The 71,406-nt window shown below is 46.1% G+C and overlaps 1 protein-coding gene across 1 annotated transcript; it reads right to left on the bottom strand.

Moving 5' to 3' along the window:
- Window positions 1–10,723: 10,723 nt before the first annotated feature.
- On the bottom strand, window positions 10,724–17,014 carry BCL2L14 (BCL2 like 14). Its single transcript, XM_074158344.1, has 5 exons — window positions 16,591–17,014; window positions 13,868–14,032; window positions 12,822–12,889; window positions 11,515–11,787; window positions 10,724–10,765 (listed from the first exon to the last, which is right to left on the bottom strand). The coding sequence occupies exons 1-5, from the start codon at window positions 17,012–17,014 to the stop codon at window positions 10,724–10,726; spliced, it is 972 nt and encodes a 323-aa protein (XP_074014445.1).
- Between the last annotated feature and the right edge of the window lie 54,392 nt (window positions 17,015–71,406).

Raw genomic sequence — 71,406 nt, forward strand, 5'->3', positions numbered from 1 at the left:
TGCACCTCCCCTGGCTCTCCTTACGGGGAGTGCCCTCATGAAACCCAGACCTCCGCCTCCGAGGGCAGTGCTATGGTTTGAGAGAACCCATAACAATCTATTGTCATTAGACAATTATTCCATCACCCCATGACCCCTCCCCACACGGAAAGGGGAATCGGGGAACACAAAGAAACACAAGGGTTGAAATATAAATAGATTTAATAGACTAAGACTAAATAATTAACTATAATACTAAAGAACCAGTATTAATCCCGGTACTGATATAAGATATACAAGAATGATACTCAGCCCATTCTCTCAGCAGAAGCTGTGCACTCCCAGCAGGGACAGCAAATGGCGGACACTGGGAGCGCAATGGCTTCAGGAGGAAGGGAAGGCCTCAGGGCTCCGGCACCGGGGCAAGGAGTTGTCTGGACCTGCCGCCATCAGGGAGAGAGCCTGCTACGCAGCAAACTTTTCTAATTTATATTGGATTTGACATTCATGGTATGAAATAGTCCTGTTGGCCAGCCTGGGTCAAATGCCCAGGCCTTGCTCCTCCTCGTCCCTGCACCTGGCAAGGCTCAAAAACACTAAAACCTTGAATCCCACAGAGCCTGGCTGGCTATAAAGTAACTATTTTCACAAATTCAGACACTAGAGTCTTCTAAAAGTGCAATTTTCCCCAGCATTAGAAGAAAAGTTAGTCCTGTGTCTCTCAACCCAGGACAGGCACGTAATGAGCTTTTGTGCCTCGTCCCTTAACGGAGGTGGCCGTTGTCCTCCCTGTGAGGTCGCCTTTGGCTGCTGTGGAGATGAGCGTGGTGACCTCAGGTGGGAAGCGAGCAGCAGGTGAATCCTGCGGATAAAGTTCCAGATTGTAGGCAAATATGCCCAGCGCTGAAAAGCCAAGGAAGAAAAGATCCGAAAATGACCCCTACTGCAGACAGGAGGAGAGTTTGTAAAGGAATTTTTTATTAAAATGGCTCATGAGGCAATAGATTCCTTAAAAAAAAAAAAACACAAATCAACCATCCATTGGTGTATTTTTCCTAACTTTATGCATTTCAGGCATTCTCTGGTTGCTGGAGATGGAGTGATTCCTCCCTCGATGCCGCTTTCTTCTTTCCATCCTGTGAATGTTTTGAGAAACCCTGTGGCTGCAACATTGCCGTGCTTATGTGGGCTGTTGTGCTGAGGCACAGCTGTTAGGGATGAATTACTTGATGGAAGAAAACCACTTTCAGATGCTTCTAATAAAAAGTTGTTCCACCAGCAGCTCTAATAACGAAGGCTGACTTTTAAAAAAAGAATGTTCTTCTCCCTCCTGTCCTTCCAGTGTGATCCCATACATCCTTTGCACGCTGTCTCTGCATTACATTCACCTCTCCAACCGCCCCCTGCCTCATCCCCCTTGGTTTTGGCCACCCAAAAGGCAGTGCATCCTGAAAGAGGGGCTGACGGTGACTGGGGCTGAGGAACTCCTCAGCAGCCTGGTCAACCACACATGGTGGGTGAGGAACCAAGGTCCACCTGTCGCCCCTCAGGATGGGTGGGCTCTGGCAGTTGCACATGTGAGGACCGGGGTGGGAAGGAGGTGGTCGGGAGGGAATGGGCACAGAGGTTGATGCAGAGGTGATGGGGAAGGGCAGTAAATGTCCACTCCTGGAGAGAGGAGCTGGGGTGGCAGCGAGGTGTGTGGGATGAGGAAAGCATGTGTGATGGGCTGTTTGGTGGTTTGCTGATGGAGCAGGACACCCAGCAGCACTTCTCTGCAGGCACTCCCACATCCCCACGTCCTGGGGTTTCCTGAACAGCTGGGGAAAAGAGCTGACATCAGTTAAACTTGGGTAACTGAGTAGGAAAGATGTATTCTTTCAAATGTTGAAGGAGGAGGGGAAGGAGTACGAATCGTCTCCTCCACTGGCATCCCTCTTTCTCCTTAAAAGAGACAAAAAATGTTCAGAAGTCAAAAGTTAGACGGAAGTATGGGCTTGTCATAAAGCCAGGATCTGAGACAAAGTTATTTGGTGAATGGCACCAGGTAAGGAAGAGTAGCTTTTGGTTTTCCCAGGTCTCTGTGGAAAGCACAGATCTGTCAGCGCAGGGGGCATGGGAATAGGTGGGAAAGGGAGAGCTGTTTTTTTCTGCTGCTTTAGGATACTTGGCTCCTTCTATCACATGCGTGTTTTTCTCTCTTCATCTGATCATCTGATGTTTGAATCATCCTTCAGCTTTAGATGGCTCCAGAAGGAGACAACCAAGAAGACGGACAAGAGACGTAATCCTTATGCCTCCGTTATTCATTTCCTCCAGTTAATTTTATCTTAGTAATAAAACCCATCTCTTTCCATGGCAGTAAATGGCAACGGACAAAGCACCTGTATAGCTAAGAGGGCTGGCTATTCAGTCATCATTTACTGCAGGATTTCTCCAACATTTGTTTGCAGTTTACCTGGCAATTGTCTTGCCGTTGAGCACAATTAGCTGCTGTTGCTGTAAGCAGGTACTTGGTGGATTCGGTCCCCTGACTCCAACATGCCGCTGGGAGCCAACTGTAAGTCATCAAATATTGCTTCAGAGAAGGCTTTGGGTTGAGTTTTTGTTTGGTATTATTTTTGACAAGGTGCTTGTCTTTATTGCACAGCTGTGTGAGACCACTTCATATTTGAAATGATCCCTGGCCAGTACAATTCCTGTATTATTTTGTGACATGGAAGAGTTGGGGGGCGGGAAATAAAAATGTACTGCAAGCAAGGATCACATTAAATATGAAGATCCCTCCCTTCTGCCCACAGGCGCTTTGCTACTTGTAAGTCTAAAAGTCCTTAGAAGGAGTTGAATTTCACATGCAGCATCAAAAGTAAGAATCTACTCCTCTCCCTCTATCTGTTAGTGTTGCATCGCAACTGTGATGGTGGTTTTATATTTAATGATTTCTACACCGGTTCCTTCCAGACAGAATAGGTTCAGTGATCTTACGTATCTTTTACATCTTGGTGAGTTTTTAATATATTTTATATATGTACATGTATTATTATATACCTAGAAGAGCTCAATACATCATCTGTAATTGCAGCTACCTCCATTCGTTCTCATTGCAAGTATTTCAGGAAAACCCACAAATACTGGATTTTTGGGGGGGGTGTATATTTTGATTTTGGTACGTGCACAAAGAAGCTGACAGCCCATCCTTCTCGGGAACAAGTACAGCAAAATTCTCAACGTTGTAATAGCTGTGAGAGTGCCAATCTCCACCCGTCCTTGGGCTGCTAGAAAGAGGGACCCCGAGGCCAGAAGGTAATTAGCCGACTTACTTTTGCACTGAGATGCTTCATAATGTCTGTACCGAAGCCTCATGAATGAGCTGCAAACTCACGTGCATGGCATCCACAGCAAATTTGTTGCCGTGGTGGTTTTCAGCTTGCTTTGCTTGAGCCACTGTCTGTAGGTAAAATTATATGATGCTTTCCAACCCTTTCTTTTGAAAACCATTGGCAGCGGTGGGGCAAGCACGCCATTTAATGCTGGTAATTACAGAGTTTTGTGGGTTTCCCTTCTCTTCTACCCTACATTGAGAGACCCTGCTGTACCACGCAGGTGTACCTGCATATTTTCCTATGCTTTGTCCTATGGTGTATCCAAGCAGGAGAAGAGATGGCAGTCTCAATCCGAAGCAGCCCTCTTGTGTTTCCCACTGCTGGGGTCGCAAAACAGTGCCCAGGATGGGATGCTGAGCATCACCCTTCAAGGGCCCAATGGTAAGCAAAGAGGATAAGCCGTTTGCTCAGCAGCATTTGAGGGAGTGAGGAGAAGACAGTTATCCCAAGCCCCCCCACTTAGAGCAAAATACAGTTTATGAATCTTAAAACCTTTTTCAAAAGCAGAAAGTAGAGAGAAAACTTAGTCTTCAAAGTGCCTGTGAGTCACTCCCCTTCAAAACATTTCCATGGATTTCTTGAAGTTTCTTTCCAGTGTGTATTCCAAACGTTTTTGTGGGGATGATAAATTCTTCCTGTCTCACATTTAATTTTGGTCCATCAAACTGGCTCTCATTTTGGTTTTTCTTCTGGCACTAAAGGCTAATTTGCCTCCTTTAATTGAATGCAGACACTGCATCTAACATGACAAGGCACTACCCACTCAATAATGGGATATTGTCTTTCCTGACTCCTACTTGCCTTAATTAAAAGCAGGGGGCTGACCTCAGCGCTGAACTCTGCCCTTATTCCTTCCTAATACTTTTGCACATCGCTTCACGCTCAGGCTTGGCAAAGCACAGGCAAGTTCCCGGCTGGCCCACATCCCTTGTTTGTTTGGTTGTTGTTGTTTGTTGTATTGTCATTAAGGGCGAGTTGCACTTAGTCGGCAGGAGGTTCCTCCTTGCTTTGGTGGGGCTGGTTCTTCACCTGCGGGGACACGGCGAGGGAGGGGGGAGCAGGGGCATGGGGAGGTACCGCTGGGCACAGCCGCTGAAAATAGGAGCAGATTTGGGCTGGGTGAATGTTTCCATGGGCACACACATTTTGTAGCTGCACCATCTCCTGCGTGACCTCCTCCGGCTTGTGCGCTCTGTCCTCCGGATGGGCAGGAATCCATTTTCAGGGAGGACCCAAGATCTAATGGATGTTCTGAGGTCTATCAGATATGCAGCCTGCTTTCAGGTTTGGGGTCAGCTGTTTAAACTTTTAAGTTGGATTTGTTGGATTTGTTGCTTTGGGTTTTGTTGTTGTTATTTTTTTTAAATGTATGTCCTTTTATATCTAGATCTGGGACTTTGCTGTGGGCACTTAGGGCTTGAGCCTGCGCAGGACCTCTCTTGGTCAGCAGCTGTCAAAAGTTTCTTTGTGATCTGGGAGGGTAGAGCAATAGTTACTCTGGACTGGCCACAGTGAAAGTAGAACAAATTACATCCCATATTTTGGTAATAATCACCCCAGTACCCCAAACTGGGATACAGATGGGTGGCTTTATATGGAAGGATGCAAACCCAGAAGGCAGTGAGTGGCTGAAAGGTTGCTTTCTGCCCAGCAGATAAAAGAAGTGAGACACGCTAGGTAAGGGTGGTGGCAAATGCTCCCTAGGCCTGCAGAAAGAGCTGAGATTTCCTTGTGTGAACACCACACGGAAATCATCTGCCTGCACATCTTGTCTGTGCACTGTGTTTTCATTGAAATTATTTCTACAGAGAAGTTATGGATGAGTGTGATGGATCTGACCCACTAAAAGATTATAATTTCACTACAGGCACCAGTACTGACCCATGGGGAACACCGCTAGTTACAGGCTTCTGCGCCGCTGATCACAACCCTCTGAGTTCTGCCGTTCAGCCAGTTCTCAATCCACCTTGCTGTCCGCTCATCTAACCCACAGTTCCTAAGCTTACCTATGAGGATGCTGTGGGAGACAGTACCAAAAGCTTTGCTGAAGTCAAGGCAGACAACGTCCACTGCTCTCCCCTAATCTACCCAGCCAGTTGTGCCATGGTAGAAGGCTATCAGATTGGTCAAGCATGATTTTCCCTTGGTGAATCCATGCTGACCATTCCTGATAACATTCTTTTTCTCCACATTCTTAGAGATGACATCCAGAATGAGCTGTTCCATCACCTTTTCAGGGACAGAGGTGAGGCTGACCAGCCTGTAGTTTCCTGGATCCTCCTTCTTGCCCTTTTAGAAGACTGGAGTGGCACTGGCTTTCCTCTGGTCCTCAGGCACCCCTCCTGTTCTCCACGACCAGATGATGGAGAGTGTCTCAGCAATAGTATCTGCCAGCTCTCTCAGCACTCATGGGTGCATCCCATTGACTTGTGCATGTCAGGTTTGCCTACATGATCTCTAACCTGATCCTCCTCAATCAAGGGAGGGTCTTCCTTTCTCCAGACTTTTTCTCTTACCTCCAGGGTCCAGGATTCCTGGGGGCCAACCTTAGCAGTAAAAACTGAAGCAAAGAAGGCATTCGGTAACTCCACCTTCTCTGCATCCTCTGTCAGCAGGGCACCCAGCTCAGTCAGCAGTGGGCTCACGTTTTCCCTAGTCTTCCTTTTGCTACTGATGTAGCTCTACTTGAATGATGTACTTGATGCTAATTGTTGTCCTTGACATCCCTTGCCAGATTTAGTTCCAAGTGGGCCTTAGCCTTCCTTGTTGCATCCTTGCATATCCTGACAATGTTCCCATATTCTTCTCAAGTGGCCGGTCCCTTTTTCCACATTCTGTAATCTTCCTTCTTCCATTTGAGTTTTTCTAGAAGCTCCTTGCTCATCCATGCAGGCTTTCCACCTCCTTTGCCTGATCTCTTACTCATAGGGACAAACAGATCTTGAGCTTGGAGGAAGCGGTGCTTGAATATTAACCAGCTCTCTTGGACCCCCCTACCTTATAGAGCCATAGCCCATGGTATTCCTCCAAATAGGTCTTTGAAGAGGCCAAAGTCAGCTCTCCTGAAGTCCAGGGTTGCAATCCTACTCTTTGCCCTGCTTCTTCCATGCAGGATCATTGACTTCACCATCTCACTGTCACTGCAGCCAAGGCTGCCCCCAACTTTCACATCCCCAACCAGTCCTTTTTTAGCACAAGGTCCAGCAGCACACCTATCCTCGTTGGCTCCTCCACCACCTGTGTCAAAAAGTTATTCACAGTGCTCTACAGAAACCTCCTGGACTGTGTGTGCCTGGCTGTCTTGCCTTTCCAGCAAGTATCAGGGTGGTTGAAGTCCTCCATGAGAACCAGGGCCTGATGTGGAGAAAAGTAGTGGAGAAAGTCATGAGACACAGGAGAAACCTTCTCTGTGGGTTGACTAGGATGGATTGCAGTAGCTCCAGTCACAGGACACCTCCTAAGCCCACCTCACAACCTGTTGTGCGAGGTATCTTCCAACAGAGCCGGAGTTTCTGTCTCTCTTCTGGGGTTTACACCACCCCCAGCAAGAGCATCACAGCCGCAGATAACAAACAAGCCAAGGCAGTCAGCTTTAACGTTTTCTGCTTGGTTCTCACCCTTCACTCACGCTGCAACACCCCAGCGGTGAACTTTTCACCCTGAACCCGTTCCAGATTGCGAGCCTCTACAGCAGATGAGTCCTAGGCAGTAAATCCACTTTTCAGACAACAGTGTCTACCGAGCTACTCCCCTCGGCGCTTCGCTGCCGTTCACTTTCTGTCCACCTGCTGCTTTTCTGTCTGCTCAAGAGTGTGTACCGGTAGTAGTTGTGTGCTACTCACCTGTGGGAAGGAGAGAAAGGAGAAGCAGCTTCAAAAGAGGGAGACCGTGCAATGAGGATGCCTCCATATGCCTCATCAGCCTATTTTGGAGAAATACTGGATTTGCCAGCGTTGCCTGAAGACAACAAGCAAAGGTAAATAGTCTTGTCACAGGCGACAGGACTAGAGGAAACAGCCTCAAGTTGGCGCCAGGGGAGGTTCAGGTTAGATATTAGGAAGAATTTTTACACTGAAAGGGTTATCAGACATTGGAATGGGCTGCCCAGGGAAGTGGTTGAGGCACCATCCCTGGAGGTGTTCAAAAGACGGGTTGACATGGTGCTGGGGGACACGGTTTAGTGTGGGGGTGTTTTGTTTTGTTTTGTTTTGTTTTGTTTTGTTTTGTTTTGTTTTGTTTTGTCAGAGTTAGGTTGATGGTTGGACTAGATGATCTTGAAGGTCCCTTCCAACCTAGATGATTCTATGATTCTAACAGATGGTAAACGGTAGGTTTGGGCAAAGGTTCAGGGCCGTTTTCTACTATTTCTGCCTCCTGCTCATTCACTGGAACAAGGGGCACTGCAGCCAGGAGCCAGGGCAGAGCCCCTTTGTGCAACACGTGGGATCTTCTTAGCTGGTGCCTTTAGCTGCTTCAGGGATCGGCAGCTGGGGCAGGTCCCACTCGCTGGCTCTTGGAGGGTGACCTTAGGCTGGGATGGCAGATCCCAGGTGCTAACACAGGCTGCCCCAGTAGACTGACTGGTTTTAACACAGCGCAGAAGGCAGCTGCAGGATGCTTCTAGCGTCCTTTAAAAACAAATCCCGGCACCACCTGCACAGGTTGTTGTTGCAACCTTAACGCACAGTGAAATCAGCTCATTTTAAAATTAAACTTGCTGCTATAACAAACAGCATGATAGTGACCGGGGTAGATAGACAATAAGAAAAATCCCAAGCGACACTTCTTGTTTTAACAGCAAACCTCTCCGTCTTTTACGGTAACCCCCCAAATTGGCGCCAGAAGGTCCTACAGGTAAGCACAGACAAAGATGTCTTGTGAGAGAGTAACATAAAAGGACGGCATGGCCAGTCGCCCCCCCTCACAACATCCCTTCCCCTTCCATACGCACCCAAAACCCACGCATTTGTCTGCTGCTAGCTCAGTCAGCACAGATTAAAAAAAAAGACAGCAAGACGACGACCGCTTGAGCCAGTAGTGGAGCTTTGTTAATTGATGCCAGGCAGCAGCAGCGGCAGCAGCTCAGCCTTGACTGCTCCTAGAATAAACCAGAGCCATCGTTCCAGCAAGGAGGTTACCACAGAGCCCTGCCATAAAAGGAGTAGATTGCTCTTAAAATCTAACTGATGCAGATGACAAATGTAAGAATGACTAAATAAGAAACAGCCCGCTTGGCTGATTTCCTATGCTGGCCCCTACTGCTACTGAAAAAAAATCCATCTTAACAACGCACAGAAAAATAAAAACCAGCTGAATATCTTTTCTTAGACGACTAGTTCTCACATTCCCATTCAAAGACAGTCTATTTTGCTGTTGGCTCTACTCTTGGCGTGAAACTTGCCCTGAGGTACCAAAGTGGGGATGAGGGACAAGTGTGGGTTTAGGGCTACTAAACCTTCAGCTTGAAAACCGCGCTCACACAGAATTTGCACCTCGCTAAATAGCAGGCTCTTATTCAAGCAGAGAAAACTTAAAAAGCGACTTCCATAAGCTAGTGCCCAACTAACGGCAAACTGGTGTACTCCAGCAGACCAAGTCTAGTCTTAGTGTAATTAAAATGGAATCAGATTTAGTTCTTCAGAGCCAACATCTAGCTAACAAGCCTGCTTTAGAAACCAATCAAATCTATAATAAAGCAGCAGCCTCCAATGTGTGGGAGGGTACAACGCCTCACAATTTTTCTCCCATAGGAAAAAGCTGTTGGAGCAAGAGACAGGAGATGAACAACATTTTGAACGTTCAGGTAAGTGCTTGCCTCTCCCCCACAAATTATCCCCCCTTTGGGGATATCTGAAGTCATCAGAAAGAGTGGATGTTCTTAAAAACCAAGGGAACCTTACATTTACAGGCTAGAGATATATCAAGTATTTCCGAACTCCTTTGAAGAAGGGAAACAAAGGTAGCTCACTTCCAACTTCTCTGTCTTTTGTCTCACACATACATGTCCAAACAGAGGCACAGTTTGCTACACATGAGTTTAAAGTTTAAGGTTTATTAGAAAAATGTTTGATCTTTGATAGCGTTGCATATTTTATACATCTGGTTAAAACGCTTTTTATCACTTTCATTCAAAGTCATGATTTGTTGATAAGTTCTTCATGTAATCTTTGTAGTTAACGTACTTGTACACACAAAATGGGTACCTGTAATGGAAGGGCATCTTACTCAGAGGCAGGAGCCTCTTCAGGAAACATTACTTGTCTGTACTGGAAAGTCACAGAGGCGATGCCATGGTTTTACGGCTTCAGCAGATGTCCCGAGTTCCCTCTTTCTCCACTGGGGATTTGCAGGGGACAGAAATCCAAAAGTCATCAGCTAAATGGGCCGCAAACCAAGCCTCAAAACCATGAATAGTTTCACTGGCAGCTGCCTCTACTCTAGGTGATGTGCTGTTATCCCTTCCACTGCCACACATACAGATTCAAGAACTCTAATCAGATCACTTGCTTTCAATGGATGAAGGGTCAGTTCAGTTTATGGAGAAATTCCTGAGATTACACACAGCATCGAGCTGCTTTTGAATAAGGAGGGAAACTGGGACAGTAGGATAAGTTTTAAATTTCTTGGACTGCAAAGCTCTCACAATGTTTGTATCTTCCACATTAAGGGACAAAATAATGTTGTAAAAGTCACCATCTACTGTGCCGTTCTTTGAAGGTGTTCAAAAGAGAAGAGTTCAAATTAAAAGAATCTGTAGGTAGATCAAGTCTGTTTTCTTAGGGGAATGGCAGTGGAGTAAAAAGCCGTAATTAACCTTACTCAGTCCCTTTCAGAAGTATAAAATTGCATCAATACGTTGGAGAATCTACTCAGAGAAGGAGGTGAGGAGAGAGAGGAAACTGAGCAGTATGCAGGTGTATCTTCTAACAAGACTGTGGAACTGATAACAGATGGTATCTCTATGAACTCCACAAATCTGGCAGCACTTGTCTCACTTGGTTAATGGATAATCACAGTCCAGTGGTTCTTGATTGCGTATTTTGACATTTTTATCCAGTTTTCACTTTAACTTTATCCATGGGAGTAGTGGCAGGCATACTTCAGAAAGCTACCTAAAAATCACTATCTGTGGCGCTGGACTTGAAAGTGCCTTCATATCCACTGAAGAACACTTCTACATCAATACTGACTTTAAGAAAGTGCAATTGTACCCATCGGAGTTAGCCATGCAACGCTCCAGCCTTCCATGATAAAAAACAAAAATCCACAGCCACAAATTACTCTGGCATCGGTTTGTGGTAACATCCTGTGTGTTCCTTAAATGAAGGCTCCTCCACCCTGAAGAATGAATTCAGTTGTAATTACTCGACTTCTTCCTCATCCAGTGAAGTCAAAACCTTCTCCTGTAACATAGAAAGAAAATTTACAATTATAAAAGCAATGAGGAACCTCATCCCAATTCCAAATCTGCTGAGGTCAGCCAGTAGGTTTGCCAGGAGGATTTCCCGACCTCCTTAGCTACCTATTCCAATGGACACAGGCTATACAGCTGCTGAGTGTTTCCACTCATTTCGTGAAGTACAAAGGGACTAGGATCTCTGTTCTAAGTGCCTCCCAGCAAATTCAGGTAAATAAGCTATGAAGGGCAGCAGCTCAGCATCACTGCTGACAAAAAAGGACCTGGCACAACCGGCTTTGAAAGAGGGACATGAAGATAAACAGATGCTTTTGTGCACAGGGAAAGTGGAAGCATACCACACTGCAAGGGCAGACTGCTGAACTCGTACGCTGTCCCCAGAACCTGCCAACAGCAGAATTCTAGGGAGAAGGATAGGATTAGGGCTAGCGTGAAGTTTCCTGGTGTTTCTTCCAGCCTTCAGCTATTTGTGGTGGAGAGACCATCTGTGCCTGGAATAGTGTTTTATACTTAATCCTCCATGAATGTCTCCTGTTGATTTTTAGACCTATGTAAATGAAAAGCTTGTAGTATAGAAGATGTCTTGTAGCAAGTAATTCCACAGCTGGGGTATACGCTGGGTTAAAGAATATGCAGTTTGGTTTGGTTTGCATCTGGCCCTTGTTAGTTCTGTGAAAATGTGCCGCTTCAAGTTGCCTTAGCCTATGCACAAGTCAAAGGAGGCAAAACACATACCCAGCCACCCTGGTCCTGAATCCATGGCTTGAAGTGTTCTCTGAGGTACTTTAACCCAAAGCCCAAGACCAGGTTCATAGGATGGTTGTCCACAGCGGTAAGTCTGGTGGCAACTTCCATTGTAAAGGCAACTTTTGTGCATTGTACTTGGTCTCCTGGCTCACTTGTTGAAACTGCTGAGACATCCTCCAGGAACAAATCAGTAATCCTCTTGAAGAAGGTGTAGGACAGCATGTCTTTAAAATGCTGATTGAAAACTCTGTCCTTTTTGATCTGAAATTAAGAATAAGGATTGGTTAAATCAAGCCACTTTTGTTGGAATTGCTTTTCCCATCTTATCGGGAAAGGAGACCGTCTCTAGGTAATACATGCAATACAGTCTAATCACGGTGGTGAATGCAAGAGATGACACACAAACCCAACAGCTCACTGCAAAGCTGCTCCTTCAGGCCCTGGAGGTCGCTTTATGGTTTTTTTTCCTCAAGAAAATCTACAGGCTTTTTGCATTTGAATAAGAGAAGCAAGAGAGAGAGAAAGCAAAACAAGCGTGACACTGGTACTGAGACCTGCAGGTGAGGAGACATGGGAATACAGGAGCAGCGGGAAGTTGACAGTAAAAGCAACGTTAACGTTATGGAAAGTGCTGGCAACAGCTGCCACGCTAAGATCCATTGGCTCAGTCATGGTCTTTGTGATGTTTCTTACTGTATTTGGGTACCTCTCTGCTGCAGGAGCTGAGCACGTCCTCCATGTGGCACTATACCTTTATAGGTAGGGGGCAGCTAAAAAAGGGAGTGAAGGGAACAAGTACCTATATTTTTAATAGAGAAAACATCCACTCCAACTAATGAACTCATGCGGGGGTTCTTCTATAGCTTTAGGGCAGGGCTTTCAAAATGCACTCAGAAGATTTATTTCCCTGCAGCAACTCTCAAAGCTGTAGCATTTCTCTCCCTCCACTGGGAGCAACTTGTATGACAAATTTAATGTGAACACAAGAGTTTCTCAGAGTAAGTCAAGCACTTAACACGCCATGAAACTCAACAGGAATGAGGAAAGTGACTCCTCTTTGAAATGTACATTTTCGTTGTCTTCCTCGCACACCCCAGCAGAGATCCCTGATAGTCCTCTGGTCTTGAGAAAGATTTCAGGATGAATGATGAAGGTTTTGGAAAGCCCTAAATGTGAAAAGAGAAGTTCAGGGTAGAGACAGAGTACACCAGGTTACAAAACATTCACTCCCAAGAGAAGCGTAATCTCTCTCACACATTCTAAAATGTGTTGCTCCTGAAAACAGAAGGAGTTACCTTTTCTTCTAGTTTGTCCCCTGCTTGTCTTAACAGTGAAACTACTGTTTGTATTATCTTTTCTTCATCTGTTAAAGAAAAGAGTAACATAAATATCTCAGCCTTCTAGTAGCATCCAGGTAGCAAACTATGGCAAAAGCGTTTGTGTCACCTAATCATAAAAACAGCTGCTATTTTGTGGCGAATTCACAGTGAGTTGTGCATCCAGGCTTTAATCAGAAGCTCACAGAAGCTAGTCTGCGTGGAGTAAGCAATGCTGTTTCTCCATCTGCCCAATGTTTTGCTCCAGTTAAGAATCTGGGAAAGAGCAGAGGCTTTAACATCCCACTGCCAGCCCTTTGGGCTTTGAGATATTTCTGATAACAAGCCAGAACAAAAGAGCAGCTAGCAGAAGCCCATGAAAATAGACTTAAAATTATGGGAAAAAAATCCCCTCATTATTACCATTTATACCTTCTACAACTCATTAGGACAAACTCTGGGTTTGCCGGATTAAAGAAAATGCAAGTATGGCAGGATCCCCCTTGTAACCAGAAATCCCTAGAAAGCTTGCATTAAAACTAAATCTCTGCAGGCGTCATGGAAGACAAGCGGTTCAGACTTACAACAGAGATTGTTGAGCAGTGTTGTGCCATCACTGAAGAGGGACTGACCAAGGCATTATTGCCCCAAGGACTAGTCTTTGGCCTTAGAGCCCCGGTGTATTACTCTGCCCTCAGCCCTGCCACTCCTACTGCTGCTCTGTCACCTTACGTCCCTTTGCCTTTACCCTCCTTTTCTCATGTCACACATCCTTGGATTTTTCAGGATGCTTCCTTTAATTGCAGTAGCAGGTAGGACTTGCTAAAGGATTGCAAGAACAGTCCCCAAAACGTGGGCAACAGGGCAAGAACCAACAGGGCAAGAACCACCAGAGCAAACTTCCTTCTTCACAGTGTCTTACCACAGAAGTTCCAAGTAATTCACCGTGTGACATAGACAAAATGCCACAGTGCGCAATCCCAACCTGATGTACTGCCTGTGAGCGTGAAATTCTTCACCTTTACCGTGTTCCTTACCCTCAGTTCCATCAGTATGGTAGTTATTGTCTTGTGCCTGATGGAGGCCCTGATCCATTGTCCTGAATGACACATCTGAAGGAGATTCCTTGGATCTGGAAGTAACAAGCTTGGCAAGTTTGTCTGCAATGTGGTTGACATCTGCTGTTTCACCTGATTGGGAAGGAGGGTGGTAAATAAACCAATTAATCTTTCCAGGAAGTAATTCAGTGATTTTCTCGTTTACGTGCCCCCTGAAGGGGAAGAGCCCATAGGATATCGAGAGATACATTTCCCCACGCTGGGGCTTTGCTATTGCTTGAGATCAGCTGGTAATAATTTAGAGAGACAAGTAAAGCAGTACAGCCCCTCTCTAGTATTTGAGCAGCAGCTAACTACACAGGGGCCATACAGAAGAAGTGTGAGTGTTGCTCACTAGCGTACATCCTTGCAAGCCAGAAGCACGCCACGTATTAAGAACCGTGAGAGTACTGCTCTGTGTGAATCTTAGACCTTACTGTGAGAGTGGTATTGCCAGTGATTAGCTCATCTATAGGTCCGGCTACAGAAAAGATGGTGTATTCGAATGCTCTTTCCTTGCTCCCACGGGCCAGTCCTGAGCAAAGGAGAAGCAGACTTCACTTCGGAGGCACCCCTAGCACAACAGCTTCTCGTGACCTTGACATTTCTGAATTAAGCAGACATGAATGTCAGGAGAACTCAGCAACCAAACCGGCTTTATCCACGTTGTGTAATGACCCTGTCATTACAATGTCCCTGACCAGGACGCTCCCTGGCTGAAGGTGTGCCTTGGCGAGGGGATGCCAGTGGGGATCCTGCTATAGCAAAGCAAGCAGGAGGAGCTGTCGCAAGGTTTGTTTCATCTAAAAGGTGGTCTTCCTTACAATTCGCCTAACGAAGTGTGGGATGCAAAGCTCCATCTCCCCACCACCACTGCCAAGCAGCAGCTCCTGTGTGACCATCAGACATCCAGACAAGCTCAGCAGTGGCCTGACCCATAACATGTGTAAAATTCACAACCAGAGTTTACCATGAGGGCAGCAGGGGTTAATGCAGCCAGTAAGAACTGCATTTCAAGGCTGTTGAATGAACCCCAAGACATTTCCATCCCTTTGTCTGCTGCAGAGCTTGTCAGGGAGCTGCTAAACTTCTAGGAAGGGTATCGGGCTGTTCATGACTTTGGAAACCTAAGATTTAGACAGGTAGTCCCCAAAAGCACCCCTATTTTCTCCAGAAGGGCCTGGGCAAGCTTTGCAGTGCAGCTCCTAGCAGTATAAGTTACTACTACTAATAATAATGTTTTAGGAATTGGTCCAGCAATTGGCTGAAGGGCAGGTAAAGCCCATATTTGAAGGCAAGCAGAATCCCCCAGGGAGGTTAGCACCCAGCACGGGGAGGTTTTACCTCAACGCCATGCTGCAGGGAACACGGCGATGTATTGGCAGGGCCATCAAATGACTGCATCCAAACTGTTGATAACTTTCCTTGGCAATGTGAAAATGAAATGGATATAAAAACAGATATCCAGATGCAGGCATATATCCCTGGCAATAGAAAAATGGAAAGTTGTAGTTATTTCCCCCTAGCAGAAGGCGCTGGGCTGAGGCAGGGACCATTTCTTCAGAGATGTAGCTGGATTTGGCAGGAGGGAGAATGATGGGCTTGGGGAGTAGGAGCAGGCCCAGGACAGTTAAACTAATCAGGGATGGGGCATTAGGCTGGAGTAGTCGGTGATGGATAATGGTTAGAAATATCTTTAGATGTGGTGAAAGAGGAGAACTGCTGCAACACCAACAGTATCCAAGCTTGGACAAATTAAACAAACAACCCCTTACCTCATGTATATGAAAACAATATGGCAAAGTATCATATACTGTATATGGCAACTTAATGGGGATACCTCTTCCTCCTCTCTCAGCCTTGTACGAGAAGTTATTTTATATTTATATTAGTTATATTTATGTTAGTTATTTTCCAGAATAGAAAAGGTAAAATCTCATTTCCTGCAGTGCAGTACCTGACGTGGGGCTGGTTTTGGTGGCTGGGGTACAAGATGTTTATGTGGATGGATTACAACCACTTACCAGCTCTTCTAACACATGACAGGGCAGGTTCAGACTTAATATAGTAACAACGTGTAAAGGAGACTTAGATAACTCTAGAAGACTGTTTCCATTTAAGATACACGGTGGGGCTATAAGAGGTGGCCCAGAGACACGGGCTGCTCTGTGCTTGAGGCAGGTCGCTGCCAACTGCTTGGCACCAGAGTTTCAAGCAGAGTCTGGCACTTTGGTCTAGTGTGGAATATATATCACATAATTAGAATGGGCCTTCAAAGAACTTCTCTTTCTTGATTTTAGCATATGGGGTCTTCAGCCCGACTAGTGTTTTATGCTTTCTTTCTAACCAGGTACGAAAAAGAAAAAGCCCATGCTCAGAAAAAAACAATTTGTACAGTTAGTTGTACAATACTTACCACCATGCAATGGAAAACAGAAAAGCCAGGCACAAGCATGAATCTTGTGTATGCAAGCACTACTGAAGATCTGGCAATCGGCCTTCCAAATTGGAAATCAATAGAGCTAGCATAAGACATGACCAAAAAGTGAAAGCAACATTCCTCCTCCTGCCTTTCCACAAGCCACCAGCCATTTAAGCTATTTAGAGAGAGATTTAAAGACAAGCAGCAAAAGGAAAGAACTAAGACATACTTGTCTGACGCTGAGAATTCCCTTCTGAAACGATCTTAGATTGTGCCTCAGGACTTTCTGCATGACCTTGTTGCAATGACAGCGTGGGGGACTCTTCCTGCTCTGCTCTGCTGCAGAAAAAAGGTAGACAATATCCTGGCAAGTATCTTCTTTTTGATTGCTTTTTGCTCTGCTGTTCAAACACGCCACCCTGGAAAAGTGCTTTTAGGGTTGGTTCCTCTTTATCCCTTTGACGGTCAGTCTCCACTTTTCTCCTGATTAACGACGATTTCTGCACATCAGTCTCATTTTTCAGAAGTTTCCTATATTTACTGACAGACAACCGCCGCTGGGCATAGGCCATCAGGATCTTGTATTCTATGCTGTCTCGCTCATCATCTTCCAGCGGTATTTCTTCCATACTGGCATCACTTGGTGAAGACATCTTTGTCCCTGCAAGAACATAGTCTCAGCTTTAAAGGCTTAGGGAACAGCCTGTTCTTCATGAATACCAACCAGTACTTGGCATTTCTACAGAACCTTTTGCCAAACACCTTATAAACCTCAATGACATGAAGACTATTGCAGTACCTGGGAGCCAGAGAAGCACTGGAAAGAGAATTAGGGAATTTGGTTACTGAGAAATACCTCAGGCAACATGCAAGTCCATCAAAGCATGGGAGCAAGAGACCTGCTACATTGCTCCTAACTGCATTTGGTGGCTTAGACAGGAAAGATGAGGAAATTCAAGGAGTATTCAATGGTCGGGTACAGTACAGGAAAAGAGAAAATTCCATTAACAACAAGAACTGATTCTCGGGATGGAAAGAAAAACAATTCATCAAAGCATTGCAGAGGAAAAGTCTATCCTCTGGCTCAAATGAGCAAGAATCAAAATACATGAGAATTGTACTTTCAGAGGAAGCTTTGACAAATCCGGGCCCTGAGTGCTCTAGGTAGGAAAGCAAATGAGAACTAGCCCAAACATTAGGAAAAAATATGATATTTACATATCATAATGTTCTCAACTGTCTTGTCACTTTAGGGGCCCTGAATCAACAGTCTTGCGTGTTTGACTGCACGCAGTGGATGGCGCGGTGGCACTTATCTAGTGTAATTTGTTCCTGTCCAAATAAACATACCAATCCCACAGCACGCACAGGCATTTTGCCGTCTTCCTGTTTCCCTAACGCATTGTAGCTTACCAAGCCACAGTGCAAAACACTCTCCCGTTTTTGCTTTGCTCTAGATCCATTTGCTACCTGGCCTCCCTGAAGCCAGAGAAACAAGAGGAAGAAACAGGAGCCATCAGCTGTGAGGCAGCGACCCGAGAAGCGACCCGCTCTTCTGCAGACCCCAGGTGAGGTTTTAGATGTTTGAGCAGGCAGCCCTGGCCTCCGACAGCGAGCTCTCTGCAACGTCTCTGTTCAGTGACCCACGTAAAGTTGAACAAAACTATGCACACATGCAGAACCTGTCACTGGGATCTCAGTTGCTGACAAGCCGAAATAGGAGGCTTCTGTCCCCCCCTGCCCTCTGTTAAACAAGTACCAAATTCACACACACTGTGCCCTCAGACTGAGAGAAACAAATTTAAGTTAATTTCTTCCTGTCTGGAATATCGTACTGGCTCACCTTTAGCAAAACTCTGGCCTTAAGCTTCTGAACATCTCTATTCGGAACAGATATCTCGCCTCACATGCCTCTCATTTCACTACTCGGGTATAAAGGATACCACTTGTCTTCTGGATATAGATGGTGTTAGGACCATTAGGGGGTTAATAAAAATGTTGGGAGTGACTGATTAGTCAAAAAAGATTTCCCAGCCCCAGTAAGTTATGGAAAGAAACAATGATCAGCTGATTTGTCACCTTGTTTCCAATGCTACTCTTATTTTAAGATTTTAACTTCATTTTGGTTGTTTCCCATATGTAACTGTTCAAGTTAAAAAAAAAAGTTTTGTGGCACTCTTGTGCTGTTTCGCCATGAGCTGCAGAAAGCAATCAATATTACAAAACTTAGATAAGCTACTTTTACTTCCACTATCTAAGCTAAATTGGTTTTTGATGGTGCTGTTGAGACAACAGAAGGAAAAAAAAGGAACATATAAACCCTCAAACCCCTCCTTACCAAATGTATGGGCAGCAGAAATTAGGCCAACTCCAAACCCATGCCTTACCTGTACTCTTAGTTCAACATTGTCCTTACCAGGGAAGGGGAAAGGTATCAGGAAAGACAAGGGGGAAAGGAAGGACAGGAGGAAGGGAAAGAAGAAAGGGAAAGGGTTGGGGAGGATGGAACCTGGAGTGTTACATCGTAGGTACAACGTGATAGTTCTTCTAACCTTGCACTGCTAAATGCATCTGTGCAGCTCTCACAGTCTGCATCCCATTTTAGAGGCTCTGTTTTTCCTTCAAGAGAAAGGACTGTTCCAGATGCTGTCCTGGGATAGCACTGGCTTCCACTTTCACTTTAGGACAGTCACTAAAGAAATAAGAATGGGAGTAGTGTGAAAGGGAGAAGGGGGGCAAAATGGGGAAAAAAACATGTCACATCCATTGGTGGAAAAAGGAAAGGTGACTTGTTCATCTCTCAGGGACCTGCTATGTTAAGCCACTCCATGAGTGAACCAAAATGTAATTTCCCAACCATGCTCAAGTTAAGCTACTGACACACCACCATCCCGAGCCTCCAACAGCCTGTCTCGAACACATGGCAATAGCCTCTCTGAAATTTTCTTCCCAGTGTAAGCCTGGGTGTCAGCTTGCTCAGTTTTCCACTCGCAGTGTGTTCCAATTTGATGTTTAGAAACCCATACTTAACTTCATGTGGCAAAACAGCCCACTATGCTTGGATGAGAATTTATCCCAATAGCACCCAAGGCACAAGCAACTACGTTGCCTACGAATGGCAACCTGGGTTTCAGCAGGAGCCCTGTCCTGTGAAGGGTCCAGTTCTGCACTGAGACCTCTTGCTCACAAGGTCATACCAAGGTGAGTCCCTGTTTGCTGGACATAGCCAGGGCACTTTGGAGGCCAGGGAAGAGGGCACAAGTTCCCCTTCTCTTGCTAGTTGCTGCCTTGAGGTATTCAAGGGGTCAGCAGGAGCTGTCTTCTCACCACATTCGTGTAGGCAGCTTTAATGAACCTGCAAGGGAAACTGAAAACCCAGCAGGAAAACATCTGCAAGAGACTGTTACGAGAAATGAACTAAGTGGAGAAAAAGAAGTGGGAGCTAGAAATACAGAGAAAGCAAAGGAGAACTGAAATGATGCAAGACAGGCATGAGGCTTCTGCTTCTTCATTGCCGTGCCTAAGAGGGGAGAGCTGATGCGCGTACCACCCTTGGGATGCAGGAAAGCAAAGGCAAGACCTTTTCCGTGCCCCCTGATTGTTTGAGACCATCTTCCAGTGCAAAACAGGGCAGTTCAAAGAGTGTTTTAAGCTGCACTGCATTTCTCACTGTCTCTGCTACGCAGAAAACAAGGCTAGAGCAAGTCCCTTCAGCTAGTCAATGAGCCCAGGAACAGGCACTTCCCTTTGCCCCAGAAACCAGACCAAGCATTTATTTCATTTTGAAGTTTGTCCAGAACTAGAGAGAAAATTTTAAAGGCTATGCCATTCTCTTTAATTATTTAATACTTTATTCAAACTCAACTTCCTCCTTGAAAAGATCTAACCTCACCCTTCAGATCAGACATCGATGCTACTTAAAAAAGCATAGCCTTTCCCACCATGAGTACTCTTTATAGATCTAAAAAAATTCGTGTAACATTCATATATACTCATTTTTCACCGATATAAAAATATAAATAACAATATAAAATAGATAAGCTATATATAAATACCTATATATATTACTCATAAAGTAATTACATAAAATAATGCATTCCCAAAAAGCAAGAGGAATTACCAGTAGCAGCATTAAAAAACCCTTACAGCCCTTTACACTGGGCTATTACTTACACATTGAGAACAGTCCTACCCAAGGTACAGATAAAAATCAAATAAGAGTTCAAAGGTTGGTCTCCTAAATGAGGCTCGGCGCAGACCGATAGCAGGAGGTAAGGTATTATTACAGCTTGCTAGTGCGTAACATCAAATAAGCACTTCCACATCAGATGCAGCTGTACCGGCTAAGCCCGCACCTCGCTCTGATGGCCAACCTCTGAGAAATGAAACAAAAATATGTTGGTAAAAATGTGGTATAGGAGCTTCCTTACCAGGACTTTTTTGAGCACTGATGTCTCGGTAAGAAATCTCACACCTGTGTAGACAACAAGGCTGGAGGAGCATAAAAACAGAACAAGGAGTCGCAGTTGATAGCTCATGTATGCCGTTAATTGCAGATAGCAAGGAAAGGAGATATCACCACATGCTGGTGAGCATTTATAAAGGAGACTGCCAGTAGCTAGCTTGTTTTTCAGTTCATTTTAAAGTTTGAAATCTTAAGTGGTGACTTACATCTCTCTTTAGGCTTACTTCTTTGTACTATAACCACTTTATTTTTCCAATATCCCATCCAGTGTGGGACAGAGACAAGCCAGGCCTTTTGCAGAAGCAGCACTCACTTTGCACGAACTCTCAGAACTGATTTTCTATGAAGAACATTTTTTAATGCAAGCATTGATTCAGTTTGACAAGTACTTGGAAGTCCTGCTAAAACCCAAATCTGCATATTATTTCCTAGGATGATTAAAAGAAACTTGGAGGATCAGATTATGGAGAGTAGCAGCACGGTCTCATTCTGTCTACTTAAAAACTCTGGTCTAAATTATTTATCTTCTGGAGGTTGCAGGCTCTGAGGGAGCAGTGTTACCCCCTCCCTCTTTATCTCCTCCAGACCTTTTCCTCCTATTATTGAACATGCCATTTCCCAGAAAACGGAGACTGAACCGCCAACACTCGTAGCAGTACATTTAGCTGTAACTTTCCACCCACTTCAAGAATTATCTGCCAAGATGGAGAAATTTGGCAAATACACAGACGGAGTTCTGTGAGCCCCAAGACCAACAAAACCTGCTTTCCCTTGGAGTCTCTGAGAGCCGGTACTGGCTAAACTTGCCCATACAAACTGGCTAAACAAGTCCACAAAAATGCCCCCCACACTTGCACTGTGATACCACCCGGGGCCAATTGCAATGATAGTCAACTAAAAGCTCGAGAAGTTTATTATATGAGGCTGAGTAGGTGGGATACAGAAAGGAAACCATAAAAAAATGAGATAAAACTAGCAACGTGACTGTTTAATCTTTGTTAGAAGGAAGTGTAGCCTGGGGGTTCAAAAGTAGATGAAATAACTGTTGATTTGGAGGGCGTCCATCTATAGCCCTGTGTTCGACAAAACTGGACCAAATGGTGTCCTGGCTATGCCGTTTCTTGACAGTCTTTGTATTGTTCTTATTTACTAATATATAGTTGCATGTATAGCTGCAAACCACCATGGTGGTTAACTCTGTTCTAACTCTTGGCCTGTGCTCGCCACAGAGTCTGCCTGAGCCCAAACTTGGGTGCCACGCTCAGGCTTTCCCAGCCCCTCCTCTCCTCCCAACCCTGCTGGCGTGCCTCCCGTCCTTCCTCCTCAGGTGCCCACAGAGCACAGAGAAGCTCTACCACCATTTCTTCCATGGGAAGGAAGTTCGTCTCCCTGCCTCACGGACAGCCCTGGGATTTACCTGCGAAAGGCTTAGGGACCTTGGCCAAGCAGAGACAATGATGTCAGTGCTGACCCTGCTGTTTCCGTCACATACGCTGTCACTGGCACTGGCAAAGCCCAGGGGAGCTCAGGTAACTGAAGGTGGCTCTGCAGCAAGAGGCAGTGCCTGCCCTGAAAGGCTGAATAGACAAAGCAGAAAGGAGAAGTGAGAGGCCCCCAAAAAATGATTGTTAATCTCGGTTATTCAGGTCTGGTCTGGTGCTTCTCTCTCACCCAGCAAAGACAGAAATGCAGTTGCTTGCCTGGGACACCAGTTCTAAATAAAGCACTTAATTTTTGAGGCAATGCTGGAGAAAGGCACTAACAATAAAAGCACAGCTGTTTACCTTCCTGACTCCTCCCAGGTGTGGGTCCTTCCCTTCAGCTCTGCTCTCACGTACAGAGGGGCAGATTGGGGTACGTGGCAGTGGAAGCTCCTATGCAAGGGGAAGCGATGGCCAGGATTCCTCTCTCAGCTCTTCAAGCTAGAGCCTTTCCGCTGGGTGGATGACCCTAACTTACTGATAGGTCTTGTGGAGAAAAGCAGAACTAGCACGGGTCTCCAGAGGTCATTAGTATGTAAAGCAACACACTTTGATGAAGAAATATTTTGTACATATTGAGTCAGTCATTCTCGTAAAACCTTTACCACATACGTGTTGTCGGTGCAAGAGAGGCTGAACCGTTATAAATTGTACAGATGCTGTGGAAAAGCTGGTTTTATACACAAGCCCACCAGAAAGGCCTTCTCCATGTCTACCCCAAAACAGTTGCCTCGAGGACAGAAAGCGATAAATTGCAAGCTGAAGGATTATGCACCACTTATTTAATCTCAGCTAAAGAGAACACAACCTAATTAGTGAAGGCAGAGTTACACCAGGAAAACATCCCCAGTGGCAACAGATTTTTCGTGAGCACTGTTGTGCAACAGATACAACGTGTGCTGTACGAAAAAGTCTACACTGATGCATGTCTTTCAGAAGAGAAGTTGTCTGCTAGTCTGCAGCTGTCCAGAAGTATTTCTCATATTCAAAGCTCGGAGGCTGCCAAAGACTCAGCCTCTAGAAGAGAAGTGATGCGCTGCTTGGCTTTCAGCACCAGCAGAAATGGTAAGGCACGTATTTATGCCCTGCAGTAGACTACATTGGCTATCACTGTGCAGCAAAGATCTGTGAGCAAAAAAAGGGAAGAACAGATCTGCTTGCTGATGATTTTAGGGGAGCGTGTCACCTGCTGAATCACCTCCACCATTTACTTGCTTGGATTAGAGTTTCTTTGAGTTGTAAATGAAGGCATCTTACCAGCAAGAGGTGACCTAGCCAACCTGTAAGAACCAGGTGGTGAGGATTTAAGTCTACATGAATACACCGGGGTAGTTCCAAATTTAAAATTCAACCTTCCACAACTAACTGTAGTGTGGTTGGCAGAAAAGGACGTTGCTGTCCTTGGCTAGATATGTCAATCTCTTCTTTTGAAGGCATACAGCTAACAGCAGCAAAGCTTGTACGGCAGCTCCAAATGTCCCAGGGCAGTTCCTTCCCTTTTTGACACCACAGCTAAACCTGAAAGTACATGGTTTGGTACCTAAATCAACGATGATAAATGTCGCCATTTAACCTATATACAAGTAAGATTCTGAAAGTCTTGTGCTGGATTATAGATAGCCAAACGTTATACAAGAGAAACCAAGTTCAGAGAAGAAAAGGGGGTTTTATTACCTTCCAGGTCTATTGTACCAGCAACCTCGGGTGCCTGCTGATCTCAATTCTGTCTCCTCCTCGTCCAGTGGCTAGGCTTGTTTTGCTAGAGCCAGCTTTGCAAGCACAGCACTTCCCTTCAGAAACCTGAAGTTAACTTCTTTTTACTTAGTCTTTTCAGTCTTTCATCAAAACATATGTTCATAAGCTTTCACTAAAAAGGGCGCTGCACTTGCAATAAAAAAAAAAAGTGCCCCGTGTACTTCCTTATGAGAACAACGTTCAAACATGTCAGCTCCCTTATAAAAAGCAGAAAGGGTAGGGCCGGCCCCTCCTGCACGTGACTTCTCAGCAGTGCACTAGACAAGGGGAAAAAGTCTATACTTCTTTGGGGCTTCTTGCCAAATGCTAACTTTTTTTTTTTTTTTTTTTCTTCCAAACCCTCTTTTTCTCAATGGTAGAAATTCAAATCAAATCATCGTTTGGATACAGGATTGTTTTTTTAAGTGTTTTGAAAAGTTATACCTCTTCTTCTATAAACTAGTCTATGCTTTTCTTATGTCGTTCCATTTTGTTTTTTCAAAATCGTGTTAAACATTACTTAGATAAGATTGGTAAGATACCTGCAACAGTGCCATGGTATTGCTCGTGTAACTGGTCAACCAAAATCGTGATTCCGTTACCCTGATAACTAAGCCCAAGTTAGTCGGGTCAGAAGCACACATCCATTTTAAGAGGGCTTTTCACCATGCCAGATATCTTCCATTTTCAACATAAGCTTGTAGACGAAGTCGCAAGCTAGGAGGGGCCTGATGCACATGAAACAGCCAAAGAGGGTGAACACTTGCATTTATCTGTGGAAGAGAAACAGTTTTAGGAGGTACAGAGGGGTTTCTGGCTGGGAGGAGATGCCTTCTCAGGAACAAAAGCACTTGAGGCTGCGCCTTCGTCTGAGGCCGTTGTACGGAAAAGGTCTGTCTGGTGCCTTTCCTGTGAAGGGAGGAATTTACTAGTAGAAACAGAAATATAAGCAGAGCCAACTTTGGCGTTTCCAGGGAATAGCGGCTCGGAGTTCACTTATACGTTGCAGGCTTATAGAAGCTTTTCTGTTCGTGTTCACTGAAGCTTTCCATTTCCTTCCTGCTTTCCTAGGGCCAACTGACCTGAGAGCAATAATAGCAGATGGAAAGCCTGTGTATTACGGATTATTAACGATCTGTCATTCCGTGGACTGCAAAAATTTCAATTTTCGTTTTCTTTTCAAACATATGGTGTACCCCAATGCAGAATACACTTTCTCCAATACTGAGAGGGGAAAAAAAAAGTGGTATTTGAGGCCCAGAAAAGGGAAGGGTAGACTGCTGGAAGCATGAAAAGAGACCTAAAATCCACCCCTTCAAAAGTGCACCAGTCAGAAAGTGAGAGGACTGAGAAAAAGCAAACAAACATTAACTCTGCTCCATTTTATCTACTCCATTACTAGAGAAATTATTGCATTACCCTTCTGTGTTACATCATGACAAAACAGGCAAAAATTAGCCACTTTCCACTCAGCGCTTGTGTTGGCCTTGTAACTGAAGCCCGATGTACAGCCCTGCATAACTTTTGAAATGCACTGGCAAATCCAAGTTTTGATTTGATTTGATCTGAATTGATTGAAGCAGCATCACTACCCATGGAGCAATGACCTCTTCCGACACACAGCTAGTCACCCAGCCCATTGCTTTCACCTGTTTCTACCATCCAGAATATCCCTATAACCTCGAGAGTAGCCATTCTGGCCATCATGTTAAACTGCTGAGAAATCAAAATACCTGGATTCTTTTAAATCCCTGGTGGTATTTAGGAAAGGGTGTGGCAGTCTGTGTTTGCAAATTGTGAGCCCTGGCTGCACGCGGGAAAAGCTCTAGCCAGTTTTCTACTTTGGCTCCGGGTTCCTAAAATCTCTGGGTGGAGGGACCTGACTTTGTCCCTTATGGAGCAATATTAGGTACAGGGATATTTCTAAGTGTGTTACAGCCAGCCTGAGCAGATGTGGGTGTAAGGGAAGGCTCGCTCTGACTGGGACTCCTTTTTTCATTTTGGCAACAGCTTTTTCAAACAAACAGAACTGGAAACAGTCCCAGATGAGGCACGATGGATGTGAAAAGGAAACCCTCAGAGATACAATACAATATATTTTTAATGCGCTTTAATTATTTTTGCTTCATTGTGCTTCTCTATTTTCTTCCCACTGCTTTGTCTGCCAAGGAAGATTCATTTTAATAGCCTTTCCTGAAAGTGGATAGAATAGCACACATTCTGAATAATGGCAGTATAATTCCCTGCTTTACAGGAGGTTCACACTTGGTTTCTCTTTCGGTTCTCAATTCCTTCATGATTTTCTCACATTGAGATCCAAACTAGATTCTCTACCTTGCTTCTCTTGCGCATTTTGTGTCATGGATTTTAATTTCCTGGAAAACCCTTATATTATCTTCTTAGGTTTCTTACCTTTTCTGTTGCCATCTATCTTATCTAAATCCTCCAGCCCTTTTTTAACTGCCTCATTTACCTCCAGCTAACACAGCCAAACACTTGATGTTGACTTACGCAGTTCTCCAAAGGGGGTAAGCTGCTTTAACAGTTTGTTTTTTTCATTTCCCACCTTGGGCAAATTCAGGTCAGCTATAAGCTAGTTTCGGTTTTGTTTCTACTTATTTTCCAGCCTAAAATCCTTGATATCCCGGCCTTTTATTCGCACGGTCTGTAAAAGGACACTTAAAACCCATTCTTTCCACTGACTTTCAGAACGCCTGTGAGGATTGATTTTTATGATACGTATTGAGCCAAAAGTGTAAGAATATTCCCCTCAAAAACTGGGAAGAGCTTGTGATCTCTGTTGAGAGAAACTAGTTGTTTCCAGGAGGGAAAAACAAATCAAAGAGGAGAAAACCTGTTCTGAGAGATGGAAAGGTTTGGGTTTGTTTTTTTTTTTCCCACCAGCTTCAGCATTTGTCCATTCTGAGTTTAAAAGATCTAAAACAATTTCAGTATTTAATTAGTTCTTGCCCTGCAAGTTTGGAACGGCTGAGGGTAACGTGACCAGGTCATTCTACCTAAAGGAGCTTTTTCTGACTGTGAAATCTAGAAACCAGCTCCTTCCACCAAAGAAGTGTGAAAGAGAAAAAAACCAAAGACCCCATCAAACAAGGCGGAGCAATCTACCCAGGTCATCAGCCAAACTTCAGAAAAGAGTCATGAATTCAGAGGGACCCTCAAGCAGAAGCTGGGCATAGCAGGGACCGACTCCAGGTGGGTAAGCGGTGCCTCTCGGCATCATCTGCTAACAAATACCCGCATCTTTTTCGATATAAAAGGCGGCTGCCACCCAGACTGCGGGCTTTCCGATGGCTCAGGTCTAGCGCGTCAGAGGGATGGGAAGCTTGCAGCAGCGGGGAACATCAGACCGGTCTTACGGGGTGGAAACTATTAGAGCTGAGGTGGGTTGCCCTCGCCAGCAGCGCATCTAGAAGCATTGGGAAGGTGAAGGTGGGGGCTGTTGCGGGGAGGGATGCGGGCAGCTTCCCCCCCCCCCACCCCCAGCGCCCGAACGGGGAACTGGCGTCCGGCAGCGACACCCGGCGGCCCCCGAGAAACCGCTTCCACGGGCTGGGACGGGCGCCCTGAAAATAAATGAATGGCGAAATTTAGCAGCCTGGGTCCTGCCTGGGGTGAGATGCGCTCCTGATGATGGCACCGCTGGAAGATAACGCGGTCAACAAGGCGTTAAAGGTCCTTGGCGCTTCTGCCTGAGATTACCGAGCTGATGCTTGTGCAGATAAAACAGGAGTCTGAACTTTAGAGAAGATTTAGGAATCGAAAGATGGCTGAGTTTCGTTCCTGGAGCATATAACTGTGCAAAACCAGAAGTGAAATGTGGAGAGGGAGATTGCACAAAACTACTCGGGGTGTTAAGGTTTGTTTCTGAGTAGTGCTGCTACCCTTGCTCCTTTTGGTTTAGATGGAAAATAATTTTTATTTTAAGTTACTGCATGGTGCAGCTTTTTCCAGAAGAATTTTGTCTCTCCTTCTTACCATGTATTGCAATGGAGTCAGTGTTGGGGTGCAGGGGGGGGTTGCTCAGGGCTTGCATCTCAGTCTTGAGATGCCTTCATCCTTGCTTCTGCAGCCACATGCCTGCGATCCAGCCCCTGAGCCACTGGCTTGGCCTCTCACCTGCCTCCTCGCTGCAGACCTCTCTGGGAATGGTGGGACTCCTGGCTGCACTTGGTTAGGATCACCGAACCTCCTCTGCTCACTTTGCACAGTGTTCTGGTTTGAGAAACCTGACATTTATTGTTGTACAGACAATTATTGTACCACCTGATGACCCTTCCCCACTCAGGAAGGGGAAGCGCAAAAAAAAAAAGGAAACCCAAGGGTTGAAATATAAACAGATTTAATAGACTAAGACTAGATAATTAACATTAATAACACTAAAGAACCAATATTGATCCCAATACCAATATAAAACATACAAGGATTACACTCAGCCAATGGTATCAGCAGGAAGCTGTGCACTCTCAGCAGTGGACAGCAAATGTCAGACACTGTGAGCGCTACGGCTTCAGGAGGAAGGAAAGGTCTCAGGGGGGTCTGGCACCAGGGCAAGGAGTTCTCAGGATCACAGCCATCACAGAAGAGAAAGAACTCCTCAGCAAACTTTCTAATTTATATTGAATGTCACATTCATGGTAGGAAATACTCCTCTTGGTCAAGTGTCCGGGTCTTGCTTCTCATCCCTGCACCTGGCTAACTTGAAAATACTGAGACCTTGAAACCCACATGCCATAGCTGGCTATAAAGGAAAAATTTTCACAAATTCGGACACTAGAGCCTTCTAAAAATGCAGTTTTTCCCAAGCATTAGAAGAGAAATTAGTCCTGTGTCACTCAAACCAGGACACACAGGTACCATGGGGCTGCCCCTGTGCCCATGAGGACACTGCTCTGGGCTGCTTGCTGCCACCCTCAGCTCCCGGCTCGCTTTCCCCTATGAAGCAGCCTGCTCCGGTGCCTCCCAGGCACGCCCTAGATCTTCAAGTTGTGCCTTGAGGCTGTCGGTAGAAAAGTAATTCTGGACTTTATTTACTTTGGTGCATTGAATGAGGAAAATCCACATCTTTTTATTTTTCTTGTTTTATTTACAGTCACTTCTGGTCCAGTACCTGACTGGCAGCTCAGCGCAGATCAGGTGGTATAACGTAAAGAACTTCTTCCAGTCTCCCATTATCCTGTCCTTAAAGCGGTTTGGTTTAGGATGCTGTAGGCTGTGATCTGCCCTGAGCACCAAGGATACATTCCAGAGCCTGGGAGTCAGCATAGCATGGCAGTTTGAGTATCATCCTCTTTTCTCCCAGCCTTTTCAATATGACAGTCAGTGGCGTTTGCCTGAGAGCCACTGAGCCAAAAATCCCTCTAAGCAAGTTTATCTTAATCCCTTTATTTTCTATAAGAAAGAAACCAAACCACAAAATGTTTAAGTTTCTGGATTAATAGTGAAATATGAAATAAGCATAGAACGAAAAATCAGATACAGTTGTCTCTGGAAAGTATTTTCACACTTGAATTATCATTGGGCCAATAGCCTTTGGAGTCAACTGTGCAGAATAAACCCCAATGTCTGACAAAGCTAAAGACCACCTTAAGCCATTGAGTTAGCACAACCCAGCCACCCAGCACACCACCATGATACAACTGGGTGACAACTCTAGGAGCCTGTGGTGGAGCAGCTATGCCCTGTGTTGAACTCACGGCTTATTCCCAGCGTGGGCAAAGTCTGGAGCTGGGGTGAAATTCAGCTGAGGAATGGCCATTGCAAACCCTGTAGGCCTACATGGAAATCGAGTGGCATACAGATCCTTCACCAAACAGGTGAATTCATTTCACCAGCAATTTTGTGGTTTTGGCAAACCTGAACATCACTATATATGTCCGGGGATGTGCAGAAAGTACCGTACTAGTACTGTCACAAATCGCCCACCCACAGAAGAGTATTTTCCTGATGTCGCTGAGCTGTTTCAGGTGCTTGTGCTATCTGCAATTGTATATTCCTTTTGTGCATACCTTTGAGTATTTACATTTCATTATCGTGGCCAGCAGGTCGAAGGAGGTGATTCTCCCCCTCTACTCCGTTTGTGTGAGACCTCACCTGGAGTAGCGCATCCAGCTCTGGAGCCCCCAGCATAAGACAGAGACAAACCTGCTCTAGTGGGTCCAGAGGAGAGCCACAAAAACGATCAGAGGGCTGGAGCACCTCTCCTGTTGAAAACAACTGGGAGTGTTGGGGTTGTTCACCTTGGAAAAGAGAAGTCTCCAGGGAGACCTTGTTGCAACCTTTCAATATATAAGGAGGGCTTATAAGAAAGATGGAAAGGGGCTTTTTACCAAGGCCTGTGTCGTGGGTTCAGCCGAATTTACCAAAATCAGACCGACAGACGGCCCTTCCCTCACCCTCCCCCCCCCAAAAGAGGAGAGAGGAGGAGAAAGAGATAAGGAGATTCAGAAGTTTACAATGAACTAAACTACTTTAATGAAGAATCAATATTAAAATAAAAATAAAGAAGAAAATAATGAAATAGATACAATATATACAAAACCATATTGAGCTCCCAGGATGACAGTCACGTCACCGGCAGGCACTGGGGAAGTCCCAGACTGGACTCAGCGACGGATGGGAACTGGATTCCAGCTCTGGAGTCAGGAACACACGGATCGGGATCAAAGGCAGATGAACAGACTGAGTCCTCTCTGGATGTCGGCCATCGCAGGAAGGGGCTGACCCTTTGATCCCTCAGCTTTTATACTGAGCATGGGGCAGATGGGATGGAATACCCCAGTTGGTCAGGTTTGGGTCACCTCTCCTGTCCACTCCTCCCCACCGATGTGACCCCTCTACGTTTTTTCCGTTTCCGACCCTCTAAGGGGGTAAATAACGAAATTGGCTGCCCTTGGTTGTTATAGCAATAAGGATAAGCAAGGGCTTCCCTGCACACCATTCCTTGGCATGGAGCACAAACATTGGTCTTATCACTCTGAGAACGAGCAGTTTTCTCCACAATATGCCATTAATTTCAGAGAGTTAGAGGAGGCCTAGCTAGGATGTAAAGTTACAGAACAGAAAATTGGTTCGGTTTTACTTCAAACCGGGACAGCCTGTAGTGACAGGACACGGGACAATGGTTTTAAACTGAAAGAGGGTAGATTTAGATTGGACATAAGGAAGAAATTTTTAAAAATGAGGGTGGAGAGACACTGGAACAGGTTGCCCAGAGAAGCTGTGGATGCCCCATCATAGTGAGTGTTCAAGGTCGGGTTGGTTGGGGCTTTGAGCAACCTGGTCTAGTGGAAGGTGTCCCTGCCCATGGCAGGGGGGCTGGACCAGGTGATCTTCAAATGTCCCTTCCAACACAAACCCTTCTGTGATTCATTCTGTGATTCCATTTAACAGCTAATTGCTTTCATATGCACTGAAGGAGCTCCAGCAACTTCCTCAGTGTGCTCTTCACACATGTAGATAAAAAGATTTGCTTAGATGTCCAAGTGAGATGGATGCGCAGTTACCACAGCTCAGCTGGCAGAGGCGAACCCACTGGCTGTGGAGTAGCTCAGCCCAAGGGCAAATCTTAATTCCTCCTGTTTGCTACTGAGATTTGAAGGGTTATGAACATACCCTTATGTAAGTATCCATTGAGTTTTAGGGTTTTTTCCTTTCCAAAATGGAAAACTTTCATGAGCGTAAGGTAGGAAATATGTGTAGTGTTCTTATACACTTGACTCACTGCAGCTAATAGCTGTGAAGGCAAAAATGTTTTTGAGTGGGAAGCACGGGATTGGAAACCGCAAGCTGAATGAAACCATATGAATCAAGAGGCTGAGAGGCCAACGTAGTTGCGGTTACAGTCAGTGTTGGTTAGTTATCCTCACAGGTCAAACAGAATGAATGCTTTGATCAGGATTTCTCCAGACGAACGGTATTTTAGCAAGATTTCCAGTCAGAGAAAAACACCTTATCACAATAAAAAGCACCCCAAAATTAGCTGAACTGCCGTGCTTTGCACAGCTCCTAGAGGGTGGGAAAAGCCTTGGTGGATTACACAGATGGCAGATCTATAAGCCTCAATAATTAAAAGATTAAGAATGTATCATTTTGTGTCAAATTAGGGATAATAATTCCCAAAGGAATACGTGGAATAAAATCCTTGGCTTCCTGAGGAAGAAGCATGGTTTCTGAATTTTGGGATATCCATTTTGTGCAATCCTTTGGGAATTACTACTTCTTTTTTTTTTTTTTTTTTACATTAACAATGAAAGCTGCTTTTTCCATTTAACTTAAAACCAACCATCTGTGTGCATAAGGGTCTTTTCCTCCGAGACAGGGATACTGGGTTTCCAATCTCCCAACTTCTCTGGCATTTGTTAGCCCATTAATCATAAGACTTAGCACTCCTGTAGTGCTGTAAATCTCCAAAACTCCCTGCTACCATGAGGGCCTTCATTCTGTAAATTAATTTAAGTGGGTGGATCGCCAAGCTTGGGCAAAGCCCAGTGGAAAACAGCAGGGTCTCCCAAAAATGTAAGTGGGTCTGAGGCCTGAGGTGCAGTCCCTCCTGGTAAGAGTGTTGTCCTCCACACTTCTTTCCAGCTGGAAACTATAAGATGCAGGGGATGGCAAAGAAGAGCCTACAATGTTTGCGACAATGTTTGGAACCTCTGGTTGCTCAAGAGGGGAAAAAGAAGCCTTTACACAGCATTATAACTTGCTTTACTGTCCTTTAAAACTGGACCAAATGCTGTTTGTGAGGTTATTTAATGACATTATTTACCTAGACACAGACACAGAACACTTGTAGCACCTCATTCCCCATAAAATTTGGCAAGGGGGTTCCCGTTGAAATTATTTCAGTTTTGCTGAATACCAGAAAATAGCCTTGAAGGGGGATACGGGACTGAAATGAAACTTCTTTCCCCCCCCAGAACAAATGGTTGTATTTTATCTCTTTGGACTAACATATGTTCAGACATATGTTTTCTATTACATTGACATATAACTGCCTTGCCTGGTGTTGCTTTGCTTCTTGGGAGTTGTAGTTTAGGTCCCATTTTGTGCCCCGGTTTTGGTTCCCCGGAAAGCAGCATCTCCCCTCTGGCTGGGCTGGTCAGGAGATAGATAAGGGCTATACAGGGCAATGCATAGCAATACAGAAATGCAGTTCAGTAAAATGCTTAGCTTTGCTTTCACCCAAAATATTTTATTCGATGAAAAATTGTCTTCAGCTCTCTGACCCAAGTTGGGAGAAAACAAGATACTGAAATAGCAAAATTCATGTTCTACATGCTCTGGGCAATCCTGCTTCGGCAGGGGAGTTGGACTAGATGATCCTTATGGTCCCTTCCAACTCTAAAAATTCAGTGAAATTCAGTGAAAATTTCCCGCAACACAGGAGCTCTGTTTTTCATTTGTCCCAGTTCCCACTCGATGCCCAAAGGTGCTGTGCCTTGTTGCTGCTTCTTTTTTTTTCATACAACATTAATTACGTTTCATCTTCAGGGTGAAGAGGGATACATACCCTGGAGATTAAGGGGGTTTTTTTGAGAAATTATGCTGGGTGTTTACATTTGTAAGTATTCAAGACACCAAGTCTGACTTTCAGAAGTAACTTACAGTCTGCAGCGCCCAACGAACTGAAAAGAGAAATTAGGGTCCTAATTAGTTATTAGGAGAAGCCTTTCTAATTGACTTAATTAGTAGAATATCAGGTGTAAGTGAATTCTGTGCTGAAGTCTCAAACCTCTTGATAGATATGGTGAGAACTATTTGAATTTCAAAGTGACTTTCAAGTTATTTTAAACAGAAATTTGTGTGTCTATATGTAAGGAGAATATTGTATTTTTTTTTTTTTCATAGCTGACAGCTCCTAGGACTCCCAAGTGCCACTGTTTCTCAGTGGGTTGTACAATTTTGGTGGCGTTTTGTTTTGTTTTCTTAAGAGGCGGTCAAAAAAGGAGACGTGCAACAAGTTCTACTCACTGAATAGAGATGCTAGAAATGTTGAAGAGATTTTCTGCCAGCTGCCTGAGATTAGCTTTATAATAGATTCTTTAGATAAAAAAAAAATCCAGGTTTTAAATAAGCATTGCTTTCATGGTTTAAGTAATTTATCTTCACGTCTTACAGAAGCATGGCTCAATCCAGCTTTGGATATTAAAGAAATAAAGTTCAAAGATTCACTTTTAAATATTTAAAATTCACTTCTTTGGATCAAGAGCATCTAGAATTTGTCAGTAAGAACAGTGCTATTAACCAAGTCAGGCTGCTACCAGTTTTCATACAAATCATTTATATTCAAGTAATATTTATCATGTGATGAATGCTGTCCACACACGAGAGGATGCTTGTCCTTTCCTGAAAATCTTGCAGTCACCAGCAAAGAAAAAAGCATTTTATTTGCTGGAGGCTGAATAGGCTCTTCAAACATATGCATGCTGTTAAACAAAGCAGGAAATAATAGTGGCTATAAAAATAAAGTAATGAGCTGCAGCTTCCTCCATACCTGGCTTTAAAGACACAGGTCCCTTTCCCACAGTCACTGAGCCTTTTGTCTTTAAAGATCAACCTTTTCTCTCTGGAGTTAGCAACAGATTTATTTCTGCACTTGTATCACAGCAGAGAGAAAAGAGCAGTTTGCTGGTAGCTCTTATTTGGACTGCAGTCATTGCAGCCAGACTAAGATCTTCTATTGCACTCCTTCATCTCAGGAGGAGGAGGAAGGAACACCTGGTTCCCCGCATCCAAGTACAGTCCCAGCTGTTGCTTTCCTGCTCCGTCAATAGATGTTTCTCCGCCAGTAGGACTGATAGCGATGGCTTTCTAATGACAGTGTTTCCCCCAATACCTTGTATGTTCTGCCTAGTAAACTTTTTTGAATAATAAGATGGATACAGCCCGTTTGTGACAGAAGGAAGGATCGTATAGGGGATCTAGAGGAGGAAGAAGGAAGCAAGAACCAAATTTGCTGCCTGTTTAATAGCGGGACAAAAAGTGTACACTGTACAGCATTGTTTTATTTAAGTTGAGCATCCTGTGCCACCTTCTGTAGCAGCCAGCAATCCTTGAAGCAAAAGCCTAGCAGACGAGACAAAAAGGAGGCGTGGGATGCGTTCACAGAGGTCAGGCAGCACATCGGAGACAGAAACAGTACCATCTCCCCAAGTCTAGCACATATTCTGTTACCTCTGCCCCAGCTCCCTACAGCAGAACAGGGTTGATGATTGCTGTCTGAATGAGGAAAGCTGCTGGAAGCTGCTGGGCTGCTACCCGTAATCGCAGTCAAAGGGCTACATGAGAAATGGCATCTTTTACCACTTTCTTCAGATACAGTGGCCAATAATTTGACAAGTAAAAACTGATTTTCCCCTTACAAACTCCATATGAGCAGCCTGGACATTAACGAACCATTACATTTCTCATCCCTTTCTCCTCAGAGAATTCTCTGGGAATTTCCCCTTCTTTCCCCACTGACAAACTAGCTCTTGCACTGCCCATCTGCAATTAAAGATCTCTGTACCTCTGTTAATGAGGGCAAGCCAGGCAAATTCCAAGTAGGGTAACTTAACTAAATCTTTTCTTTTTTTTTTTCTTTCTTTTCTTTCTTTTGTCTTAAAGCCAGTGCTCTTTTGGCTCCTGAGGACTTAAAGGCAATGTGCTGTGGTGACTCAAGGCAGGACTAGTCTCAGCTGCCCATTGTGCCCTCTGCTGGAGTTCAGGAATTGGAGGGAGGCTGGGAAGGTGAGCAGTAGTTTGGATGCTCTACTCAGGAGAGTGAGGTTTGCCTCACTCAGGGAATTTCAAGGTAGAATCCCTGGAAATCAGCTGTGAAGCAGAAAATCGCTCAGGAGATCTGGCTGATTTATAAAGAGAAGGTCTGGAGAACTCAGGGATGCATCATCCCATTGTTGAGGAAGACAGGGAATTTTACAAGATGCATTTTGTGTTCTGACAAAAGAGAACTTATAAAAGCATTGCTTAGGTACTTAGACACAAAACACAGGAAGCCAAAGCTCAGCTTGAGATAAAGCATGGCACTAAGATAAAATGGGCACTAAGGAAATGGCTGGCTATGTGGGTGAGGAGAGAGGGGGTGGAGGTTATTTGACTTTAATGAAGCTTCCATATAGTGTCTCCTACAACATTCTCATTTGGATGCTGGGGAAGTGTGGGGTAAACAAAAGGATTGCTGGGAAAATTGGCTGAGTTGCCAGACTCAAAGGATAGTGATCAGTGGCTCAACACCTGACTTGTGGCTGGTAATGGCTAGCCCAGGAGTCAATACTGAGGCTGATATTGTTCAACACCTGGAGGTGTTGAACCAGTGACCAGGAGGAGAACACAGTGTACACCCTCAGCATCTCTGCAGGTAACAACAAAGTAGGGAGAGTGGCAGAGACAAATGGCAGAGCCTCAATGTGGAGAGACCTCAATAACCTCAAAAAAAGGACCAATAAAAGGCTTGCTGTGGGACGGCAGTAAGGACTCCTGTGAAGTTCCACACTGGGGCAGAATTGCCCTACATATCAGCAACCGGCTGAGCAGCAATTCTTCTGGTTACGGTGGATGCTGGTTGAGTATGAGCTGATAGGGCACTCCCACTGCAAGTAAGGCAAATTGAACATTAGATTACTTTGGGAAGAACATGGCCAGGAGACCACAGTAAATTTCTGTCTCCTCCTGCTCAGTGCAGCAGAGCCCACACCTGGAACAGTATGTACAAAGAAGGATGTGGAGAAACTGAAGAGGGCCCATCAGAAGGCTACTGGTTGGTAAGGAGCCTCGAGCTCATGTCCTGTGAAGAGAGATTAAGAGAGATGGGCGTGTTTATTCTAGCAAGGAGGAGGTTAAGGTGTCTAACATCTGCCCGCAAGTACCTGAAAGGCAGAGCCAAACTCTTCTCAAAAGTGATTGAACTGAATAGTGATTGCCTGCCTGCACTGTGCTGTAGCTGTACCTTTCTTGCGACCTGCCTCCTGGATAGACCTTGGAACTATCTTACTGCCTTATCTCCTCACCAGGCCCTGGACCTGATTCGTCACATCACCTGGCTGGGGGCTGTTCATGAACCCAGTTCAGGTCCTGTGGAACTGTGCCAGGGGTGTGTGTGAGGGCACTGCCTATGCTGTAGTTACCATCAGCTCCCAGCTTGTCCTCCTTTGTGGAGCAGTTTCTTCCCCTATCCGTTGTTGCTCCTTGGTGTTTCATGGACCTCTGTTTTCAAGGCCAGAAGTGACCAATTATATTATATACTCAGACCTTCCCTTCAGCATAAGGAATAAACCTTTACCTGGCTGAACTTTTGACACTTATAGCCTTTGACTGACCAAAAGTACCTACCAGAAAAGCACGTGCTTCTGGGAATTTCTTTGCTTCAGGTACTTCCTTTGGTTAAATCAAAGGAGATGCTTAAATCATGTTGGATTTCTGTTTGGAACTTTTAAGACTTTTACTTAGTGAATGGCTATATTACAGAATATTTTGTATTTTAGATTACAGTGAGTACAGGAAGATTTCTGTTTCTTTTAAATCTTGCAGCTTCATGCTCTAGCTTTTCTTGTGGTTAAAAAAAAAACCCCACACAGAGACTTACTTGGTAGCTGTTGCAGCAATTGAGCACGGTGCATTGTGAACAGCCCTTACTCCTCACTGAGAATGAATTTGGATGCCCAGAATTTGCTTACATGTAACATTAACCATTTTGTTGCTGATCAAAGATGTTTGAAAGAGGAGGGAATCTGCATATTTCCAAATCACAGTCTGTTCTGAGTCAATTATCATTTTGATGTCATGAAGCACTGATGCCTTAGAAAATTTAATCACTTCTCTTTTCTTTTGTATGTGTCCCAGAAAGCCAGAAGTGAGCTTCATAAGCTCTGTTTCCCTTGCTCTTCATAGCGACTTCCAGCGTGGTTTGCTGGACGCCAGCCTTGTGTGGATGGCAGGGCAGTGGACAGATATCTTCTCTAGGAGCACGACCTTTGGAAGCTGAATTGCACCCAAGGCCTTTGCAGCTTGCGCTCTCAAACCTGCAGCAACTCTGTCTTATTTACACGGGATTTGCAAGTGTCATCGTTAACCTCAAGTCCAGAGTGTTTCTTTCAGTGCCCCATCAGAATCATGGCCAGAAATTCATCCTGTCTTCTGCTGAAGTCTCATCTGCTCTGCTTAGGAACCTCCATAGCTGGGTATGGTTGGGTCCGTTGACATCCCAACCTTTAGGCACCATGAATTTTACATCACGTTTTAGAAACATGAAATTCATGGATGAGTAATAACGTGTACAATATTTCACTGTTGCAAACATAGCTTACATATTACCCCTACCCTGCTTAGAATCACAGAACGGTAGGAGTCGGAAGGGACATTTGCAGATCATCTAGTCCAACCCTGCTGCTAAAGCAGGTTCATCTAGAGCAGGCTGGACAGGAACACATCCAGGCAGGTTTTGAATATCTCTAGAGAAGGAGACTCCACAACCTCTCTGGGCAGCCTGTTCCAGTGCTCTGTCACCATCAAAGTAAAGAAGTTTTTCCTCATGTTCAGATGGAATTTCCTGTGTTCCAGCTTGTGCCCATTGCCCCTCGTTCTGTCACAGGGCACCACTGAAAAGAGTCTGGCCCCATCCTCTTGACATGTTTATAAGTATTGATAAGATCCTGTCTCAACCTTCTCTTCTCCAGGCTAAACAGACCCAGGTCTCTCAGCCTTTCCTCACAAGAGGTACTCCATTCCCTTGATCATCTTTGTAGCCCTCCACTGGACACTTTCTAGTAGTTCCCTGTCCTTCTTGAACTGGAGGGCCCAGAACTGGACACGGTACTCCAGATGTGGCCTCACCAGGGCAGAGTAGAGGGGGATGATAACCTCCCTCGACCTGCTCAGCACACCCCTTTTAATGCACCCCACGATGCCATTGGTGTTCTTGGCCACAAGGGCACATTGCTGGCTCATGGTCATCCTATTGTCCACTCGGACTCCCAGGTCTCTCTCTGCAGAGCTGCTTTCCAGCAGCTCAACCCCTAACCTGTACTGGTGCACGGGGTTATTCCTCCCCAGGTGCAGGACCCTACACTTGCCCGTGTTGAACTTCATTAGATTCCTCTCCGCCCAACTCTCCAGCCTGCCCAGATCTTGCTGTATGGCGGCACAGCCTTCTGGTGTGTCAACCACTCCTCCCAGTTTTGTATCCTCAACAAACTTGCTGATGGTACGGTCTGTGCCCTCATCCAGTCGTTGATGAATATATTGAACAAGACTGGACCCAGTACTGACTCCTGGGGAACACCACTAGTTACCGGCCTCCAACTAGACTGATCACAACCCTCTGAGCTCTGCCGTTCAGCCAGTTCCCAGTCCAAGGTGTAGAAAAATCACACAGTAAGCAGTGAAACACAGATACAAAGAAAACCACTGCGAAGAGGATAGTTTGCTCATTATTTTTGCTTTCCACAGGGTATGCTGCCCTTCTGACAGCCAAAACCCATCTCAATGAGCCCAAAAATCCCCAGCCTGCTGGAGCATAAGAGCAGGATGGTCTTCATACTTGCAGCAAGACTTCTACTTCTCTAAGAGACAGCACTTTGGGGAACGGCATGACACCTCCTTTTCCTCACAGGACCATGACGAGGCCCTCGCTCAGGGCTGCCCCGCCGGGGGACATCTCCCTCTCTGTGATGGCACCCGCAGGGTGGGACGGCACCTCAGTTTTGGGGATAAAAGGCCCTTTTTTCAGGGCTCAGGACTGCTCTTCTGGGGGAAATCTGACTGGCCACCCTCCCTCTCTGTTCCCACCTCCACCACAGCACCCGTGGGGCAGGATAGCCTCTCGATTTTGGGGGGAAAAGGCCCTTTTTATGGGGCTTTCTTCTGTGAGCTTGCTGACGGCGCTGCGTTTCTGAATATGTCGTCTGATCGGTGAAATTCTTGGGAAGACCAACAGAGTGCTTTTAAGCACTTTAATTCACTGTTTCCCAAGGTGAGAGGGATGCTTTGACGGCTCACTGAATGGAAGGAGGACTCGGTAAAAGGTGAGACTTAGGCTCCCAAGGATTTGTTTCTTTTTTTAAAAAAAAAAAAAAAACCAACTTTTTTTAATTTTTGAAATTTTACGGGTGGTTTGTTGGTGTTTTTTTTAAAAATTAATTTTTAAATTTCCATTTACTCGGGAGGCCTCCACCTCCTCCGTCGGCGGCGCCAGGTGGCGCCATGCCGGCGTCAGCCGCCGGTCGCGGGCGGCGGGCGATCAGGCCTTGCCCGAGGCCTCGCCCGGGGCCCCGCCGAAACACCGTCGCTCGTCGGGCCTGCGCCGTGACCCGCCGGGCGGCGATGGCAGCGGCGGGGCTTTGGGCAGCATGGGTTACCCCGGCATGGCGGTGGCCGCCGGGGTCAGTCAAGGGCTCCCCCGGGCGGGGGAGTTGGGGGGGGGGGGGGGGGGGGGGGGGGAGAGCTGCGGCTCGGAGAAGCTGAAGTGTCTGTGAGGGGCCCTTGAGGCCGCAGGGTTGTTTTGGGGAGGAGGCAGGATCTGGGGGTGTCGGTGTAGGCTGGTGCTTCCCAGTTCCACACAGGCACAGCCCACCTCTGCCTGGTGCCTCGCCACACAGGGCCTAACCCTCATCCGGATGGAGATCCACAGGGAAACACGGGGCCGTTTCCCTCTCAAACCGCATCGCATCTGTTCAAATCCGGGAGCGAAGGAGAACGTGTGGGAGAAACTGTCTTGGAATGACAGACTTTGCCTTGGATGCTGTTTGCTATTGGGAGAGGGGAGAGAAAGGGGAGAGGGAGGGTGTGGAGTCCCCTTCTCTGGAGATTTTCCAGACCCGCCTGGATGCAGTCCTGAGTAACATGCTCTGACATGCTCTGGGCAATCCTGCTTCGGCAGGGGAGTTGGACTAGATGATCTCTATGGTCCCTTCCAACTCTAAAAATTCAGTGAAATTCAGTGAAACAGGTCCTTTTTGGTTTATATTAATTGGAAAGGAAACTTCACCTTGTTTTACGTGCATGTCTACCCACGGGCTGCTTTTTCCAGCCCTTCTGCTCCTGCTCTCACACACCGTGGTTGTAGCTGCCATTACCTGCTGTCCATTCAGGCCTGGTGCTTTGCTGTTTTCTTACTGATTTTAGTTTTAAAGCCTCACACCACAGATTTCCTAGGATGAAATTCTGCCTTCTTCAAACACCATCCCCTCTCTCTTCCCCCAGCAGTTTCTAGCAGTTTTCTACCAAGGGGAGCTGCTGATCAGTCACCACAACATAGAGGACCTACCTTGCATGATGGTGGAGTGGAGAAGCCATCTGGAAGAGCAAACCCAGAGGGATTTGCACAGTTCCTTCACAGCCCACGTTGGTCTTCCCTCATTTTTCCCCAGGCTTGTGGAGTGCTACTGTGGGGACGTTAAGTGTCCTGCATCAGTCCATTTCAAAACAGTTTGATTTTGCTCTGAAGCGTTTATGTGATGCAGTTTCCTTTGCCATACAGAACCTCATGGGTGTTTGCCTGGAGCAAGTTGAGTGATGAACATCGGTTATTTCTCCGAGTGGTGGTTCGTGCCTGCCTATGCTTTCATTTCACTGTCAGTCCAGCTGGTGTCACTGGCACCAAGAGGAGCAGCTCACTTCCTGCCTCCTACCCCCCAGTTGCTGGCACTACCCTCTGAGTGATTGCACAGTGAAACACATGGGTGATCAGATCCAGCTGAGAGCCAATAAAAAGGAAAGGGGGGTGGGGGGGTGGGGTGTGTTGTTAGTTATCAGTGGGATCCATTCCTTGTTTCAAACCCTTGAATAAGCAAAACAGAGGACTTGGCCTGGGCACAGGAACAAACAGCGTGGGCAAGGAGAGAACACAGTGTCCACATCAGCTAAAAGTGCTATTGGAAACTTGTGTGTCAAAAGATACCCCGAGGGCTCTTGACATGAAAGGTGTTGAGCTATAGCCTTCCACACCTAGACATTTCTGGGCTTCTTCAGTGACCTAGAAATGGAGGAACTGGTAGTGGTGATAGTAACAAAGAAAGGTTTTTTTTCCTTGAAATATATACTCACAATGCTTTTTACAGAAAGAGAGAAAAAAGAAGGGAAGAGAAAGAAAGAGAGAGAGAAAGAAAGAAAAAGAGAGAGAGAAAGAAAGAAAAAGAGAGAGAAAGAAAGAAAGAGAGAAAGAAAGAGAGAGAGAGAAAAGAAAGAAAGAAAGAAAGAAAAAGAAAGAAAGAAAGAGAAACAAAGAAAACACCCCAAACCAAAACCCCCAAACATGTCAGTTTTTAAAATATGGCCATTCTATTCCTGGATTGTTTTTCTAGTGCTGCACCATTAAATGGAGAAGTCTTTTCCACTTCCCTTTCCCCTCTCCCCTTCCTGTGGCAATATACAGATGGACCTTAAAGAGAGAGAAGGGAACGGTGCCCTGTTGATTCTTGTGAAGATTTTGCTTTTGTTCTTTATTTGTTACTAGATTATAAGATGAAAACAGATGTTTCTTCTCTTTACAATGCACTGTCTGGCCTATCTAAACATAAGGGAAACAGCACTTCTACAGACAGTGCTAAATTTCATCTGAGACTGGAGACATCTTTATCACAAGAGAGTTACATTGTGGTAGATACTTTAATGAAACCTGCAGCCAAAGTTCTGCAACATCACACTTCAGAACTTACTTGCCTTCTGTTTCCATTATAATTTCCAAGATTTTCTAAAGTTGCTAAATGAATGAGTGAAAAAGGGGGTGGGGGTATATGTGTTCATCTGCCTGCCTGTCTTTCCTGCATGCAAAACAAACGCACACCCATTTGTTTCAGAAAAACAGTTTGCTAGAGATCTATCCAGTGGCTCACATGTAGGGAATACCTTTTGCAGGAGATTAAGTGCTTTATCTCATGAGTGAAAATAGAAATAGTTTTTAAGGGGAGAAAGCAGACCAGTAGATTTTGCTTTTTAAGCCAGGTAATGTTTGTTGCTGAGATTTTGTCACAATCATTTTTAAGCTGGGATCCTCTGTTTTCCAGTTTATAATATGGCACTTGTGGCTGCCTGACAGAAAAGAGCTGTCCTTGACAGACAGAAGTACCAGAGTGGGCACCGGTTTTGTGAACAGAAATGCTGAAGACACATGGATATTGGCAGATGGGAAACACTGAGTATGGCTTGGCCAGAGACGTCAGTGCACTGGTAGGAAAAATCCAAGTTCAAATTAATACGCTTATTTAAACAGGCAGAAGTTAAACCTTGAAAGCATTCACACTAACAGTCAATCATGTTTCTCATTTAGTAGTTGTGTTTCTCCACAGGACGTTCCTGAAAGTTTGCAGGGAAATAGCTTTGGCTTTTATTTAGAGCTAATTTTTTGCAAACAAAAATAACTTTTATGCTTTTCTTTTGCTTATGTGTAAGCCTGGAAAAGCTTGACTCCTGAGCACCAGATGGGTTAATGCAATAACATTTCTTACCAAAACAGCGGATAGTGGCCAGGTGCTACTCAGACTAGTGCTTGATGCCAGTGACCCTCTCCCCTCATCTCAGCAGTTTTGGATGGCAGTCATATGGCCCCAGAGACCAAGCCATAGAAGCTTATTCACTGCCCAAGGCATCTGCTCCTTGGCAAGCTCCATGGGCATCTGCAGAGGTGGCTCTACACAGCTTTTCTTTCCGTCACATGGCCAGGTACCTGGGGATGCAGGGGGGGGGACCTGCTTTGCTGTTTTTTTCTTTTCTTTTGATTTTCTGGAGCCTCCTGAACAAACCGAGAGGCTTTTTCTTTATAAGGAATTGGCCGTACATCCCGTATGTCCCTCTATTGTTCATGCTGGGATAATCTGCACTGAAACAGGATCTTTGTTTCCGGCACCCCTGTCTCTTTCCCTGTACGGAGGCTGAAGTCATAACCTGCTCCGGGCGTCCTTAACGTTGGTTACTCTAGAAGCAATTGTGTTTTTGTAGACAGCTGTTTATAATTTCAGGTCTATGAGGGAAAGAGTGACAAGCTTAAAGAAACAAAGCTACTTGGGAGACTTTACCCTATTTGCTGGAAAGAAGTAAGGAAAGTTTGGGGAAAATAAAACAGTTGGAAGGCAGGGAGGCATCGCAAGAAGAGGGTAGTTGCAAAATGAACCTTATAAGGGAATAGCTGCTTGCCCTCACCAAATTTAGAGGACTAGACCTAGAAAGGCATACTAGATGATTGTATTTTCCACCAGCTTGAGGCAGGAAACAGGATGAAACAGTTTTGCAGCTCATGTAATAAGCTATGAGGTGGATAAACCATGTTGCATTTGTCTTTTTTTAAGGAACGGGAAAAAAAAGTCCCCCTCCATTGTCATTCACCAGCAGGATGGCAGCATTCACCTTTCCTCCCCCCTCCCTAGGCTCATCTTCTGTCAGACACCTTTCCTCCCCACTCAGGAGCATCAGCTCCCCTTGTTTTCATCACAGGTTACATCCAGTCCCTCACAATCCTTTCGGTGAGGTGATGGGTGGCACAGAGCATTGGGGTTGTGTGCTTAGTGGTTTTTATCTGCTGCTTTTTGCTTCCTAGTGAGTCTTCCTCCAGGCTTCCCAGTGTTGCAGCCCCAGTGTGGGTTGCCTTCTTGCATCTCCAGCCATGTCCCCAGTGTTATTTCCCTCCACGTTCTCCTAATGCTCCTCTTCACATATCTCCTCACATGTCTTCCTCTGTATCTTGTCACCGGTCTCCAAATACATCTCCTCACTTAACTCCTCTCCTAATGGCTGCCATTTCTGCTTAAATATGTTTGAGTGGAGGTGCCATGTGCTTATTCAGTTGGAGTTTTGACTCACCATGGGCTGGTCCCATCTGTTTCAAAGTCACAGGAGGCAGCTATGACTGGCCCAAGGCAGTTCATGGCCTCCTGCCACACAGGTCACCCTCACAGCCCCTGCTATTGAAACCCTGCCAGTCTGGCCCAGTGCCCCTCCTTCCCCCAAACCCTGCCAGTTTTGCCCAATATACCCCCTTTTTGTCTCTGCCCAACAGCTTGCTCATCTCCTGCAGTGCACTGCTGCCTTCTGTCTGTAGATTATCCGAGGCTTTACTTGCAAGGAACGCTACTTTTAAAGTATTGGTGGTTAACTGGTATAAGTTACATACTGGAAAAAACCCCAAGTTTTTTCCCCCATTAAACCCTTGTTCCTGGAGTCAGGTGATTAAACTTCCACTATATTTTTAATGTAAATTCACAACCCTTCTGCTTAAAGAGAAAATCTTGAAAATGCGAACTGTAGAAGGCAAATTTTAAAAAAGAAATATTATGGGAATTATTTTTGTCTCTTAGCTTTTGGAGCCAATTCATAATGTATAAGCCCTGAGGGTCTGCAATACCATGGAAGGAACTGCTTCTCTGTTGTGTCCATATCTGCAAAACTGTAGTAACCTCTGTAACTCTTTTGTGTTACATCCCTACCAAATATGTTAGTTTACATTGCAGCACATTTTTGTCTGCTTAGGTCACAGCCTACAGTCCTCTCCAAACTACTAGTCGAACAGATACATGCACAGTGGTAAGAATAGACTTGCTGTAAAGCATGGTCTGCAGCAATAAAGAAAAACCTGGATTTAAAAGAAAAACTGACACTGACTTTATAGAGAATATTGTGTGAAATGAAAATGCTCAGAAACTGTGAAAGCATAAGCTTTTGATTTTGCGTCTCTTCTGCAAGACATTTTTCTTAAGAAATACCTAGCTCTGCATTTCCCCCATAAAGCTATCTTTGCCTTCCTTCGGCAAGTTCAAAAATGTCTTAATGCGCTTGTCAAGCATAACTCAGCTGTACCTCATTCAGGGACATAGCACTCATTTCAGTCCCGTAGTTTAATAACTTCAAGACAGCCAAACCTGTCATCTTTTAATGCTAAAAGCTATTTACATCAGAAACTGCTGATCGAGAAATTAATTTCCATTCCAGGGGTGACCACGGCTACACTTTAGACTTCCTGCAAACATGGAGAAGAGTGTTTTAAGTCCATGTTTTGCCCTCAAGATTTATGTCACGTGTTGGAGCCTTGACCATCCAACCAGTATACACCTAAAGTTTACATGTTGTAGTAGGATATATAACTGTATCAGTGTATAAAGGAGGAGACGTGCACCAGGCTGCTTACTACTGCTTTTTGCTGGAGAGAAAAGCACTGTAGCTCACCTTGGGGCCTTGCAGAAGAACATCAACATGAGCTTAAATCTTCATGAATGAACATGATGTTGTCAGATTTTCTCTGCTCTTCTTCGGAGGGTTGTTATGACTATACGTGTGAAAGCAGCCTCAGGATGAGGAGGGTTTGCTTTCCTTTATTCACTATTTAAAGCCAACCTGAGGGGATGTTTACTTGTGATAGCCACAGGGGTGAGACAGCCTCACCTTGTGTTTCTCTTACCCTTGGCCTTAGCTTCTGTACGCCTTTGAATGGCAATGCAACCCCTCCCTGCAGATGTGAGGGGAGATTTGGAAAGATAGACATGAAGGCATGGAGAAGGGTGGCTGGATCAGAATTCGGGTAAGATGCTGCAAGACCACTTTGAACCAGCTTCTGCACATTCACCCAGTACATGCACCAGTGCAGTGAGATACATCTGTGTCGTTCATTTGGATGTGCAGGGGGGGAAGTCAAGCTTGAAGCTTAAGCCTGCAGCTACGTGCTGCGTGCAAGTAAGCAAGGTGCACTTTTGAAGAGTGGAGAAACCACCTTGAAAGGTTGTGTGTGAAAAGGTCGATGTCCAGGGCTAAATTTGCCACTCCTGGTCATGGCTAAATGCATTTTAAGGTGTTCTTAAAATTGAGACATTTGATTTTACATGGTTTAATGAATTTGTGTGTCCTTAGTCTGCCATGAACTAACTTAAAACCAGTACAATCCTGAGGTATAAACAAGACCTAAAAGAGGAAAAAAAACCCAATCTCAATAGATTACGTCTATTAGATAGTCTTTAGTTAGTCAGGAATTATTTCCTCTGTGCGGTACGTGTGATCCATTGCAGAACCAGAGAGCGGGAGAAAAAGCTTTTCAAATATTAAGACTGAAGGGGGCCATACTCCTCTGATTATTGTATGCCCTGACAAACAGATTATTAGTTTCAGCTTCTGGAGTCAATTAAATATGGAAAATAATCTGAGTGCTCACATAAAAAAGAAAAAGTATGCAAGGGCATGCTTTGGAAACTCTGGGAAGTTGAAGTCAGACTTGTAACTTCTGACGCCCTGATTCATGGTTTCTGAATGTGTGGGATTGCTGATGTGGTCAAAGATTTGACCCTTAATGCATGAAAGGCAAGTCACATCCCAAGGGGGACTCTGTGGTGAGGCATGTCTTGTTTGTGCTGCAGATTGGAAGCCCAGAAGATCTATGTTCCCAATGTATGTATATGTGGGGGAGAGAGGTGGCCCCATTTTGTTATGTCTTTTTTAACATCTCGATAGCTATCAAAACACCGGTTTCTACCTCACTCCTTCCTCACCACCCATCTTCCATGTAGACCTTGCAGCAATATGCTATTATTTTCTCCCCGGTCTCGGACTCGCTGCAGATGTCACCTGACTCTTCCACGTTCTTGCCGATGTCCAGGCTGTTCCCAAGCAGTAGTCATCAGAGGAAGATTTAATTTCCAAGGGTGGTTAAGTGACTAACCCAAGATCAAACGTCAGGGCAGCAGTGGAGGCAGGAACTGAAATCAGGTCTTCTGAGTCAAGTTTCTCTTGGCTGCAGTCTCTGGGTTACACAGCAGAACTCATTTGTGCTGTAAGTTTCAGCAGTTGCTGAGACAAAACTTCATTTTCTTTCCCCAAGATACCGTATCTGTGTCATCCAGTTCTCTGCCTACTAGGAAACAGCTTCTTAGCATTTGACTTTAAAAAGGGAAGGCAAGCAGGAGATGTTTCTAAGTGGTTGCACTCTTTTGATCGATGAGAGAGGTGAGCCAGAGTGTGTTCCAGTGACCTCCTGCTATATAAAAGCTTGGCCTGCCTGACAGGACTTCTGGCTGCTGAGTAGCTGTGAGTCACAGCCTTTACCGCTTGGATTCGATGCGGATTTTTACATCAGACGCTGCGGAAACGAGGTGGCCTCTCAAATATTTGCATTGCTTGGCAAGCTAGGGTAAACGGGGGTGGATTCAGGAAGTTCTGGCAAGGGCAAGCACAGCTGGTGTTAAGGTCTTTGCAGGGCTCCTTTGTGTGTGCGTGTGTGTATGTGTGTGTGTGTGTGTGTGTTTGTAGGAAAATAGTGAGGCCCCTTGATTTTTTTTCAGCCAGGGTTCCTGGGAAAGGATGAGTAATCTGGAGATTTCCTGTGACTTTTGGAGTGAGGAAAAAAAACACATTGCCTTTTGGGGGAATCTTCTTGGATCTTCCACCATCCCCGTTTTTCCCCAAGCGGCACAGAAGGCCTCTCCCCTGGACTCAGCGCTGCTTTGTTTATCACTGCTCAGCGGCCGGTGGATACGATACTGCTCTAGAGCAACGCGAGCTGTGCTGCACAAACACTGTTCTCTGCCCTTGTTTGCCTGGAAAGCCCAGGACCCAAACCACACGATTCTTATTGCCTCCTTGTGCGTGTGCTTCAGGAATTAAACTCCGTGTAGAGCGCGGGTACCGGTGGCCAAGGTGTGCCCGGCTGGGGATGCTGGGACCGTTTCCCTCTCACGGCTGAGAGCATCAGCTCTGTGAGGGAGGGAGGAAGGGGCTGTGTGGCCACAGAGTGTTTTGCACAGCACCTAGCATGGCTGGCTTCAGGTTCACGACTGAGTCAGCTGGGTGCTGCTGCAGTGCAAATGAGTAAGTAGTAATGACAGAAGAGATGTGGGGGTTTCCTGTTGGCTGAGGAAGAAAGGAGTGAGGTACCTCAACTCTGAGGTTATTACTATTTATTATTTGACTTGCAATACTGCCTGCAGACTGCCTTCAGGGACGAGGTGCTCTGTCGCGCAAGGCACATACACGCAGCAAAGGCAGAACCATTCCCCACCCTGAAAAAGGGCGTTCTCCAACTGAGCTGAGTTGTTTGACCTCTTTGAGAGCAGGGACACTAAGATGATACAGGAGCCGGAGGGTAAAGCGAGGGGTGTTGCTGCAACCAAGAGCCGTGCATAGGCAGTTTAGACATCAGGCGTATGCCCAAAGGACCTGCTTCTATTATTTCTTCATGCTTGTCACCACTATTTGGCCACAACTTTCTCTAACTAGTATTTCTCGATGTGTGCTTAGCCATTTTATGTTCTGAGTGCTTTACAAATATTATGTAATTAGGAAAATAACTCTCTATTTGCACAGGTAATTGCACAACCACATGTTCAAAATTCATCCTTTGGAAACGTAGCCTCAACTGAAATTTCTTTATCTGTTCCTAACTCTCCCAGCTGCTCTTCCCAAAAGGATTTTTAATCCCCTTAACCCCCTAACTGACTATGATGATGGTAATAAAATGAATACAGCCTGGGCAGGTAGACTGCTTGCCTCTGCACTGTAAAATAAATGGAAAGTAAAGGCTGATAGGGAGTACATGTTCTGGATTCCGGTGTCAGTCCATTTGCTAAATATGCTGGCTTTTAGTAGAAGAAAATCAGTGCAAAACAAACAGCTGCATCCCCCAGTGCCTGATCTCCAGTTGCCGGCGATAGAACCAAGGGCTCATAAACAACCCATGTAGTGGCTTTGCTTTCTCACAAGCCTCAGTGTTGTGCCAGACTGGGGCTGGGGAAGGATTTATCGCTACAACTGCTTGCACAAGGTGTGAGCCATTGGCACAAAGCTCAAGATATATCTTCCTACCAAAATCCAGGGTATTTTTGTTTGGGGTTTTTTGTTTTTGTTTTTTTTCTCTCTCTCAAAGGTTAGATGGTTCCCACAGGGTGCAAGAAAGGGTTATTGAAAGCAGCAGGTCCACTTTTGAATATTGCACTTCTGGTAAATCTCTGATCCAGCATCTAGTGGTTAACCACTGATACAGGAAATGACATTTAACGTTTTATCACTCAGCCAGAAATGGAAGAACAAGGCAAGTCTGTATGTGGTGAAGATGGATCATTGCCTGCTACCTTCCCCTTAAAGGCATATCATGCCATTTAAAAGGAAATGTTTTTCCAGCCGGGACTTTTTTCTCTCTTTTGTGTACCTTTCTGCTGAAGCCAGACTAAAAACCTGGAAAACAAATCCTCTTCTTCCCCTCCCCCCGAGGTTTTGCCTATTAGAAGAGGGGTGATGGCCTTATAAACAACTTAAATCCTCTTTCCTGCTCTTTTGTGTCTTTTGGAAGTGTATCCCAGGCCCTGGAGGAAGCTGAAGTGGGGGGGGGGGGGGGGGGGGGGATGTGAGGAAGGAGGGGAGGAACCGGTCATGGAAAATTCAGGTTTCAGTAGGTGGCACTCTCTGCTCTGACTCAGGGCTCAGCCTGTCCCTGGCACGATGTGCTGTGTTTGATCGAGGCAATCGTGAGCAAATGTGCTAAAGCGACAAAGGAAGAAAAGAAAACAGTAAAAAAAAAATTCATCAAAATACGGGGCCGGAACTTCAGCAAGTATAAATTGCTGTGGTTTATTGATTTCAGTGTAGCTGCATTTGGTTTACAGCAACGAGCACCTGCCTGTTGTCAGCACAGGTTGACCGCAGCGGCCGTGCTTGCTCCCTGAGCTGCTAAAACTTTGTCTGATTACAGAGTGCATATTCAGGAAGCAAACAAGCAAGCTCCGAAACTAAATTGTATGTCCCAGTCCAACTAAGTCTCAAAAGGCTGCCAAAGCTGCCTATATAAATTCTAACAGTTTCAAATGTTTTCATCATACATACCGGGGTGAAAGAGAAAAAAAAAAAAAAAAAAGCAGCATAGAGGCACTTTCCTCCTGCAAATAGGATATGTGGGCAAATGCTTTGGTTTTTTAGCTGTTCCGGAGGCCATTTCCACCTAATGACACAGTGTGAGATGTTTTCCAAAGAAAGAGCTTCACAGATTGCCAAAACTTTCCTGGAAGTGAGCACAGAAATACATTAGAAAGCAACATATTAAAGGTAGGCCAGCCCTCTGGTCTGTGGGGCTGTATAAAACAATTTTCATGTGACCAAGAGACGCAAGAAGTGAATGCTTCAGAGAGCCGGTGGGCGGTGACGGCAGCAGAGACCTCCATGAGAAGTTCAAAGGCTACCCGATGAAGGAAGTTCTCCAGAAGTCCTGCTGCTCTCTGGCTTGGCTGGAAGTGAAGCTGGTTGATGGGGTGAGCACTTGGATGCTGGAAAGCTGGCTTGCTCAGTCCTGCAGCGAGGATCTTGGACCCCACTAGCCAAAACCTACTAGGACAGCCCTCTTAAAGTTTAAGCACTGGCTCACTCAAACGGCTTGCGAGCCATCCTTGCAACATCACACTGGTAGATCAGGCAGAGGAAAATCTCTGTGACCTAGAGACAAGCGCAGATTTGTGTTCAGGTGGAGGTCCGATGTGTACTGGCGTGAACTGGAAATGAGGAGTAAGGATCTGCAGGAAAATGGACATCAAAAAGGGGTAAAAGAGAAAAGGGTAGTTCCAGCTCCCACAACACTCAGTGTTCAGTTGAAGTGTCGGCTCTTTCCTGCTGCTAATTTTCCTTTTCGGTTGTGGAAACTTACTTGAATGCAGAATGCGGAGTGAGAAAGATGTGGAAGCTGTTTGAGCATGTGGAGGAGGCCCCTGCAGAAACACACATGCGTCAGCCGCAAAAGGTGGACTGGTATTGTTTAACATTTTTATCAGTGACATAGACAGAGGGATTGAGAGCACCATCAGCAAGTTTGCAGATGACACCAAGCTGTGTGGTGTTGTCGATACACCAGAGGGACGGGATGTCATTCAGGGGGACCTGGACAGGCTGGAGAGGTGGGCCCAGATGAACCTCATGAGGTTCAACAAAAGCAAGTGCAGGGTCCTGCACCTGGGAAGAAACAATCCTCGGTATAAATACAGACTGGGGGATGGGGTATTAGAAAGCAGCCCTGAGGAAAGGGACCTGGGGGTGCTGATGGACGAGAAGCTGGACATGAGCCGGCAATGTGCTCTCGCAGCCCAGAAGGCCAATCCCATCCTGGGCTGCATCAAAAGAAGTGTTGCCAGCAGATCCAGAGAGGTGATTCTGCCACTTTGCTCTGCTCTGGTGAGACCTCACCTGGAGTACTGTGTGCAGGTCTGGAGCCCTCAATATAGGAAGGACATGGACCTGATGGAGCGGGTCCAGAGGAGGGCTAAAATGATCAGGGGGTTGGAGCACCTCTGTTGTGAGGAGAGGCTGAGGGAGCTGGGGTTGTTGAGCCTGGAGAAGAGGAGGCTCCGGGGAGACCTCATAGCAGCCTTCCAGTACCTGAGGGGGGCTACAGGAAGGCTGGGGAGGGTCTGTTTACAAAGGCCGGCAGTGACAGGATGAGGGGCAATGGTTTTAAGTTGGAGAAGGGGAGATTTAGATTGGATATTAGGAAAAAGTTCTTTACTCTGAGGGTGGTGGAACACTGGAACAGGTTGCCCAGGGAGGTGGTTGAAGCCCCTTCCCTTGAGATATTCAAGGTGAAGCTCGACGAGGCCCTGGGCAACCTGGTCTAGTTGGGGGTGTCCCTGCTGACTGTGGGGAGGTCGGACTAGATGGCCTTTGGAGGTCCCTTCCGGCCTGGACCAATCTACGAGTCTATGAATCTATGTGCATTCATGGAACCAGACTCTCAGCCCTTAACACTGTGTGTTTTTGATACCGCTGTGGTGTATTTTGTACGTCCGAAAGCCCATCCTGCTGAGGTGTCCTGGTCTGTGTAGAAAAATCTCTTCTCTCCAGCCTTGCAAAGCGGTAGGGCACTTGTCCTGCCAGAAAGTCTCCAGAGACTTGAGCAGGTCTTTGGTCTTTCTAAATGTTTGCCAGCAAACAGCGACTGGTAGGATCAGGGCCTTGAGCTACACCTTGGGAAGCGTTACTGTTTATCTCAGCACTTGATTGCACCCAATTACTTGCTAAGATCACGTTCTTTGTAAAAAGATCTGGAGCTGGATCCTTCTCTCATTGTGACTCTGCCAGCTGCCGTCCCCAAAGCTATTTTTAATCAGACAAGCTTCCCCATCCCTGCCAAAAAAACTCGTAACAATTAATAACAATAAAATGAAGGTAGCCTGGGTAGATGAATCGTGCTGGCTCTATAAATCAGCGGCAAAGGCTGCTAGGGAAGATCAGTGCTGCATTTTTAATGTGCTGTCTTCCATTTTACTGTAGCCTTGGTCTCCTGGTTCACACTCGGTCCCTCTAGGTTGTTGCGCTGCCGGTCTCCGGGCTGGCTGTTGCAGGTAGGCTGGCAGATGGGCACAAGCACCTTGGCACAGCGTGTTGCTTTGATCCGTCTCGTTGTGGATGTGAGGTGGGTATGAATGATCCCGCTTACGTGCCCATCGCGTTGCACTGCTAAGTTCATTAATTCTGGGAGCCGCGAGATGACAGGGAGCTGCACCCAAAGTAGGCTTGGTGGTTAGGTTAATTCTCGGCACTGTCATGTTGCAGCCTCTGGTGTGATTATTTGCCTGCGGGCATGTGTGTCCCTGTGCTGTGATCCTGTCAGAAGTTAAGCCGTGTTGGGCTGGATCAGAGCGTGGACAGGAGGCCTCCAAGGACAGGCTGCTGAAGCCATTTCAGGCAGTGATCCCATTAAGCAGTAGGTGGTACTGTGCACTCTGCCAGCGCCGCCGCAGCGCCGTGCCAGGGAGATGCTGAGATGCCGAAGGTTTCTCTGCCCGGGTGCAAGCTCTTGTTGCCTTGCCCATGTGCGGTAACAAAACATTTCCTGGCAATTTTATTGGAAAAAAAAAAGAAAAAGAAAAAAGAAAAAAACATAAGGAAGCGAGTCCGAAGGTACTGTCCTGGCCCAGTCCCAGGCTGGGTGTCTGTATTTGCTTTGCTTCCTTATTGACGTCTTCCTGCTGGACAACATATTTCTCAACCCTGGCTCCAAACTGCTTGATAATGTTGTTCTTCAGCTCTTATGCACTAGTCCAGAGCTGGAGGCCTTCACTGGTGGGGAGCTGCACAATTTTAAGGGTTCTGGAAGGAAAGAGTAATAGGAAATGGAAAAAGAAGAGCAAAAGATAGGAAAGAAGTAGATGAGCAAACAACTCCACCACTTCCAGCATAAAACCAGTCCCCCAGAAGCGTGTGACTGCTTCACAGTCATCAAGGATTGCTTTCTCAGGCCCCATGGGGAGGCATGCTCATCTCCTGGGGGAAAAAAGCACTGAAGCTGCTCTGTTGATGCCTCAGCCAGCAAGGGCACTGCAGTGATCACCTAGAAGAAAAAGGTGTGAAAGCAGGGACAGCAGAAGGGCAGCGGCCTGAAGAGAGCCCTGGTGGCCTCTGGGGAAAGGGAAGGACGGAAGGAGAAAGCTGGCTCCTGTTTTGCTTGCCTTTAAATCTCTCTTTAGATCTCCTCAGGATCCTTTTTCGCAGCATGCCTGTGAAAATGAACCAGAAGTGATGTCATTTCTGAACTTGCTGATAAGGGTGGCCATCTCACTGCAAAAAGCTGTTTGGCTGGCCATGAGGGAATACGTGTCTTACTCTGATGCTTTTTTTTTACAGGTGGAACTCTCTTCCCAAAAGAAAAAGAACAAAAAACCCCGCAAAATTAATAAGCAACTACTTTGTGCTTCCTTCTGAAGAATAATTGCCAAGGTGATGTTCGCAGGACCCTGGAAGGTGATAAAGTCGAGGCGGGCAGCAAGCTACGAGTAACGGTGCTCATCAAATAGGCCACTGCGAGGCAAAGCAGCAAAAATCCCTCTGTGCCTGCCAGCTGGGAAACGAGGTAGCTCTGAAACGGTGTACTCAGAAAACTCTTACTTTGTTCTCCTTCCCAGGGTTTCTTATTGTAATCTGTGACACAAGCACAGATCTATTTCAGGCAGTTTTAACTTAAGTGGGTGAGTATCCAGATATTTTCTACTGGAAGTGCATTGCTGTGAGCACTAAAATTGAGATGCTTCTCCTGGACCACTCTGAAGTTACCGATGGACCTCCCTCAGCCTCGGCCGGATGGTAGCCGCCGAGGCAGGGTATGTCTGCGCTGCTGGGGCTGCAGGTTGCAGTGGTTCCTGGGGTGGCTCTGAAGAGACCACGCTGCAAATCTGCTGGCATGTGGCCACGCAGCTCTCCCTGCCAACCCAGGTATTTCATTAGCATCTCAGCAGTGCATTGCCACTTTTACACTGCTAGCAGGAACCAAGCGTAAAGCTAGTTGGAGTATATGTGTGCAGCTGACAAATTGCACCATAGTCATACTAAGCATGTGCTTTGGTCTGTGCCTGTGCATGACCTCACCTCACATGTACCGCTTGTTTGCGTGAAGTAATACATGAATGGCTGAAGGCCTAGTGTTGTTAATTATTTTGTGGCATGGTCTCTACAATTAAGGTGCTGAGCACAAAGGCATGCCAGCCTGGCCAAGTCCTCTGCTTACACGTGACAAAAAGTCCTTTTATTGGTAAGCTGGTGTTCCAGAAAGGAAGAAAAGGATACACAATCTGCTTCACTGAATGCTTTAATAGTTAGTGTAATCTGTTGGCAGAGGTTCTCAGAAGACCTCAAAATTCTAAGCCCAAAGGAAATGTCACATGAGCAAGGTTGCCTGTATGTTTTAAGAGATAAAAACACCTTTTTGGAAGAGTGGTGGAAGGTAAGCTGGTCTGATTTTGCCTCGACTGCTTTGCATGATCGGAGCTGCAGTGAGCTCTGCACGCCAGGCACACGTATGCACACGCATGCACAGAGGCTGCTGAAGTTAGCGTGCAGGCTCTGTGCAGCCGCACAGGTCACCTCTCCCTTGGGCAGCCTCAGCTCCTGTCATCAGGTGTCAAATTCACACCATCCCCATTCAAATTATCCCCAGGTCATCTCCTCGGCCACAAGGTCAAGGCCAGCCTGCAACAGCTGGACATGGTAATGTGGTAACACCACATGGTAACGTGGTGGTCTGGCAGCAGCAGGCTGGCATGGAGCGGGTGTGTAATCACATACCACAGGGTTCAGTGATAAATTCAGATTCATTTAACATGTTCTGCAGGGAACATCCAGTTTTTATTCCTAAACTTTGTATTGTAAATTTATGGAAATGAGCTCTATGAACACAAGTATCCTTATGCTGTTCTAATGGCAGCCTTAATAGGGATGGTGGTGGCTTCTCCATGCCAAACAGAGTACGCAGCACTTCAGTGAAACCCATAGGTGATGGACGACTGCTGTGACTTGCAGTTGGGAGCATTCTCTTAAACAGTTTGTGAGCCCTTTAGTGGTGGTTTGAGTTTTAAAAACAATCAGAGCAATAGAAGAGGAATAGAGCTAGATCTTGTGTGTTGTGCAAACATCGTCCTTCATTGCAGGTTCCAGCTGTTCTGATGGTCTCTGTATATATACTTTTTAATTTTTTTACAAGAAGTGAAATACACGACAGTGCTGCACTGGGAAATCCTGTGAACAGCCTTATAGACAGGAAAGTGATATGAAGCAATTCAACGGAGATTAAAGAATGGTTGGAAAAACAGCAATGCAAGTTCCAACTTGGAAAAATGCAAACCGGAGAAAAACAACTTGAAACTCAAATATGCAGCAGGAATAAATAGCGTTGAAGAGATCGAGGGATGATAGCAGCTAGCTGATTGGAAGTGATATTTCTCAAGTTGCAGAAGTGGGCAATGTGTGGGAAGGCACCCTCTTACATGTGGGAAGGCAGAGCATGTGGAGTATTGCCCTGAGTCCTGGGTACTGCACTTCTAGGCAGACAGAGGCATGCTGGAGGGCATTCAAGAACAGCAACCAAAAAAAAAAAAACAAAAAAAAAAAAAGGGGGAGAGGTTGTCTGTGAATATGCTGTCCCAGATTTTTTTTTCCATAAAGTAGTCAAAAGATGACAAAGAGAGAATGCAGTAACTGTCGCCAGAGTTAGAAAAAAGTAAATGCTAAACAGATTTACTTAAGGCTGTATGCAGGGCGGTAATCGGGAGTAATGGGAGTGCTCTGAAAAAAGGAACATTTAACTGAATATCAAGAATCTCCTTGATGGAGAGATGTGCAATGCCTTGCAAGGAAGTGGTGGAAACTTCATCCCTTGGGGACATCTAACACTTGACCACACAAAGCACTAGGAAGTTTATTAGAGGAAATGACTGCATTGGATAGGCGGGGGAAGCATGATACAAAAGATCACTTTCAATTTATCTGAATGTATGATATGAATGGAAAAATATGTACCAGGATGTTTGTGATTTCCACATTCAACAGTCTTAAGCTGTCTTCCATCTATAGTGATGATAGACTAATTTATTCCCAGGTTGCTCTTTTTTCCACTCAACCAACTTTACCTCTCCTAATTTGTGCTGTGAAGCAGTAACTGTAGAGCACAGAGGAATGGGAGGCTTTTTCTCAGAATAAGCAATAGTTTTGATGGAAATTCTCACTTTCTGGCTGGATAATAATTAATACACAGGGCAGAAGGCTGTCATATTGGATTTGTGTGTGTCACCTCAGTGGGGTGCTCCTTCTTTACTACATCGGGAAGAAGCTCGGTGTTCTCCGTGGAGGCACATGGCTTTTATGCATTCCCACGTGGGTTAAGTGAGCTGCTTGCATTTGCCATCAAAATTGGCTGCCAGAATGTGAATTGCCCTGGCTGTTTAACTGGAATGCTTGAAAGTCCTGGTATTCATGCAAAAAGACAAACTCAAAGATGTATACACACTAAAAAAAAGTTCACAGCCACAATGTTTTGAAAAGCACACACCTCCCATCCGTGCAAGTGCTTCCCCGTCCCACCAGGCACTCGTGGCTGTGACGGTACAGCAAGCACTGTGTTCCTGCGGGCTCCTAAGATTTTTATTGTTGCCTAGATATTCGGAGATCGGGCGGTCAAGCTATAGCTTCAGAGCAACGGAGCTAACCAGGGAGAGGGGAAAAAAAGATATGTGTGCATCTGGACGTGCTGAAAACCCAGCCTTGCTGCCGAGCAGCTCCTTGAGCGGTATCCCATTGCTGCAGCACTGGTTTAACCCCGTGCTCATTAGCCTTGACAGTCTCTCTTGACAGCATGCCCTCTCTATAATCTAAAGCTGTGCTTGGAAGATAAGGGCTTTGTGTACCAGTTATAAACAGCGAGGCTGGAGTGGAAATTCACAGGGCTGGAGTCAGAGAGCAGCTTTGCGGCTACATCGAGAAAGCCTCAGAAAGGGTGAGGGGTTCTTCTCTTGGCGCACTCAAAGCAGCTTCTCCTCCAATCCCTCACAGGGCCTTCGTGCTTTTGTTCTGCCCCCACCTCCGCAAGTCCTTGTGCTGAAAGGTTTTTCTTGTTTTATTCTGGAGTAATTTTGGATGCATTGTCCGTGAAATGCTTGGTAGTTTCGACAAAGCAAGGTGCTTGTATACCATTGCTGAGGGGGAGGGAAAATAGCAGGGCGGGAGGAAAAACACTTACCCTGGGAAACCTTTAAGAATCTTGGGGTTTGTTTTTTTTCTCAGAGCAAAGACTGATTGTCTTTTGAAATGTCCATAATTTCCATGATATTTGTCTTCTTGTACCTCTTGGCTCTTAATTGGTTTGGAAAATTCCTGTGTCTGTTCACTACTGGAGTACTGAGAGCCTTCCCACCACCTTTCTCGCTCTGTCTATTGTCAGATCTTGGGTAAAAGGTGGAGTTGAGGGGGTCTCCTTCATTAAAAAAGAAAAAGGAAAATCTAATGCTTCCATTTCTACATGGGTGAAATGACAAGAGCTGCAAGTGGTTCTCAGTAAAGGATAGGGGTGGGTTTGGTCATTTCAAAAATATTATTTGGCTTTGGCAAGAGAATATTATTTAATAGCCTTGGAAGTCATCTAAAGAAATTGAAGTAAGAATAAAGACATCAGCTGTGAAAAGGTGCACAGCCTTCGAGCTTCCTACCCCTCTGTCCTCCAGGCTTTGTGTTGTACCAGATTAATATATCTTTTCACTCACCCAAATGCTTAAAGGTTTTCAGTGGGCTTGTCAAGGCAAACAATGTGAAAAATATGGGAAGCTAGAGAATAGGTTCCCAACCAGTATCCTGTTTGGAGCAATATTTTATGACTCTGAGGCAGACGCAGTGTCTTACTCTGTTCAGCTCTGTCCTTGGTGAGCATATACTAAGTGTTACAAGAGCAGCTGTAGCCCAGGACCTGGTGGGGACATAGGATATAAAGCAGAGGAAATATTAGCGGTATACCCAGGTGCACAGATGGTCTGGGGAGGTCCCCAGAGTGGGGAATTAAAGTAGCAAGCTGTTCATCTTTAATTCAGCTGTCTCACTGGACTCCAGCATCCAGGCTGTTCTACATTCCTGGGGCTTCTGCCTGCATCGTCTCTGAAGTCCAGCATCTCCTTGTCTGTCAGCCAACACGATGAAAACCTAGACGTGGGCCCTTGGTATTTCCCCCTTCACTGCTATTGCAGTAGCCTGGGTGCCTGTGACAGATCCCCTCAAGCCTCCTAAACAACATGGTACTAAAACCTCCTCTTTTGGCTCACTGCTTTGACCACCACATTGCTCACCTCTTTCCTTCCTTCTGCTGCATGACTCCTCCCCACTTTTGCTTTTCAGGTCCCCTCAAGAGTAGGCTGACCCTGCTCTTCTCGTCTAACAGATCTGTCCTCCGTGGCCCATTTTCAAAGGTGACCTGGCTCTCACAGCCCAAAGCCCCATTCTGGCTGGGGGACATTCCCCCCTAGACATCTGCAAAACCATTTCCCTCTCCTTTGGATCTCTGAAAAGCCACCACTCCCTGCACCCCACCAGTGCCTACCAGGTACACCAGTAGCTGAGCCTGCCTGGTCACTGGCAAACAGCTTCCTTGTGTTATCGATACCTTGTCCTTCCCTCTCTCCTTCGCAAGGGCCTAAACAAAAGTGAGATTGTGCAGAGGATATTCACGTGGTTTCATTAATTCCAGGCTACTAAATTAGGTGGAGCGAGTTAGGCTCCCTACAGAGTCAATAAAGGAAGACAACACGTAATAAACCTCCTAAGTTGTCCTACACTTCTCCACCAACTGCATTGGGAGATTATTTATCTAATTTAGGTAATAAAAACCTCCCCCTGAGGCTCCTTCCCCTTCTTGTCTATGACCAGCTTCTTCTCTGAGAAGGAAAGCGTTGGGGAATTATGTGTGTAGCAGAGAAAGAAAGGCAGGTGCTGATATGAAGGGGCAAGGAAAGAAACTGATGGGAGATGAGGTTGAGGAAACTGGGATGATGTGGATAGGTATGGAAAAAACAGGAGATGAGGCAGTGGGAAGGATGCAGAGATCCTGAGGCAGAAATGAACTTAAGAGGTGGAAGTGGGGGAAAGATAAGTACAGAAAAGACACTGAAAGAAAAAAAAAAAGAGAAGAGAGCAGCAGGAGGCAATATGTTTATCAGAAAAGTGTTTGTAAGTGGACAGGCAAGGTAGAAGCCACCAGAAAGGAGAGATACATTTGAAATGATACCAAATGGGAGTCTGGGAGAGAAGGTCTAGCAGTGATACTAAAATGCTTGAGGAGAAGACCCTAAAGAGAGACAAACCCAGAGAAGAGAAGAGTGTGGGTACAGGAGACAAATGCTGACAACGTTTTAAGGAATGACACTGTGCCGGAGGAAGGTTTAGTTGAACCCAGCAACAGAAATGTTCAGAAAGGAAACAAAACAAACAAAAAAGCAGCAGTAAGTGGAGGACGAATGAGCAGAGGAAAGGCAGTAAAAGAAAAGTAGGCACAGGGAGCAAGGATCTCGGCTTGCTGCCTTGGAGTCTTTCCAGAGACTTTAGCGGGAGCAGGTTGGGCCCCAGGGCATGTGAAATGAAACATTAGCCAAACCCCGTTCTCATAACTCCTATGTAAAAATTACATATCTTCAAAGCCGTTCTGAGACGTATGTGTGCAGCCCCATCCCTGCCAATCCCTGTACTATAAAATCCTAGCTGATTACTGCTCTCCCTGGGGACTGACTTGGATGTGTGCTCTCCAAGTGTGTAAACACTCGCTGTTTAGGTCACACCTTGCCATGGCAAATAGAGCCACTGACCTATAAAGTACTGCAGCTTAACTCTCAGGAAAATAGATACAGATCAAGGTGTCACGGAGTTGGGCTCGAGGCTGCTCCCTGGGGAAGGTTCTGCGCAAAGGTCCTTTAGATGGAGTTCATGTGAAGCAGTGGTTTCCAGCTGGGATGGTCCCTGTACTTTCTTAATTAGTGAATTTTTGATCAGTGATTTTTGAAGGTTGTTCCCTGCCAGACTCTTACCGCCCTTTCTTTCCTCCATCCAGTAGCGCTCTTTCCTCCCAAAGAATGACCACGGTGCCTCTGAAAGCAAACAAAGCACAGGACAGGTTTGGCAAGACCTTTCAAAAGGAAAATATTCCCTCTCCGTCTGAGTGGTTATGAATAATGATCTCTGTAGCACATTTAGTTCAGACTTCAAAGCCTTTGTCAGTGAGGTTGTGTCAAAGCTGATTTGAAACACAGACTGACATAAGTGAAAGAACTTGCAGGAAATACAATTCTTGCCCAGAACAGATTGTCAGAGTACCTATGGCCACCTGGGTTAAGCTGCTTTTTATAAATGATTAGATTTCTTTTCTTAACACCCTCTCCTGGCTTTCTGTCTGTCGTCCTCTCCCAAAGTGTGGCTTTTAACGCTGCCTGCAGCAAAGGCAAAGGGTGCAAAAGCTGCTGAGCGTCTTCAGCAGTGGTCCCTCTGCAGCATCATTGGCACCTGCAGCTGGAGCCCAGCCTGGGGCAGTTCCCCCGGTCACCGCCGTCCCGGTGCGATGACCCTGCCGCTGCCTTTCCACGGGCTGCAGCAGATTTGCCTGCCTATCGAGCTGCGTTTGATGAACATCAGAGTCGAAAACAAGGCTAGATGAAATCTGCTCGGCTCATTTCTATACCCCACCCTCTGTAAAGCACTCAGCCTCTCGCCCTTCCCCCTCCTCGCAAGGAGAGAGCTCTTGTGGTTAAACCTTTGCTGAACCAAGATGCAAACTGCTGAGATGCCAGGGTGATGAACATGAAACAAAAAGCACATGAAAGCAACCACCCAGCAGTCCTGCCACAGCTGGATGGAGCCCAGTCGTTGTTAGACTAACTACATGGGCATCACATTGCCCTTTCTGGCAAGGCATGCTCCTTCTCTGAGCCAAACACAGACGCCTCCATCCACTTGAAAAAAAAAAAAAAACTAGCAAGCAAAACCCCACAGGTAGACATTGCAGACAGTCAGTGCAGAACGTTCTGGAGTCCACCTTGCTCCCAGAAAAGCAGGAAGTGTTGCTAAATCTTCTTTCTTTTTTCTTTTGGCCACAGACTGACGGCACGTTGTCTACCTCTACCTCTGTTTGCTGCGGCTTTCTGATGGAGGGGTGGTGAGCACAGCATGAGTACCATGGGGCCGCAGAACCCAGTCAGCACCCACCTTGCAGCACGGTGAAAGCCCACGGACAAAATTTGTTCCTTGTTCAGCTTTGGTGCATGTCTTCTCTTTGGCAAAACCTCATAGTGTCTGCTCTAAACCGACTGCTTTTGTATGGATATGGTCATATGGGTATGGGTATGGTCATATAGGTGGCCCACAGTGAGTGTGGAGCAATTTTAGTACTTCCAGGCTCTAGAAGAAACACTGGTGATGATTGAAAAAAAAAAAACCAGAGAGCAGAGGGCAACGGGCAGCCTCCAAAATTGTAAGAGGGGTTTCACTGGATTTTTGTAGAGGTAGAAATTGGGTTTTATTCTGCCAGGAACTGCTGAGGCTGAACTCCGCATTTGACTCAGCGGCTGCCTTGGACGAGGGGAGCGGACCCAGATTTTGGAAAAATGCTCCGAGTTTGCGTGCCTTCATTTTTGGATACCAGCAACCTGTTTTTGCAGAGGCACCAAGTTGGTTTTTTGATCTCAGTAGGAGTTCTGGGTGCGTAATACTCATGCAAATCAGGCTGCGGGTATCTGAAGTCAGGCAGCCAAAAACACAGGCGCCCCAAATTTGCAGGCTGCTTATTATGTAAACGCAGCTCAAAAATCTCTCTGCATTTCACTTTCCCGTGTTGATAATGCTGAGACTCTAAAGCACTCCTCAAATGGACCCTGGGAAGAGAGTTAAGGGATCATTTAGCAGGAGAAAAAAGCATCCCAGTCAGTGTCATCCACTATATTATTGACAAGAAAATGAGGATCAAAGGACCTTGAGTTTCCTTCTGACTGTCCTTGCCTGTCCTGTGTCCCTGAACATATCAAGTCATTTCTCTGTGGTCCAGGTTGTCCACACCAAAAGTGCTTACCTTGAAGATGTGCAACGAGTTGTTCCTAATGCTTGCAAAACCCAGTGGAGAGGTGATCCTGGCTTTGCTCAGTGGCTAAGGTGAATGGTTTTGGGAGAAGTGCTGGTTAAAGGCAAAGAAGATCAGGATTTTTTCCCCTAGAAAAAATGAGAAAAGAAACACAAATATTTCTTATTATCCTAAAAAGCTATACGTGATCCAGAATGGTATAATCTCCTTCTTATTCCTGCTATTTAAAATCTTGCTTTTATAAATTTAGGTCAATTTTTAAATGAAAATTGCCATCCTGAAGGGAAAAGTCAAAAAGTTTCATTTGACATTTCTGGAACAAATAATTTTTGATTCTGCCAGACTAAACTTTTTCAAGCCTATAAATTTTTTTGCCTGCTTTTTTTCAGCTGAAACTATTTACTCACTTAACTTGAACTTGCAGTTCTTGTCAGTCCATCTGAAATGCCATTTTCCCAGAAAATAGTTCATCCAGCTGAATCCAGGCAGAGGATTTTAGTCTCATGCAGTTGGTTGCTGATTTGTAAACTGGCCGGCAGCCTGTAGCCTGGTAGCCAAATCGCCAAATTGTTCTTTATTTCTATTGAATGAACTTCTAGGAACTCCAGTGAGTAATCAGGGGCCTGTTTTATTAGGCACCACACATCTATGTAAAGCCCAGGTTACCCATACTGCAAGGAGCGTATTTCTACCAAGTAATGAAATCAGCTGGAACAAAAAGGTATTTGTGGGCTGCAAATAAACTAGAAGATTCTGCTGAAAAGCTAGTTGAGAGAGTGTATGCCTTGTCCAAAGGCATTGAAAGCAACGGGAGCCTAGGAGTGAGAGACTGGGAGGTATCTCGAGCTACGTTTGGATGCTGGCTTGGCATTTTGTTAACGGACAGCAGGCAGCAAGTGTGCTGGGGCGCTCCTATGCAGCCCTCTAGCAGGAATCTTTTCACAGAAACACAGAATCATAGAATGGTATAGTTTGGAAGGGACGTTAAAGTCCATCTGGTTCCAACCCCCCTGCCATGGGCAGGGACACCTCCACTAGACCAGGTTGCTCAAAGCCCCATCCAGCCTGGCCTTGAACCCTTCCAGGGATGGGGCATCCACAGCTTCTCTGGGCAACCTGTTCCAGTGTCTCACCACCCTCATAGTGAAAAACTTCTTCCTGATACCTAATCTAAATCTACCCTCTTCCAGTTTGAAGCCATTAGCCCTCATCCTGTCACTACATGCCCTCTTTCCTGGCTTCAGAGTGGTGTTACTCTTCTCTTCGACTCCCTCACTGGAAATTTGGTGCTGGTGATAGAAAAGATTGGACATAAAAATGCGGTTGATTAATTAAATGCCCCTTTTGCAATTTCTTTTCTGTTGTGCTTCTGAAGCGGAAAATAAAAGTGAGTATTGGTGGTGGTGATGGGGAATTTCCAAGTGGAATTTTTTGGGCTGGTTCAAGGCAGGAGCCTGCAGCATGTGGGTTGGAAAGTCTGGGCATTGGACAGCCCAGCTGCCCCCTCGGGCCACCCATGCCGCACCACAGGCAGCATGGGCAGCAGGGACCCGGGCAGCACACCCAGGTTTCCCAAGGGGCTGGTGGGAACCCACCTCGTGCCCTCTGAGATGCCATCAAAGTCGAGGCACTGCTGCAGCCCGGTCACGTTGTGGCACGGTTTTTTTTTTTTCTGATGGAAACAAGATCCATGAGAAACTTTCCACGGGAGGTGCCATTGGCACGCAGGTACCCCCAGGCAGGGCGGCTGGGAGAGCCCTGCTCTGCGGTGCACACCAGGAAGGAAGGAGCTGACGGACTTGTTCTGGCAGGCTGCAGGGGATGGAGAGCTTGCGAGTACCTCAGCTGCACCGATGTCCTCGCTCGCCCAGAGTGGGGGAGGCAGTAGCCACAGCTCTGGAGCAGGGGGGTCAGCCAGGGCAGGGGATCGGAGCCCGGCACGGCACAGCCATCTCTCAAAGCACGAGCCTGCTGGCCGTGCCCAGGAGGATATTGCCCTTCCCCGGCCCTGCTCAGCCACTGCTTCACCTCGTCTCCAAAAAAGCAGTGAAAAAGCGGGTGCCAGGAGAGGCAGGGTCACCCTGGGCACTGCAGTCCCTCGTGCGTGCAAGGCCGTTTCTGGCATGGCTTGTCCTCCAAAGAGAGGGACCCCACCACGGAGAGGGTGGATCAGGCTCCCAGGGCAAGGCCTGCTGTTAAGGATGGTTTTGGAAGTTGCAACATGGAGCTGGGCTATGAGGAAGCCGAGATTACCATGGCATGTCCTCTTATGCCCCGCCATGCAGTCGGTTTCCCTCCAGGCGCTGTGTGAGAAAGTGAGTGTGGATTTAATTGCCGTGGTGGCACAACATCCAGATGTTTTGAATACTTCTGTAGATTCCTCCTTGTTTGTGATGTGGTTAGGGTTGCTGGCAGCAAGGTGGGGAGTGTTTTGCTTTGTGTCAGAGGAGAGAAAGTGATAACCCACTGTGATAGATGGGTGTCTACTGCTCGCTGGGGCCACCACCGCTGCTGCTGCTGCCAGCAGTCCTGGGTGGGCCAGCTCGGGACCCCAGAGGCCCCTTGGCAAGGTGGGGACAGGCTGGCACAGGCACAGCAGCTCAGGGCGTAAAGGCTGCTGGACTCAGCTCTTGGCCTGGGGCTGGAGGTGAAGGCACACGAGCAGCAAGCGAGGGCTTCTGTCCTGCTCAGCTCCACCTCATCAAAACCATAGCTCTGGAATGAAGAGCTTGTGCATATTTGATCCCGAACTAAACCTTACCTTGGTCAGGACACCGGGTACAAATCTCCTGGGGGTCCTGAATGCAGAGCTGGGGCTAAACTTCGTCCCTCTGGCCTCACCTCCAGGTGGAGCTTGCCAATGCATCCCTCGCTGTCCCTGTCAGTCCAGACCCAGCCCATGGCCCCATGCCACTGGAGTTACTGACTCCGGTTAGACCCCAAGAGTGTGAACTTCCAGCCCAGCAGTTTGGCTACTAGTAATTGAAACTCCTGTGAAGTCCTGCTGTAAGTGGACAAGGTGGCAATGGGAGACAGTATGCTTTATATAGGTGTGTAGGACAGGTCTGAGTACTAATGCACATTAAAGAGTGACTGCATGAAAAAAAATTAAGCTACTATTGGAAATATTCACTGTAAATGCTTACAAAGGGTTATGGGTTGGTCTCTTTTCCCAAGTAACAGGCGATAGGACAAGAGGAAATGGCCTCAAATTGCACCAGGGGAGGTTTAGATTGTATATTAGGAAAAATTTCTTCACTAAAAGGGCTGTCGGCATTGGAACAGGCTGCCCAGGGAAGTGGTTGAGTCGCCATCCCTGGAGGTATTTAAAAGACATGTAGATGTGCTGCTGAGGGACACGGTTGAGTGGTAATTTGGCAGTGCTAGGTTAAAGGCTGGACTTGATGTTCTTAAAGATCTTTTCCAACCTAAACAATTCTATGATTTTATGATTCTATGCATGCAGTCTTTCTTTGTCTGGACCATACATCCCAAGACACAGGTCAGACCACAGACGAAGCACCTCTTCCAGCCGAGGATGTTGCTTTGGAAGCCACTGCCTGCACCTGCCCGAATGTCTGAATGTGAACTGTCACTTAGTGCTTTCAGTCTGTCTGATAAGCGCCACGCGGTGATCTTAGCTGGGCTCTCATGCTGACGTCTGCTGGGGCTGTTCTTCTGCATGCAGTGGTGATACTGGATGTTGCAGTTCCCACCTTGGGTCAGGTGTCTGATGAATGTCAATCTGGTTTCGTTCTTGCTGTGCCGGTGTATCACACCGAGTTATAGGGCTCTGCTTCCCGGGGAGGTGCTTTGGCGAGCAGCATGCCAGCGTTGGCCAACGCAGAAGTTGTTGCAGACTTAGGCTGTATTTTCTGCAATCCCTCTCTGCGGTGAGCGCGTGCAGCTGTAACTTTAAGAAAACTTTCTCCTTGTATCTTTGTCTCATCGAAGGAGTAAACAGCTCCTGAGCATTCTTTTCTCCTTTCCCAAGGCTTGGAGATCCACTCTGTTTCTATGGCTGTAGCTATCACACCAGTAGGGTTCCTCACCTTATCAGCTAAACCAGTTCCCTGAAAGCTGGTCCAAAGATCACGAGGGAGGTGGGGTTTGTTTTTTTGTTTTGTTTTGTGTATTTTTTAAGAAGAAAAATGTTTCTGCATTTTATGTATAGTCTAAAGGCCCACACAAAGAAAAATTTTCTAATTGTTCCTGATGCAATGTGTTTGGCAGTGAGAAAAAAAAAATGCGGGTGGGGAGTACACCACCTATTGCAATATCCTTCTCACCTCCTTGGAGGGGGAGGCCAGAGAACGAAAACAATTTGTCTTTGGCAAGCGTTTGTGCTTTTTTGTAGGGCTCAGAAGAGGAGACTAAAGCTGTCAACTATAAATGCAACCAAAGGTCTGCGCACGTAGTATAATATCTGTGCAAAGGTGCAAGAAAAACCTAAACAGCCTGCAGGGTTAAATTAAATTAATGAATGTGATAAATTTAGGGGAAGAAATGGAACATAGGGACCAGGAGGCAGCAGTATTCGGTCGCATTGTTGGCTTGGCAAAGTGATTCATCCTGTGCTTGAATAAGTCCGATCCAGGAGGTGCTGGGGTGCGTACCAGGAGAAATGCTCAGGCTGAAGGTCTCAGTGTGTGGCGTGGCTCTGCTGCCTGCATGCTGCCTGCACGAGCAAGTGGTCATGCTTAGGGGATTTCTGGAGGCAGCTGCCGCATGAGGTTGTGGCAATGGAAGCTCCTCACATGATGCTAAAGGACAAAACTGACCTCCCCGCCGCCAAAATCCCCTCGGTGTTTTTCTTGGACTTCACCATGCAGCAAAGGACCAGAAAGGGCTCAAGGGGAGGGAGAATTGCTCAGAGGCAATTGGGGACATTAGGAAAGTACCCGCTGCCTCTGTGAGCAGAACAACACCCATCTAGCTTGCAACACCCATCATCTTCCCCCAGCTCATCTTCACTGAGGCTGCAGAGATCAAAATAGTGGTGGGAGCTGCCAAGCGAATATCCTGGGGATTTCAGAGCCTGGGAATTACAGCAATCTTGTGTGGAGGTGGTTACTTCTGTGGCCAACTCCTTATCCAAGACGAAAGGGCTGGTTTTTGGAGGGTGCTAGGTGTGTGTGTCGCAGTGCCAAGGAAACAGCCAGGAGACTGTGATGTGTTTTGGATAATCAGATGTAACTTGTACTGAAGTGAACTCTCTTTATGGTGATTTTTATCTTGAGAAGATATCTTCTCTCTAAAGCCTACACGTCGGGTGGTCTTGCCACAGGAGATCACTGGCGGAGGGCAACAGTGTTGTCTGGGGAGATGTGGTGCTCGCTGGTGAGTAAAGGGGCAGCACCTGTGAAAGACAGCAGGGTCCAGCCTTGGGAACTGGGGCTTCCCATGGAAACCACAGGAGTACCCTGTGCTGCTACTTGTGGCTTTGGTGTTCCTCTGCCTTGCTCTCCTTCCTCTGCCCAGCCGTGATAGTCATTAGCCCCCGGACAGAGGAGATATAGGCTCTTTTAAAGCAGACCTGTTGGGTTTGTTGTCCGCTCTCAGATGGCGCAAAGAACAATTTTGGGAGAACATAACTGAAAGGGAGGCAATAAATCATAGAATCATAGAATGGTGAGAGTTGGAAGGGACCTTAAAGATCATTGAGTTCCAACCCCCCTGCCATGGGCAGGGACACCTCCACTAGAGCAGGTTGCTCAAAGCCCCATCCAGCCTGGCCTTAAACACTTCCAGGGATGGGGCATCCACAACCTCCCTGGGCAACCTGTTCCAGTGCTTCACCACCCTCACAGTAAAGAATTTCTTCCTGATATCTAATCTAAATCTCCCCTCTTCCAATTTAAAACCATTACCCCTTGTCCTGTCACTACACTTCCTGACAAAGAGTCCTTCTCTGGCTCTCCTGTGGGCTCCCTAAATGGTGAGGGCTACCTAAATGGTGAGGGCTGCAGTTGGAATCCTTGGAGAACTGTGCATATAGCTCTTTTGAAGCACGCCAGCCAGGTGACTGCACCTGCTCGGATAGCAGGACAGCCACTAGTGTTGCTGCTCTGCTGTGTGCAAAGAGCGTGCCATGCCCCAGGAATTCAGTTTTCCAGCCTGGGTTGCTCAAAAGTGAGTTGCTGTGGAGCTATGTTGGGTAGGGCCGGGTGGTTCGATGACAGAAAACACAAAGAAAATGGCAGTGTGGAGCTCCATGGGAAGCAAATGGTGACAGTGAGCCAGCCCAAGTGGGGATCCAGCTGGGCTACAGTTTCCCAATTCCTTTGCAGACTGAAGTCCTCCCCTCTTCGCTCTTTGGGATGCACCGAGCTGTCCTGCAGCGGCATTGCTGTTTGCGCAGCCAGGTGGTAAGTCAGATCGTGGCGCTGAAGTGGCTGAAAACCAGCTGCTTCTTTCTATTCAGGCTATTTTCGCCGAGGTCAGTGTGTGTGTGGTGGCTGCCGAAGGGCTGGTGCTGCGAACGGGAGGGTGGTGGGAACACGTGGGAGGACCTGGGTTTACCAGACTGACCTTTGTGGCTGAAGATGTGGGAGAGAGGCTCTCTGCTGTCAATTAGGGTAAGCCAGGTTGCGTTGGCTGCTCCAGAGGATGGGTCACAGCAGCGGTCAGGGATAGGAAGCTGGTTCTCTAACATATTTTTGTCCTTTTTTCCCCCCTTGTTAGCCTCAGTCGCAGCTGCGTGTGCCTCTAGTTTCTACAGCTGCTCCTGGAAAGCAGTGTGTTGTCTCCTGCTGGTTTGTAACAACTCATGCTTCCCGGTGGGCTGACACCTCTTCTTTCCCACACAGGCACATCCATTCCTGTATTTGGATGGATTTGCCGTGGTATGTTCTCAATTTGGTTGCACGTTAAGGCACTGTTAATTTTCACAGATGCGAAAGGTGGCTTAAATGCTCAGGGACAGTTCCCATGTCCGTGGCTGTGATTTATATTCAATTTTGGGTTTTTTTCAGAATTCATAAGATTTAAATTACAGCCAAATAGTTTGTCTTGATAGGTCATGTTATTACCACAGCAGCTGAGACAATCTGTGAAGCCAGAGGTAACACCTCTTGGTTTGAGTCCCATTGGAGGATAGGGGCAGATGTCTCCTCTGAGGAACAAACTCCTTGGAGAAGCTGAGCTTTGCGACAGACCAGGTTAATGGCCACAGTCATAGCACAAGGCCTGTGAATTTCTTTTGTGGCTTCCTAGGGATGCTGGCAACACTATGAAACAGGAGATAAAAGAGCAAAAGACGACAGGACAGTTATTTTGTGGACGGGAAACGTCTCACTCATTGCACACAGACCCCATGTAGCTTGGACCCACAAGAGGCATCTGTCTGAAATAAAAGAGTATTAAAGTGGAAAAAGTAGGAGTGAACTAGAGACAGAAGATGCTCATTTTCTGACTAGGACTGCTTAAATGGCTCTTGAAGAGATGAATCAATTGTTTTTCTCCTTTGCTTTTCTGGAAGTCAGCTTTTGGCTCTAACGAGCTCATTACAAATAACCTCGCCCCCATCTCCAACAGGTGGAGAGAGGATGGCTCTGCCCTCCTCTCTGCAGCAGCAGCTACAGCTGCTCAGCAAAGCCTCAAAACACTTTCTTTTTTATTTTTCTTCCTTTTTGAAAGATGACTTCTCAACCTAAGACATGAAGCTTGGTTGACATTTTATGGAGGACGGATGAAAAAGGGCAGAGCTGAAACTCTTCCTTCTTTTGTAAACAAAGGCCGGGAGAAAAACAGTTGTTTTGAATTTAAAGAAAATGTTTTCATTGGAAAAATGAATAATTTCTTGCAAGACTTCCAACCAAATGAAAAATGTTTCCTTCTTTCTAAAATTCTCTTGGATAAATATTTACCCTTTTTCAATCAGCCTCTCACACCCGTAGCCATGCTCAATTGTTTGCTTTTCAGCAGGAACTGGGTCTCTTTCCCTCCATCCCTTCCCGTGCTGCACGTGTCTGCTTCGGCCACAGATTCTGCGCTTACGGGATCCCCCCAACCCTTTTGCTGATGTTCTGGAGCGTGAGAGCTGAATTC

The sequence above is a fragment of the Numenius arquata genome, chromosome 1 (genome assembly GCF_964106895.1).
Source record: "Numenius arquata chromosome 1, bNumArq3.hap1.1, whole genome shotgun sequence".
NCBI lineage: Eukaryota > Metazoa > Chordata > Aves > Charadriiformes > Scolopacidae > Numenius > Numenius arquata.

Bases quoted from the DNA above. Each gene is read 5' to 3' on its own strand.
- BCL2L14 (XM_074158344.1), bottom strand. From the start codon at position 17,014: ATGTCTTCACCAAGTGATGCCAGTATGGAAGAAATACCGCTGGAAGAT. The intron at 12,890-13,867 runs GTAAAGGTGAAG...TTTCTTTAACAG, and splicing joins AACTGAGGGTAAGGAACACG to ATGAAGAAAAGATAATACAA. The intron at 11,788-12,821 runs GTAACTCCTTCT...TCTTAATTTCAG, and splicing joins GGGACAAACTAGAAGAAAAG to ATCAAAAAGGACAGAGTTTT.